We start from the raw sequence: 72,089 nt of genomic DNA on the forward strand, positions 1-72,089 counted from the left end.
GGAGACGGGCTCCCTTCACATGTAACCAAGGTAAACATCGGGTAACTTGCTTGGTTACCCGATATTTACCTTGGTTACGAGTGTCCGCAGCTCTCAGGCAGGGGAGAGAAAGGAGAGGGAGGGGGAGAGAGAGAGGCAGAGAGGGAGGGGGAGGGAGACAGAGAGGGAGGGGGAGAGAGACAGAGAGGGAGGGGGAGAGAGGGAGGGGGAGAGAGGGACTGATCATGCGAGGATGGTTTCTGGGCATGCTCAGTAGAGCAAGCAGGATCCTGTCTATCAGCATGCCAGCGTTCACATGCGTTTGCGTGCTGTTTAGTCAGGATCCAGCGATTTGCAGTATTTAAGCGCAGCTCAAAAACGCCTTAAGTAGCGTTTTTGAAAAAAGTAAAAAAACTGCAAGTCACTGGATCCTCACTATAACGCACGCAAACGCATGTGAACGCATGTTAACGCGAGTCCATTGCAAATGCATTGAAATGAAAATGCATTTGCACTGGATCCGTTTTTGCGTTAAAAAAACGCTCTGGACGCATGTTAAAAAAAACGTACTGTGAAAGCAGCCTAAGATGTCAGAGAGCAAACACAGCGGGAGAATGATGGAGGCGGAGCGTCAGCAGTGCACTCCCACTTTCATTATTGCTTTCAACTGTATCGGCAGTCTGACAGTTGAAAGTGCAATCCTGACCACGTAGCCACTATGGCCCCCCCCCGACTCACGGGCCCCATAGTGACCGCGTGGTCTGCCGCCATTGGCGGTATCCCACTGGATCCCATGCTGTAATGTTTTTACATTCTTTTCCATCCTCCCCAACCCAGGAGATGTGGTATGATCAGACTGTGTTCCCTGTACATAGAAAAAGTCCAGCTCACCCAATGGAGACGGCTAAATAATTGATCGGTGCACGGAAAAGAAAGCAGGATCCCTCTGCAGCAGGACGTAGTGTAGAAAATTATCCAGCATCCACATCAGTAGATTGGTTAAAAATCAATTTTCCTTTATTCCAAACTTCATAAAAGCATAAAATTCTCCATCATGATGAAGAACGCATCACAAGGCGTGTAAAATGGACACGTTTCGGACAAAAAACTAGTCCTTAATCTGAGACAACCAACAACTGGGAGAGGCTGGGAGGAGAGAGGCTGATACTGGGGGAGGCTGGGAGGAGAGAGGCTGATACTAGGGGAGGCTGGGAGGAGAGAGGCTTATGCTGGGAGAGGCTGGGAGGAGAGAGGCTGATGCTGGGGGAGGCTGGGAGGAAAGAGGCTGATGCTGGGGGATGCTAGGAGGGGGGAGGCTGATGCTGGGGGAGGCTGATGCTGGGGGAGGCTGATGCTGGGGGAGGCTGGGAGGAGAGAGGCTGATGCTGGGGGAGGCTGGGAGAAGGGAGGCTGATGCTAAGGGAGGCTGATGCTGGGGGAGGCTGGGAGGAGAGAGGCTGATGCTGGGGGAGGCTGATGCTGGGAGAGGCTGGGAGGAGAGAGGCTGATACTGGGGGAGACTTGGGGGAAGAGAAGCTGATACTGGGGGAGGCTGGGAGGAGAGAGTCTGATGCTGGGGGAGGCTAGGAGGGGGGAGGCTAGGAGGGGGAGGCTGATGCTGGGGGAGGCTAGGAGGGGGAAGGCTGATGCTGGGGGAGGCTGGGAGGAGAGAGGCTGATGATGGGGGAGGCTGGGAGGAGGGAGGCTGATGCTAAGGGAGGCTGATGCTGGGGGAGGCTGGGAGGAGAGAGGCTGATGCTGGGGGAGGCTGATGCTGGGAGAGGCTGGGAGGAGATAGGCTGATACTGGGGGAGGCTGGGAGGAGAGAGGCTGATACTAGGGGAGGCTGGGAGGAGAGAGGCTGATGCTGGGGGAGGCTGGGAGGAAAGAGGCTGATGCTGGGGGAGGCTGGGAGGAGAGAGGCTGATGCTGGGAGAGGCTGGGAGGAGAGAGGCTGATGCTGGGGGAGGCTGGGAGGAAAGAGGCTGATGCTGAGGGAGGCTGATGCTGGGGGAGGCTGGGAGGAGAGAGGCTGATGCTGGGGGAGGCTAGGAGGGGGGAGGCTGATGCTGGAAGAGGCTGGGAGGAGGGAGGCTGATGCTGGAAGAGGCTGGGAGGAGGGAGGCTGATGCTGAGGGAGGCTGATGCTGGGGGAGGCTGGGAGGGGGGAGGCTGATGCTGGGGGAGGCTGGGAGGAGGGAGGCTGATGCTGGGGGAGGCTGATGCTGGGGGAGGCTGGGAGGAGAGAGTCTGATGCTGGGGGAGGCTGATGCTGAGGGAGGCTGGGAGGAGAGAGGCTGATGCTGGGGGAGGCTGGGAGAACAGAGGCTGATGCTGGGAGAGGCTGATGCTGGGAGAGGCTGGGAGGGGGGAGGCTGATGCTGGGGAGGCTGGGAGGGGGAGGCTGGGAGGAGAGAGGCTGATGCTGGGGGAGGCTGGGGGCAGAGAGGCTGATGCTGGGGGCAGAGAGGCTGATGCTGGGGGCAGAGAGGCTGATGCTGGGGGAAGCTGGGGGAGAGAGGCTGATGCTGGGGGAGGCTGGGAAGAGAGAGGCTGATGCTGGGGGAGGCTGGGAGGAAAGAGGCTGATGCTGGGGGAGGCTGGGAGGAGAGAGGCTGATGCTGGGGGAGGCTGGGAGTAGGGAGGCTGATGCTGAGGGAGGCTGATGCTGGAGGAGGCTGGGAGGAGAGAGGCTGATGCTGGGAGAGGCTGGGAGGAGAGAGGCTGATGCTGGGGGAGGCTGGGAGGAAAGAGGCTGATGCTGAGGGAGTCTGATGCTTGGAGAGGCTGATACTGCGGGAGGCTCGGAGGAGAGAGGCTGATGCTGGGGGAGAGGCTGCTGCTGAAGGCGGGGGAGAGAGGCTGCTGCTGCTGGAATGGGAGAGAGGGGCCAATGTTAGAGACAGAGGACAAGGGTTGAGGGATAGATCAATGACAAAATCGATGGGGGGAGTGTAAGGACTCAGAATAAGAGGGGGCCAGCATTGGGAGCTCATTATGGAGAAGGGGCAGCATGTCTGGGCTCAGTATGGAGTGGAACAATGTAGGGGAGTCAATATCAAGAGTGGGGTAGTGTGTGTGTGGGGGGGTTTCAGCATAAGCGTTAGTGTGGTGGTCTTAGTATGATGAATGGGGAAGCATGGAGGTGTCATTATGGAAAAGAGGAAGGCAGCATTAGGAGCTCATGGAGAGGGGCAGCATGCATGGGACATTGTGAGGAGGGGGCAGAATTCATGGGACATTGTGAGGAGGGGGCAGCATGCATGGGACACTGTGAGGAGGGGGCAGCATGCATGGGACACTGTGAGGAGGGGGCAGCATGCATGGGACATTGTGAGGGGAGGGCAGCATGCATGGGACATTGTGAGGAGGGGGCAGCATGCATGGGACACTGTGAGGAGGGGGCAGCATGCATGGGACACTGTGAGGAGGGGGCAGCATGCATGGGACATTGTGAGGAGGGAGCAGCATACATGGGACATTGTGAGGAGGGAGCAGCATGCATGGGACATTGAGAAAAGGGGGCAGCATGCATGGGACATTGTGAGGAGGGAGCAGCATGCATGGGACATTGTGAGGAGGGGGCAGCATGCATGGGACATTGTGAGGAGGGGGCAGCATGCATGGGAAACTGTGAGGAGGGAAAGCATGCATGGGACATTGTGAGGAAGGGGCAGCATGCATGAGACATTGTGAGGAGGGGGCAGCATGCATGGGACACTGTGAGGAGGGGGCAGCATGCATGGGACATTGTGAGGAGGGGGCAGCATGCATGGGACATTGTGAGGAGGGAGTAGCATGCATGGGACACTGTGAGGAGGGGGAAGCATGCATGGGACATTGTGAGGAGGGGGCAGCATGCATGGGATATTGTGAGGAGGGGGCAGCATGCATGGGATATTGTGAGGAGGGGGCAGCATACATGGGACATTGTGAGGAGGGAGCAGCATGCATGGGACATTGAGAGAAGGGGGCAGCATGCATGGGACATTGTGAGGTGGGAGCAGCATGCATGGGACATTGTGAGGAGGGGGAAGCATGCATGGGACATTGTGAGGAGGGGGCAGCATGCATGGGAAACTGTGAGGAGGGGGCAGCATGCATGGGACATTGTGAGGAGGGGGCAGCATGCATGGGACATTGTGAGGAGGGGGCAGCATGCATGGGACACTGTGAGGAGGGGGCAGCATGCATGGGACATTGTGAGGAGGGGGCAGCATGCATGGGACATTGTGAGGAGGGAGTAGCATGCATGGGACACTGTGAGGAGGGGGAAGCATGCATGGGACATTGTGAGGAGGGGGCAGCATGCATGGGACATTGTGAGGAGGGGGCAGCATGCATGGGACATTGTGAGGAGGGGGCAGCATGCATGGGATATTGTGAGGAGGGGGCAGCATGCATGGGACACTGTGAGGAGGGGGAAGCATGCATGGGACATTGTGAGCAGGGGGCAGCATTCATGGGACATTGTGAGGAGGGAGCAGCATGCATGGGACATTGTGAGCAGGGGGCAGCATTCATGGGACATTGTGAGGAGGGGGCAGCATGCATGGGACATTGTGAGAAGGGGGCAGCATGCATGGGACACTGTGAGGAGGGGGCAGCATGCATGGGATATTGTGAGGAGGGGGCAGCATGCATGGGACACTGTGAGGAGGGGGAAGCATGCATGGGACATTGTGAGCAGGGGGCAGCATTCATGGGACATTGTGAGGAGGGAGCAGCATGCATGGGACATTGTGAGCAGGGGGCAGCATTCATGGGACATTGTGAGGAGGGAGCAGCATGCATGGGACATTGTGAGAAGGGGGCAGCATGCATGGGACACTGTGAGGAGGGGGCAGCATGCATGGGACACTGTGAGGAGGGGGCAGCATGCATGGGACATTGTGAGGAGGGAGCAGCATACATGGGACATTGTGAGGAGGGAGCAGCATGCATGGGACATTGAGAGAAGGGGGCAGCATGCATGGGACATTGTGAGGAGGGAGCAGCATGCATGGGACATTGTGAGGAGGGGGCAGCATGCATGGGACATTGTGAGGAGGGGGCAGCATACATGGGACATTGTGAGGAGGGGGCAGCATGCATGGGACACTGTGAGGAGGGGGCAGCATGCATGGGACATTGTGAGGAGGGGGCAGCATGCATGGGACATTGTGAGGAGGGAGTAGCATGCATGGGACACTGTGAGGAGGGGGAAGCATGCATGGGACATTGTGAGGAGGGGGCAGCATGCATGGGATATTGTGAGGAGGGGGCAGCATGCATGGGATATTGTGAGGAGGGGGCAGCATACATGGGACATTGTGAGGAGGGAGCAGCATGCATGGGACATTGAGAGAAGGGGGCAGCATGCATGGGACATTGTGAGGAGGGAGCAGCATGCATGGGACATTGAGAGGAGGGGGAAGCATGCATGGGACATTGTGAGGAGGGGGCAGCATGCATGGGAAACTGTGAGGAGGGGGCAGCATGCATGGGACATTGTGAGGAGGGGGCAGCATGCATGGGACACTGTGAGGAGGGGGCAGCATGCATGGGACATTGTGAGGAGGGGGCAGCATGCATGGGACATTGTGAGGAGGGAGTAGCATGCATGGGACACTGTGAGGAGGGGGAAGCATGCATGGGACATTGTGAGGAGGGGGCAGCATGCATGGGACATTGTGAGGAGGGGGCAGCATGCATGGGACATTGTGAGGAGGGGGCAGCATGCATGGGATATTGTGAGGAGGGGGCAGCATGCATGGGACACTGTGAGGAGGGGGAAGCATGCATGGGACATTGTGAGCAGGGGGCAGCATTCATGGGACATTGTGAGGAGGGAGCAGCATGCATGGGACATTGTGAGCAGGGGGCAGCATTCATGGGACATTGTGAGGAGGGAGTAGCATGCATGGGACATTGTGAGGAGGGAGTAGCATGCATGGGATATTGTGAGGAGGGGGCAGCATGCATGGGACACTGTGAGGAGGGGGAAGCATGCATGGGACATTGTGAGCAGGGGGCAGCATTCATGGGACATTGGGAGGAGGGGGCAGCATGCATGGGACACTGTGAGGAGGGGGGCAGCATGCATGGGACACTGTGAGGAGGGGGCAGCATGCATGGGACACTGTGAGGAGGGGGCAGCATGCATGGGACATTGTGAGGAGGGGGCAGCATGCATGGGACACTGTGAGGAGGGGGCAGAATGCATGGGACCCTGTGAGGAGGGGGCAGCATGCATGGGACACTGTGAGGAGGGGGCAGAATGCATGGGACCCTGTGAGGAGGGGGCAGCATGCATGGGACATTGTGAGGAGGGGGCAGCATGCATGGGACACTGTGAGTAGGGGGCAGCATGCATGGGACACTGTGAGGAGGGGGCAGCATGCATGGGACATTGTGAGGAGGGGGCAGCATACATGGGACACTGTGAGGAGGGGGCAGCATGCATGGGACACTGTGAGGAGGGGGCAGAATGCATGGGACCCTGTGAGGAGGGGGCAGCATGCATGGGACATTGTGAGGAGGGGGCAGCATGCATGGGACACTGTGAGTAGGGGGCAGCATGCATGGGACACTGTGAGTAGGGGGCAGCATGCATGGGACATTGTGAGGAGGGGGCAGCATGCATGGGACATTGTGAGGAGGGGGCAGCATGATGTGAGGACTGTGCAGATCATATTTCATAATTGAGGAAGGTGTGGTGGGTATAATTTATAAGGGAGGGCAGTGTGTAGTTTATTAGGGGCAGTGTGACAGTCACAGTATATAAGTGGGGATGGTGTGGTGGGAATATTTTATACTCATGCTATGTTTTGATGTGCCTGTGGTGATCCCCATGGGGGGGGGGGGGGTTAGTGCCCTTCGTTTCTCATTGATACTTTTTCAAGTGTTTTACAGAGTAGATCTGCCTTAAACAGATGTCGTGTGCGAAAACTCAGTTTTACGTTGTCACTAAGGGGCGCGACCACTTAAAGTGCCTAGGGCAGCATGAAGGCAAAATACAGCCCTGGCTATGTATATCAGCCTGGTATCCTGTAGCCGCCTGGCTGTTGGAGGAACACGCCTTGGCTATCCCTAGCTGGCCCGTGGAATCTGTATGATTATCAATAGAAAGAAATGTTTGTTTCCTCCATTTCTTCCATTGACGTGTCATAAGTCCTCCCGCTGACAGAGGGCGCTCGAGAGTCACAGACGACAACATAAGGGCTCAGTCTATGAAGACGTACATGACCGCGCACAGAAGCTCGTGCCCGTGAGCCTGTGTCATGGTGAGCGCTTAGGAGGCAGTGTCAGCTTGCTGTACCCATTACATTGCCGGGATTTGTAGTGCCAGTAATATGTCTGCTTTTTGCTTGGGTTCGGAGGGCATGCATATGCGAGGACTGAAGCTATTGTTTCCTGGTATCAGCTGCTTCGGATAGGGGAGGTTTTCCTGTAAAGATGTATCGGCTGTGCTGATGTGGCGCCGCCCAGTGGTCAGATATGTGTACTGCTTGTCACAGCTGCGCGTTACACGGGCAGTATCAGCCCAGTGTACAGAGGTCAGCACAGATGATGGATTAACTCCTTCCTGCCAAAGCCATGTTCTCTATATAGCCACATAAGGGCTTGTTTTGTGAATGGCCACATTACTTTTCCTATATAAAGGAAAACAACATCATGGCCGGGTAAAACAGATGCAATCCTTACTCCGGTTTTGTCTTATGGCATGCGCTGTATATGTATGGTAATTATTGTTCAAAATTCATAAAACCTGAATATTGGTATATAAATTTGATATCCAGAAAAGGGTTCCCTTTTATTAGTTTTTATTTGTATGAAAACACAAAATATACAAAAACAGGATAAAAATGGTGATGCTATCGCAGAATCCCAGAGGGGATATGCAAAATGGGCGTATTCAAAAGTAGAAATATTACCATCAGAAATCCGTAAAAAAAAATTCAATTTTATTCAATGCAAAAAGGCATAAAAACAAGAAGGCAGGTGGATAAAAAAAAGTTAACTGATACAAGACAGGTACCTGTCTTGTATCAGTTAATATTTTTTATCCACCTACTTTTTTGGGTTGTCCATGGAGCTCCTCTGCACCTTGCACTGTATCAGGTGAGCTGAAATGCTATTTTCTATATAAAATGCACGTATTGCACAGATGACAATTGAAAAAGTTGAAACCGTAAATAGAAAAAGGTACTATAGATACATAACCAAAATATGAATATAATCTGTAATGCTAGGACAAATGCTTCAAAAGGTTGTCTACTACCGTGTTTTTCCAAAAATAAGCTCCAGCAGGGACCTGCAGTGATCTTACACCCACACACATCAGATATCACACCCACACACATCACATCACACACACATTGGATCGCACACATACTCACCATATCCACCGACACCAATTTCTTCTGGCTGGCAGAATACTGGGAGGCTGTGCAGTGGAGCGCAAGGACCTGCTGCAATGCTTGCTTACAGGACCTGGGGACACGTGACTTCCTCCCATCATTCCCTGCGGCTGGAAGTATTCTGTAACGCTGGATGTAATGTGTGTGTGTGTCAGTGTCAGAGTCAGCCAGAAGCAGGGGAGGACGGCGTGCAGTCTCCTGGGAAGTGGGGGGGGTCTGCTTTTTTGGGGGGGTAAACTGACCCCCAACCATGTTTGTCCAAAAATGAGCCCTAGTGCTTTTTTGGGGGATAAAAAAAAAAGTATAAGGCTATGTGCACACTGGAAAATGGAATTTTCTCAAGAAAACTCCGCAGGCATTGAAAGATTACCGCACCTGTGGTAAAAAACCGAGGCAAACCGCACCTGAAAACCGCATGCGGTTTTACCGTGGTATTGTTCGCAGTATTGCCGCGGTTTTGCCGCGTGAAGTTTGGTATATGTGTTTTATTGCATTCAATGCAATAAAGCACATTGAATAAAAAACAAAAACATTTCCTTCTGAGATAGATAGTAGATAGATAAATAGACAGAAGGATAGAGGACAGATCACTACATTTCACATTACCGGCCGTGGTAAATGCCCTGTGGTTACCTCTCTGCTGTCTCGCTGCGAGGCTGCATTCATTCAGCGCTGTGTCAGTGTCAGTCGCGGCTGGATGTAAGCAGCGCGGGACCTGTGGATTACGTCGCTTTGTTTCAGGAGGGGTTAATAAACGGGTGAACGAGGCTTTTTTGTGTTTTATTTAAAATAAAGGATTTTTCAGTATGTGTGATTTTTCTCTTTACTTACGGGTTGATCATGTCAGCTGTCTCAGACGCTGCCATGATCAAGCCTGGACTTAGTGGCGGCGATCCGCCACCATTAACTTCTTATTACCTGGATCGCCACGGCATCTAGAAGAGCTGGGGACACTCAGTTACTGCCACATAATGCATCAGCTGCGGCTGATATTCTCGGCTGCGGGAGGTGGGAGGGAGGTGGGGGACATTAACCCTGCCCCTCACCCTCCCCAGCCTGAGAATACCGGGCCGCCGCTGTGTGTTTACCTCGGCTGGACGGTAAATATACAGCGGAGCCCACGTGTGGTTTTTTTTTTTTCTTTTTCTATGTGTATTCTATATGTCTGTGTGTGAGTGCGATGTGTGTGTGTGTTTGTTTACTCTCTGCTCCGCTTCCTCTTCCTGTCATAATGACATCACTTCCCTGCAAAACGCAGGCAGCGATGTATATTACCGCAGGTAAACTGCGAAATACCGGAGGGAATAACGCAGGAAAACGCAATGAACTGCACAGAATTTGCTGCCTGCGTTATTCCCTGCGGGATTTCACGGTTACATTGCAGTCAATGTAGTGAAATCCCGCAGCGACCTGCGGAAAAGAATTGGCATGCAATTGTTTTTGCTGTGGGATTCCCGCAGCAAAACATGCAGCTGTCAAATTCCGGATAGTGCGCACAGGATTTTTTTCCCCACAGGTTTTGCTGGTGATTCACTGCACAGATGTTATGAACATTTTCTACAGCGAAACATGCAGGAAATCCGCAGCAAAAACTGGCAAGTGCGCACAGGGCCTAAGACTCTTTTTTTTTTTTTTTAAAAACACGGTACTAGCATAATCCCTTCTGATTCCACGTTTCCCCAGGTAAAATTAAAAAGCCTATACTCTCCTCCCGTACCGGTGCCATTCCATTAGTGGTGCAGTTCGTGTTCCCGGGGCTCATGTGACATCACGGAAGCCCCGCATGCAATTAGCTCCGGCTTCTGTGTCCCCTCCTTTGAACCAAATGACTTAATCAACAGGCACTAAGGGCTGCGAACGGCCAGGGGGGGAAACGTGGAACCAGACGGGGCTGTCCTGGTAGTGGACAATTCCTTTAAGGAAAATTATTAATGTGACACCATACAAGTTCTCAATAAATAATATATACCATATATAGGTAAACATTGAATGTCTCAAGGGAATAAAGTGAGCAAGCATAGTGCTTGAATAGTAGGAAGAGTCACTAACCCAGTGGTACAGACTGTCCCAGTAATGTCATGCATTACATTGATTACATGATTATTAAAGGGAATCTGTCACCAGATTTTGCCACTTAATCTTAGACCAGCATAATGTAGGGGCAGGGATCCTGATTCCAGCAGTGTGTCACTTAGTGTAGATTTGGTAAAACCACTGTTTAATCAGCAGTAGATTATCATTACAGGACTACTTGTCCTGCTCCCAGGTAGTCCAGCATATTCATGAGCTCGGTATAACTGCTAGATCTGCAGCAGAGAAAACATTGATTTGATCAAAATGACAGCAAACAGCTCCATAAGTGACACATCGCTGGTAACTGGGTCTGTCTCTACATTATGCTGCTGTCAGATGGGGGAGCAAAAACCTGGGGACAGATTCCCTTTAACTGCATGCTGCACATTGTACATTACCTTTTTAAATGCCTGACGCATGGCTTATTCCAGGGCAGAAAAAAATATATTATGGCTCCTGGCATATGATGATAAAAAAATACTTTGTCCAAATTGCCCAAAATAGGCAGGTCCTTGAGAGGTTAGTAATAGAGAGAGGCAGGTATGTCTTATAAGAAAGATGCTAAATTGGCGCTGTTACTGAATGTAGCACCAGATCAGAGATAGAATAAAAGATCTTAAAGGATAGCAAATTTCGTGCATCTGCTTCCATTCATCAGATCAAAACCAATGTATCTCTAATAGAACTAGTACTATATAATAAAGGGGGAATTGTTCTGTTTGTTCTCTAAAGCCCCTTTCACACATCAGTTTTTTGCCATCAGTGACAATCTGTTTTCTCGTCGCAGATTGTGGCAAAACTGATGCAACGGATCCGAGTAGCTGGGGGCTAAATAATTTGACCATGCTACATTAAAAAAACAGAATCCTTCGCCGGATTCCGTCATTTGACGGATTACGACTGCGCCCATAAGCTTCCATTCCACCAAATGATGGACGGCAACGTCTCTGTCGCTGTCACGTGTGACCACGTGCGGGCTGTGTGGCCAGGAGTTCAGCTGAGTTCAGATCAGCGGACTTCAGTGCCGGCCGAACTCAATTGACCTCACAACCCGCACACGCTGCAATGGATGCAGGGAGACACAGAACAAGTAATCGGCCGACACTGGAGTCAGCTGATCTGATTACTTGTTCTGCTGGCTGTGTGGTCAGGAGTAGGGATGAGTGAGCAGTAAAATGCTTGGGTGCTCGTTGGGCGAAAAAAAACAAACCCAAACACAACGGTTAGGGGTTAAATAAAATAAATGCGCTGCTCCCGCTGCATTTTCTATTGCTAAGGGTAACCCAAGCAGCTACTGGATGCTAACCCCAACTGCTTGGTGCTACCTTCACTGGCAATGGAAAAATCCAGTGAAATCCCCCCCCCTTTTTTTTTTTTTTTTTTATTTTTATTTATTTTTTTTAAGATTTTTGCTTACAATGACGTGGGCTTCGCCATATTTTTGCATGCTAGCCAGGTACAGCAGGCTGCCCCCAAGCCCCAGCTGCCTATTTGTACCCGGCTGGGAACCAAAAATATAGGGAAGCCTGTTTTTAATTATTTCATGAAGTAATTAAAAAAAACAAACAAACAAACAAACGACATGACCTTCGCCCAATTTTTGTGTCCAGCCAGGTACAACTAGGCAGCTGGGGATTGGAATGCGCAGTGCAGGGTGGCCCAAGAACCCCCGCTGCGAGTTGTAGTCCGCAGCTGCCCCAGAAAATGGTGCTTTCATGGAAGCACCCTCTTCTGGCGCTGTATCCAATTCTTCCAGTGGCCTTGGTGCCGGGTGGCACGCTGGGTAATAAGGGATTAATACCAGCTTTGTTTTACCAGCTGGTATAAAGCCCGAGAATCTTAATGTCAGTCCAAGTTTGACCCGGCCATTAAGAATCTACAATAAAGGGTTAAAAAAAAAAAAAAAAAGACCTCACACAGAGAAAAAAAAACTTTATTAGAAATAAATACACAGACACTCTTAGGGACTCCATCTTTATTACTCCGTCATCCCTCCATGATCCTACTCTTCTGTCTTCTCCAACTGATGCAGCTCCAGTATATCAGAAAGCATGGGGGAGGAACTGCTTTCTGGGCATGCTCAGTACAGACAACAGGAGCCTGCCTATCAGAATGCGGTGACGTCCGGTAGAGCAGGATCCGGCGCTCATTGAACTTCACTGCAGGTACCGCCACAATAACACGGATCCAGTGAGATGCAGTTTTTTGTCAGACGTCAAAAACGCTACAAGTAGCGTTTTTGAAAAAAGATAAAATACCGCAAAACACTGGATCCAGTGTATACCGCAAGTAAACGCATCTTGCCGCAATTACAATGCATTTGTAAAGAATCCGGTTTTGCGTCAAAAAAATCCATTCTTGCCGCAATTAAAATAAAAAAAAAAAAAGTGAAGCCAGCCTTACTTTGAATGCCGTCTCCGTCGCCCGGGCAAAGATTTTTTGACGGATCCGTCGAACGAAGGTTGAAACGTGAGGCCATCTGTTGCAATCGGTCGCTAATACAAGTCGATGAGAAAAAAACGGATCAAGCGGCATCGGTCGCCGGATCCGTTTTTTTCAAAATTTGATGGATTGTGACTGATGGCAAAGAACTGATGTGTGAAAGGGGCCTAAGACACCAGCAGATGGAGTTGCAGCTTTATCTATACACTGCTGAGACGAGCTGTGCCATGAATCATCTTTTCCAGGCAATGTGATGCTAATACAATTGCTGACCTCCCTATGGATAGACTCCTCCAGTGACAACACAAGCTCCAGCAATAAACACGACACATGGATGTTTCAGGCCAACAAATAACTAAGCTATAAAACCCTTTCTTTCACAGGGCAAGAACCGGGTGAGGAGCCAGCAGAACATTGCAGAATGAGGAAATCTCTTCTGGGACGTTTTGCCCTTTGGAAATTAGCATTCGGCTTTTCAAAGCCTTTTTCTCTTTAGGTCCTTAGCTTTCTTATCCTTATATGTGACTTTCTCCTGCTGTGTATGTGCATCTTACAATTGCTGACATGGTATTTCCACTTATTTTGAGAGGACAGACATGCGCAAATATCACAAATTCTTCATGTACCATCTACAGTGCACTGTGTCTGCCCGGGATTTTTTAGATCTACTAAGGGCAATAGGCTCTCTGTAAATATCCATTTAGATATAGAGACTTTATGTTGTAATTAATACAGATTTCATAAAAAGTACATTGTGAAGTTGGGGCTACGCTTTTGTTGGCTTCAGACTGAAGACAGCACCCAGTGCATTATCTAAACGCAGGAGATGCCTTTCTGTGAATGAACCCTACAATAAAATGTACACAACTGTTAGGCTAGAACAGGGGTCTCAAACTCAGCTGGGTGTATGGGCCGCACAGAGGAAAAAAAATAATTTGGGGGGCCGCATTCTTTGTAGGATAAAGTGACACTTTTATTGGTACCATATATATATATTATTTATTTTTACACACCTTTCGATCACTGATTTAGAACATTTTTCTCCTGTTCACTATAACAAATGTGCACTTTCTTTGCTTAAATCTAAAAAAAATGATGGTAAAAAAAAAAGTCATGCCTTATTTTGAGTTTTTTACATTTTATCCCTATCTTGTAACTAATAGTGTTACAATTAGCACTATATAGAAATTTTGGTCAACATCTTTTAGTAATGTTCCCCATCTTGTTGTAATGTGCCCATCCTTGTCCCTTTGTAGTATTGTGTCCCATCCTAGTCTCCATCCTACAGTAATGTGTTCATCCTTGTGCCCCATCTTATAGTACTGTTCCCCATCCTTGTCCCCTTGTAGCAATGTCCCTATCCTGTAGTACCATCCCCATCATATAGTTGTCCTATCCTATAGTAATGTTTCCCATCCTTGTCCCCGTGTAGTAATGTCGCTATCCTGTAGTACTATGCCCATCCTAGTCCCCATCCTGTAGTAATGTCCCCATACTAGTCCCCATCCCATAGTAGTGTGCTCACCTTGTCCCCATCCTATAGTAATGTCCCCAGCCTTGTCCCCATTCAATAGTATTGTGCCCATACTTGTAATGTCCCCAACTTATAGTCATGTGCCCATCCAATAGTAATGTGCCTACCTTGTCCCCATCCTATAGTACTGTCCCCATCCTATAGTAATGTGGTGGTGCCGGCTGAAAGAGGGCAATAACGCTATAACTTACTGGTTGCTCTCCTCAGCTTCCACAGACATTGGCGTGAAGCTGAGGTGAGCGGTCTTTGGCCCCAGACCCACAGTGATTGGAGAGATCGGTCACAAGGCTGGTCTCTCCAATCAGAGCTGGAGGCGGGTGAATCAGAGGTCACCCAGCTCCAACCAATGATCAGTGCTATAGCTGCACTGATCATGGCTGGATTTTAATGTCTGAGCCATTTTCAATGGCTAAAACATTACAGTGGCTGTGATTGGCCGACGAACGCCGCTCAGCCAATCATAGCCTCCGTAGGTCCACGGAGGAGACACCACCCCTCCTGAGGTCCCCTCTTCCCTGAATCTAAGGTATTTGCAAAGCGATCCCAACCACAGGGGGCCGCGATTTAGCCATGACGTACTGGGTACGTCATGGGTCCTTAAGTACCAGGGAACCATGGCGTACCCAGTACGTCATGGGTTACTAAGAGATTAATGTGCCATCCTTCTTCACACACACACACACACACACACACACACACACACACACACACAAAAACCAAAACACTATTCTTCTCACCTGTCCCGCATTCCCTCAGCTGCCTCATCTCTTCTTCTTGCTGTCTGCAGGTCCGTGCCCTTGTTCACTATCGTGGCTGGTGCAGGGTCCGCAGCCCATGTCAGCGATTTATGTCAGATGATTGTTTTGCCGGCACTGCGCCAGCAAAACATTCATTTGACATAAAGCACAGACAGTGGCTGCGGCCCTTGTACTGGCCGCGATGGTGAACGGGGGCACGGGCCTGGGGGCCCCTCGAAGCAGCCTGAGGGGTCGCATGCGGCTCGCTGGCTGCGTGTTTGAGACCTCTGGGCTAGAAGATCTAACAAAACCTAGGCCACATTGTGATGCTGACGACTTTGTTGGAAACGCTATTAATGCACTATACTATATTGCTTTCCTCTAGTGTTTTACCTTATCTTCACCATACTATTTCTTTTTCTCTTGCAGGCAGACAATGATTTTCAGCAACTTCTACAGAGATTTTACCAGTTACAAGCGGAACGTGTGGAGGCATACCGGCTCTTTGATGAGTGAGTACTGGAATTTCTTTGCAAACAGGTTTTTTTTATACAGCTTAAATTGGAAGACTATGGGCATTTAGCCACATGTCCGACTTCTCTAATATAAGACTGCTTTTGTATAAATTAAAACACGGTTACATTTTTTAAAATTTTTTTTTGACATATTGCATGTTCCAGATGCCATCTGGCTTTGACCCTTAATGGCCAGTCCATTCTAAGCCATATTGGCAAAGCATTTTAGGGACCGTATTTTTTGGACCATAAGACGCACTTTTTTCCCCCCAAATGTTGGGGACAAGTTGGGGGTGCGTCTTATGGTCTGACTATAGGGCTGCGGCCGGGAACGAGGGTGCTGCGGTGGAGCGGGTCATCGGGGGCACGAGCAGGCAGCAGCAGCGCCTGCCGTAACTACGTGGGCCCGCTCATTATATATGCATGCCCATCTCTCAGCGCTGAAGCCGGCACTGACAGGTGGGCGGGAGGATGAGCTGGGACGCGCGCATAGTAAAGAGCCGGTCCACATGATCACCCCTGGCAATTACAGCCTGGAGTGATCATGTGCGGCTGTATTCACTGCCCCCCGCGCGTCATCATCAGCGCTGGGTGCAGTGAATTAGTACACTCACCCGTCCCCGTGTGTGGAGCCGTCCCCCTGCAGCACGCGATGTCTTCCTGTCTGTGCCGGTCAGCTGATCTGTGCTGATCAGCACAGACTGGAAGACATCGCGTGCTGCAGGGGAACGGCTCCACACACACAGGTCATTGCCGCTGAGAGGAAGATGATCGGTGCTGCAGGGAGTGAGGAAAAGGTGAGTATAAACGTTTATTTTTTTTCTCTGTGCTATAGGATACAGGCCATATACCAGGATGGTATATGAGCACGATGGGGGCATATAGCAGGATGGGAGTATATGAGCAGGATGGATGGGGGGGTATATGAACAGGATGGGGGGGTATATGAGCAGGATGGATGGGGGGGTATATGAACAGGATGGGGGGGGTATATGAACAGGATGGGGGGGGTATATGAACAGGATGGGGGGGGTATATGAACAGGATGGGGGGGGTATATGAACAGGATGGGGGGGGTATATGAACAGGATGGGGGGGTATATGAACAGGATGGGGGGGGTATATGAACAGGATGGGGGGGTATATGAACAGGATGGGGGGGTATATGAACAGGATGGGGGGGTATATGAACAGGATGGGGGGGTATATGAACAGGATGGGGGGTATATGAGCATGATGGGGGTATATGAGCAGGATGGATGGGGGGTATATCAATAGGATGGGGGTATATGAACAGGATGCTGGTATATGAGCAGGATCATATACAAGGCAGGAGGATCATTACCAGGATGGGGTACCTTAGTAGAGAATTTGAGGACATTACCCCCATAACAGTGTCAGCAGCAGATCCTCGCCCCATAACAGTGTGTCATGACCACATTTTTTTTGCTTAAAGTTTTATGTTCCTATTTTCCTCCTCTAAAACCAGGGTGCGTCTTATAGTCCGAAAAATACGGTAATTTTGCATTTGAGAGGTGGTTGCTGGTGTTGTGTGGTTTTTTTTTTTTTTTTTCTCTTCGCAGCACAAAAATCTGCTTCAAATACTGATGTGTTGGCAAGAAAAAGGCATCACAAAGGCAAAACAAACAGATGGTGCGGCACCACTGACCCCAACGAGAGCTATTATCTCAGCAACAGCCGAAAAGCTGGGGAGGAGAGCTAGGAACAAACGAATCCGGGGTGCCAACCCAAAAAGGAGCAGCGGACACAACCTCAAGTATGTAGAGAGAAGAGGGGCACTCTCCCGATAAAGGTAAAAATGGGTTCCTTTATTTCAAATAAAAAACATACGAGGTAGAGCGAGGATCTGGGAAGAAAGGATGACTGCTACCGTTTCACGCTTAGAGTAGTGCTTCTACGGGTCCACCGTACTCCAAGCGTGAAACTGCAGTTGTCGTCTTTGCATCCCGCTTCCTCCCTCTGCCTCGTATGTTTTTTATGTGAAATAAAGGAACCCATCTTTACCTTGAGTGTCCCTCCTCGCTACATGCTTGATGAAAAGGCAGCAAAAAATACATGCACATTTTCTTTTTGTGTGTGTTTTTGATGCATTTTTCCCACTGATTAATATGGGTGAAATCTGCAGCAAAAACACTGAAAGAATTGACAAGCTGCAGATTTCAATCTGATGAAATCCTGCAAGAAATAAAGAATCACCATGTGCATGAATGTTCAGGAATCTCATTAACTTTGCTGGCGATAGAAAATCTTTCATATTTTATGGGAAATTTGTCTGAAATAGATAGTGGACGTCATGGTGTTTGCCGAGCCCCTGATGTGCCTAAACACTGGAACACACACACACACACACACACACACACACACACACGTGATTTATCTAGAGGCATGGCGAGCACCTTGAACTCACAGGTCCTTCACAGTATTTTATAATGTTGAGCCAATGAAAATTATGTAATACATTTTCCCCACAAAGCCATTGCTTTTTCAACAAATTTTTCATTTTCACAAGGGTAACAGTCGAAAATGTACCATACAATTTAATGAGCAATTTTTCTGAGTACACAGATTCCCCATTTGTGGTCAAAAACATATATTTCAATGAAGACTAAAAATCTAGGAAGATATTGAGTGCTATATTGGGGTGCAGATTTTGCTGGAATGGTGTGGGGTGCAGTGGCAGAGGCCCTGAGGTGCCAGAAAATCAGAACCCCATATGTAACCCCACTTTACAAACTATACCCCTCAATTAATTAATCTAAGTGTGCAGTGATCATATTCCCACAGGTGTGTCACAGAATTTTATACCATTGGACGGTGAAGATACTGTAATTCAATTTTTACCACAAAATTTTGTTTTAGCCTCAGATTTTACATTTTCATATGAGAAAATGGGTAAAAATGGCATTCTAATTTTTCACATGTTGTTGTACAGTACTGCTTAGCCACTTGGCGGACTTGTGAGGGACGGAGCGCTATTTGATTTTTGGAGCACAGACTTTCCGTGGAAAGTTTTCAGAAGAGCATAATTTCCCTCCAAAACTGACCAAATTTTGGAAGATACACCCGTCTGTGAATTTATCTACAGGTGTATTCAAATTGTCTCTCCAGTAAAGGAGACAAACTCTAGCGCAGCGCCACCTATTGGAAGTAGCGATCCTAAAAGTCACAAGTGGATTTTTAACAATCCTTTGCAATATGACTCAGGATATATAAGCCAGATCAGAATCCCAATTTGCAGACACGGTGTTTCGGGGTGCTTGCCCCTCGTCAGTGCAAAGTATGGGGGTGTCTGATCTGGCTCATGAGAAAGCTATGTGGGGACCACGGGGGAACACTATTCTCCTTAAGGTTTTCTCTACAGGTGTAGTGATGATTTTTACTCCATGTGTTTTCCAGTAACAAGCAGCAATGAATTTTTCTGAGTGAAAATTGTAAGTCTGCCATTGTAGTGCCTAGTACATTGTGCTCAATACAATATAGTGCATGTACAATATACCCAGCTTGTGCTTCTAGAGACATGAACTGCATAAATGAAGCTGGCTCTCCTCACTTAAGTAATTCAGAATGTGTGTGCTAATTGTGGATTAGGCACACTGCGTGGCTCAGGATTTGGATTTGGGAGCGCAGATTTAGATGATTTGCTTTTGGGAGATGAGGAGTTATGGTGCTTTTCCATAGCATTTGTGCGACCAGTAACGTGAAAATGTAGCACCCAGGGGGCGGAGGGTCCAGGTCGGGTCTCACACCTGTTTTACTCGTCACCGGCTGGTGCCGAGGGTGTGGGATGTTGCAGTGGCCTTCCCGGTTTCGTGCCCTGAGGTGTACACCAATAGAAAGGGGATAGGATGAAAGTTTGTTGTGACGCCACCTGTAGTATGCTGCCAGGGAATTAGCCGCCACAGCTGTTGCTGTCCTCCGGCAGCCAAGATGGGGTTGCTCCACACAGATGGTGCGGGCCCCGGGAAGGATGATGAGGGGAGTAGTGGTAGCGGGCGCCGGTAATAACAGACGGACACAGTCTCTGCGGGTTCCAGGTGTCTTTACTCACTGTTCTTTAAGAAGCCCGGTCACTGCTGCAGTAGCACTGGTCACCGCTGTGATGGGCCCCGTCGAACTGGGAGCTCTTTGGAGATCAGTCCGGCGTGGTGGTCGGTGGGCCTCTTCCTGCTAGTGCCGTGTACGTTGGATCCCCGTGGCTTAAAGTTACTTGGGGACCCCAGTCTGTCATGTGTAGTACTTCTGTCCCTATTTGCAGGTGCCACGCTCTGCAATAGGGCCTTTCTCAGTTCAAGGCCCTGGCACTGTGCTTTCAGGCTCTGTGTTGGCCAGGGAGATATGCAGATTTTGGAAAACCAACTTGGAGAATGATCTTCCCTAGGGTCGTGCACCCTGTGTGGTGTCGGGTCCGAGGGAGTAATGAAGCTCTCCCCTTGGCAACCGTGTGAATTCCTGTGTCCCATCAGAGCCATCGGTGAGACGTCTGCTCCTTTCCTCTCCTGCTGGAGAACTCCTAACTGTTGTATTGGCTCCTGACTCCCCCTGGTGGCTGCTCCTCCCCCAGGTCCCTGTCACTAGTAGGTGGCTGCCCCCCATGTTTGGAGACTGCCTTAAGACCCTACCCTAGCCCGCGCCACATTGGGGAGGGCAATCTGGTCCTGTGTTTGAGTTGTAAGTGGTGAAACCGGTACCGACCTCCTCAGGATCCGGGTTGAGCACTGCACGTTAAGTGAGGTGCAGTACCCTGTGGCGACCAAAGCCTCAGGGGCGCCACAAGAACACCCTATATTTCCATTGACAGATGGTGGACCTGACTCGGGACTTTTTTTTTTTTTTTTCCTTATTTTTTTTGTGGATTAATATGAAGCTTTTATTGAGACCATTTTATATTACCTTTTTTTTATCCTATTTATGCTGTGCTGTGTACTTAGCACTTACATCGAGGTTTCTGAATCTTCAAATGATGTAATTCAGATGACACTACCTGAGGGATCCATTAGCTATAATGAGACAGCAGATTTACTGTGCACTTCATCTGGCCTCTGTTTAGCGGTGTCGTCTGTTTTTTCTGAAGTGTGTAAAACTGTGGTCAACCATGCTTTTATGCACACTTAAAAAGATGGACACCATTGGATTATAGGCCAGAGAGATTCTGCACTGCCTCCATCTACCTCATTATTCTGAATCTTCCGTCAGGAATGTTGTCCAAATCACACGTTTTTTTCAGAGATTTACACGGAAACACTGGTGTAGGTGTTCAGCGTAAAGTGCAGGATAAATGTGAGCTGAGCCTTATTGCGATCTTTGGGAGGAAGAATGAATAAATCAACAGCAGGTCAATAATTGCTATTATTTTTTTACGTCATTCACTCTGCAGTACAAGTGATTACAGCTTTATTCTTCATAGTGATGTAATTACATGGATCCCAGATTTTTCAATTTTTTTTTTTTTTCTCCATGTTTTGGCTACCATCACACACACGAAAAAAATTAAATAAAAATAAATTGCTTTTATTACCAAAGAATTGCCATATTTTGAGAGCTATAATTTTTTTCAGATTCCTGGTACTTTGGGGAGATGAAATTTTTTTTTGATTGTCTTCTATTCCAATTTTTGAAAGGCAGAATGAACATGAAACAGCAATGCAGGAAGGTTTTTTTTTTTTTTTCTCAGCTCAAAAAACGCAGCCAAACATAATTGCACTGTGCGGACAACAAAAATGAAATCTCATAGGCTTTGCTGGGGATGCAAAGTCATGCAGTTTTGAGCCCCAAATCACACCACAAAAACGCGGTAAAAACGCAGTGTGCGCACATAGCCTTACCGTAGTTACTATCCCGGGCAACGCCGGGTACTACAGCTAGTATAAAATAAAACCATTTAGAGAAAAAATAATTAATTTTCCTCTGACCAAGGTTGCCAACTTGACTTTTTATTTTTTCTGGGCAGCTTATCAAAAAATCATGGACAGTCAATTTTTTTTACTAACATATTGGAAAACCACAATAAATCATGATTATGAGTGACCCAGATCTACAGCCCATAATTCTGATATGTAGATGTTAGCTGTATTCACTGTAAACTCTATTTTGACTGTAATTGTCATCATTTTAATCTGTATAAGCTTCTTTAGCTTAAAAAGAAAAATCACTGACGCCTTTTTAACTTTTTTCACACAGGTCAAAAAGGTGTCTTATTTTTACGGACTGTCCTGGAATTTCTGGACAGTTGACAACCCAGCCTATGACTAAAGGCCGCTTTACACACTAAAGCACCCGCACCCATCGTACATGCGATATCATGTGATCGCTGTTGTAGCAAACATTATCGCTACGGCAGCATCACACGCACTTACCTGCTCTGCGACGTCGCTGTGACCGGCGAACCGCTTCCTTTCTAAGGGGGCGGTTCATTCAGCGTCACAGCAGCGTCACTGAACCGCCGCCCAATAGAAGCGGAAGGGCGGAGATGAGCAGAGCGTAACATCCCGCCCACCTCCTTCCTTCCGCATTGCGGGCGGCAGCCGGTAAGGTGAGGTTCCTCGTTCCTGCGGCGTCACACATAGCGATGTGTGCTGCCGCAGGAGCGACGAACTACTTCGTACACCGAGCAGCAACGATATTCGAGAATAGGGGGGCATGTCACCGATGAGCGATTTTGACCGTTTTTGCGACGATTCAAAATCGCTCATAGGTGTCACACGCAAAGACATCGCTAAAGTGACCGGACGTACGTCACAAATTCCGTGACCCCAACGAGATCGCTTGAGCGATGTCGCAGCATGTAAAGCGGCCTTTAGTGTCAGCTTGCTTTGTTGCTGGGCAAGATGATGATTTCCGCTCTACCATTTTTATTTGCATTCAAGTTTTTTTTTTTTTATCACATTTTATTCCTTTTTTTGTTTTGAGTGGCTTGATTAAAAAAAAAAAAGCATTGTGGTGTTTTGGTTTTTTTTTTTTCCCGTGTTCACTGATTGGGTTAAATAGTATCATAGTGCTCAGAATCGAGTCTTTCCAGATGCGGTTTATTATTGTTTTTACATAATTGAGATGTTTTTTTTTTTTTTGTTATGTATTAACTATATTATTTATTAGACTGCTCACTGGTGAAATGTATTGCAATGCACAAGCATTGAAATATATTACACCTGTCAGTATGACACTAGACAGAACGCTTTTTAGACCATGCTCCTAGCAGCATGGCCTAACAGGCCACCATACCAGCAAACCCGTAGCTCATTATTTTACTCCGGGTTGTCATGGCAAAGGTTTGCAGCCTGCTATGTAATCGCTGAGCTGCTGATCACATGGCAGAGGGAACGCATTCTCTCTCCCTGCCTCTTCAATGCTGAGATCTCTTTTGATCGTGGGATTTAGGAGGATAAACAGCCCCGGCGGTGAATGCACCTCGGCTGACTGTGCCAGCTGGAGCTTGGCTATCACGCTGAGCTTCTGGTGGCGATTGTGTGGGCACAGCGTATGTGCCCACGTGATTTCCATGATGTAATTATACATCGTTAGTCGGGAATCCCTATACTACCGTGACATATAGGTATGACAGATATTGTGAATAGGTTAATATAAAGGCTTTTTTTGTTTAAAAAGTTTATTCAGAAATTTTGTTTTCATCATCATCATAGTATCATAGTTTTTAAGGTTGAAGGGAGACTCTAAGTCCATCTAGTTCAACCCGTAGCCTAACGTTGATCCAGAGGAAGGCAAAAAAAACCCCAATGTGTCAATCAAGTTCCAATGGGGAAAAAAATCCTTCCTGACTCCACATCCGGCAATCAGACTAGTTCCCTGGATCAACACCCTGTCATAAAATCTAATATACATAACTGGTAATATTACATTTTTCAAGAAAGGCATCCAGGCTCTGCTTAAATGTTAGTAGTGAATCACTCATTATAACATCATGCGGCAGAGAGTTCCACAGTCTCACTGCTCGTACAGTAAAGAATCCTCGTCTATGATTAAACCTTCTTTCCTCAAGACGTAGCGGATGCTCCCGTGTTCCAGTCGCAGGCCTAGGTGTAAAGAGATCTTTGGAAAGGTCTCTGTACTGTCCCCTCATATATTTATACATTGTGATTAGATCCCCCCCCCTAAGCCTTCGTTTTTCCAAACTAAATAACCCAAAGTTTAATAACCTGTCTTGATATTGCAGCCCACCCATTTTTTTGAGATGAAGTACTTAATCAATTTACTAGTAACTATTTTATTGGGGTATCTAAGGAGACAGTCTGTTCTACTTGGACTACTTCTTCTAAAGGTACTCTCCTCCAAGCCTTTAGAGCAGTAGTTTAGATATCGTCTCACACTAACATGTGGCGGATGCTAATGCTTACCTTCAGCAGAAGACTTCTTAAAGGGAACCTGTCCCATATTTTTCCCCTATAAACTGCAGCCACCACCAGTAAGGCCTTATATACAGCATGTATTACATAAAAAAACAGCTTTTACTATACTCACCTGTGGGGCGGTCAGGTCCGATGGGTGTCGCTGGTTTCAGTTGGGCACTTCCTCTCTACTTGCAATCGCCATCCTCTTTCTTGCTTCGCGTGGATGACGCATGCTCCGTCATCCACATAGAGTCCGCCATTGCACTCCTGCGCATGCGTACATCTATCTGCTTCTGCCTGCTGTGGGTAGAGCAAAGTACTGTAATTTGCAGGTGCAGTGAACGGCAAAAAAAAATGCCTGCATGTGCGTACTCCAATACTTTGATCTGCCCTCAGCAGGCCAGCGAGAAGTTCAGAAGTGCAGTAGAAGACTTTGTGTAGAAGACGTAGGACGCATCATCCACACGCACCAGGGAAGGAGGACAGTGATTGCAAGAAGATAGAAGGCGCTGGACTGAGAACAAGCAATGCGCATTGGACCTAACCGCCCTGCAGGTGAGTATAATGAATGCTGTTCTTTTTGTAATATTGAACGGCCTTGGTGTGTGTGTGTGTATGTGTGTGTGTGTATATATATATATATATATATATATATATATATATATATATATATATATATATATATATATATATATATATATATATATATATATATATATATATATATATATATATATATATATATATATATATATATATAATCTCTATCTATCATCTATATCATACTGGAATTCTTTATAGAAATGCATACAGGTGGTGGCCACAGCTTTATAGGGGGCAATTCTGGTGACCAGTTCCCTTTTTAATGAGGTTAAATTGAATCTGTCACCGGGTTTTTGTCAGCTAATATGGGTGACTTACTGGGTTTTGATAATCTCCTGCCAAGAATAGTGATTTTTTTTTTTTTTTTTTTTATCACTAGCGTACCAGTAAACCTACTGCCACGTAGTCTTCCATGTTCACAAACTATGCATAACAATGCCCTCACCCCTGATTGGCAGCCCTCTGGCAGATTTCTAGGTACGTTATGCAGAGGCTGTCACATGGAGGTTTTTACAAACATTGCGCTGTGTGGATCTGTTTAGACTACAGATTCTGACACTCCACCTGATAACTTATGTTATATCTGTAATCCGTGCAGGCTTAGGGGTGCTTCACACACAGCGAGCTCGCTGCCGAGATCGCTGCTGAGTCACGCTTTTTGTGACGCAGCAGTGACCTCATTAGCGATCTCGCTGTGTGTGACACTGAGCAGCGATCTGGCCCCTGCTGTGAGATCGCTGCTCGTTACACACAGCCCTGGTTCGTTTTCTTCAAAGCCGCTCTCCTGCTGTGACACACAGATCGCTGTGTGTGACAGCAAGAGAGCGACAAATGAAGCGAGCAGGGAGCAGGAGCCGGCGTCTGACAGCTGAGGTAAGCTGTATCCAAGATAAACATCGGGTAACCAAGGTGGTTACCCGATATTTACCTTAGTTACCAGCCTCCGCCGCTCTCACGCTGCCTGTGCTGCCAGCTCCGGCTCTCTGCACATGTAGCTGCTGTACACATCGGGTTAATTAACCCGATGTGTACAGCAGCTAGGAGAGCAAGGAGCCAGCGCTAAGCAGTGTGCGCGGCTCCCTGCTCTCTGCACATGTAGCTGCATTACACATCGGGTTAATTAACCCGATGTGTACTGTAGCTAGGAGAGCAAGGAGCCAGCGCTCAGTGTGCGCGGCTCCCTGCTCCCTGCTCACACTGGTAACTAATGTAAACATCGGGTAACCATACCCGATGTTTACCTTAGTTACCAGTCTCCGCAGCTTCCAGACGGCGGCTCCGTGCAAGCGCAGCGTCGCTTGCACGTCGCTGCTGGCTGGGGGCTGTTCACTGGTCGCTGGTGAGATCTGCCTGTTTGACAGCTCACCAGCGACCATGTAGCGATGCAGCAGCGATCCTGACCAGGTCAGATCGCTGGTCGGATCGCTGCTGCATCGCTAAGTGTGAAGGTACCCTTACTTTGGCATCGACCAACAGATTGGTAGTTCATAGGCAGTGTCACGTGCACACTCGCCAGCACGTGACATGGGGTGCGCCTTCAAAGCTTAATTTATCTCCTCTCACTCAGTCCAGCACTCAACCTCTGTTATAGGCGACTACGTGAGCATAAATCACACCCCGATAAAGTCTACACACCCCGGCTACACAACACCCTGGCACCACTCATCAAATACACGGGATGATGAGTCCCCGAAATATACTTCTGTCTAACAAAACAGAATCACACCCTCTCTGTAAGGCTATGAATTCTTTAGAGCATACAGGGAACAAATGTATTAAAGTTTTAAGCTTTAATATAAAAAAAATACAGTGCTTACAATAAAAAGATATGACACAAATAAGCAAAACAGTTATGAAATAAAAAGGGAGAAAATCGCAGAAATACCTAACTTTCCAGTCTAAGAAGTCTTCTGCTTCTTCGGGAGGAGGAGAAAATGAATTATGGAACACACTCTAGCATAGGAAGACTCCCATGTCACGGGGTCCTTCTCTGATATCACATAATCAACAGAGCGTAGATCAAATGGTCCATACAATAATCCACCACACACAGGGTAAAATAGTCCAGAAACAAGAATGGAGTCCAGTAATCGATTAATATTCAGGTCTCTCTGGGGAGCCACAGCTACTGCCCCAGGGTATGACTCTTCCTGCTTCTCTTGAAGTTCCCAGCCAGTCTAAAGAATCTCCCAGGTAAACAGAGAATTTAGGTGGATACCAGGCCCCCTCCCCCAGTCCTAGGGACAAAAGCCCAGCAGGGGAGAGATTAACCGGCAAACAGGACAATGTACACAGAATGGACAGAGCACCACGCCCAAAATAAGAACCCACAAAAAACCACACACAACTCTCCCCCCCCCCCCCCCCCCCCCCCCCACCATCACAACTTCTCCCTCCTTCTTACATGAGTATGCCATGAGGGCTACACAGACCTCTGGCCACCTCACTTAAGTCCATGTTGCTCAGCTGTGGATAGTTCCTTGTACAGTGATAGGGTTGGAAGGACAAGCTTCCCTTTGTGTCATCCTTCACTGGAACTGGGTTTCCAGCACCCACAAATCAGCATTATAGATCTCTCCCATCATTTCCTAGGAGAATATCCGCAGGCAGGCCACTCATCACCCCAACTATACATTGCTTGACGCCAAAGTCCAGATCTACAGTGGCCTTTTGTGATGTTCCTCCTTTTGTCCTTCAGCCAATTCAATAACAATCCCTGGTCCATGATGTATCGCCTCTGGCCGAACCACCCGGGGATCAGCTATTGTGATAAATGCCCCAGAGTCACAAAATCCAATGACTGTCCATCTAGCACAACCTCCTGTAAGTGCTTACTTTGACGGTGAGAGGAACTCGGGGCTGTGGCTCGCACCCCATAAGGCTGCTTTCACACATCCGGTTTTTGCAGTGCGGCACAATCTGGCTCAAAAACCTATGGAACGGATGCGGTGAAAAAAACGGATCCGTTTCATACGTTTTTCCATGTGGGCCGTCTGTTTTTTGACGGATGCGGCTTGATACTAAGCATGCGCAGTTCAAAAAAACGCATCTGGTGTCCATAGACTTGCATTGTAAATCGTGCCGCAGACAAAAATGTTCACTTGACAGTTTCCGGCCGCCGTATCGGCTAAATATGCCGCATCCGGCAAAAAATGGACGCAACGCAAGGCCATGCGGCACAATCCGGCACTAATAAAAGTCTATGTGGAAAAATCACACCCGGCGGTAAAAAAAAAAAAGGATGCGGTTTTCCCGCAAAGCGCTGTATTGTGCCGCACAGCAAAAACCGGATGTGTGAAAGCAGCCTTAACCCCTAGTGGTAGACCACGAGTGTCTGAGTCATTAGGCAAGTCAACTTGAAGAGGTGAGAACTCTTTCCCCATTGTATTTCGCTGTAGAGAATGAACAGGTAGATTTTGTCTTGCAAATGCCCAGGCTGCCCACATCGATAACATCTCCTCTGTGTCGTACTCCTTCCAATATGCATTCTGGAGAAAGCAGTAGGAGAAACTGGTGACAAAGGCCGGAGGCCATACACTCCAACAGGGGAATCAACAGCGGTACCACTCCAGTGGAGGTGGTTGTACCTCTTCCTCAGGCAGGATGGAGTGCACAAAATGCACCGGATGAGGTGGAGGTGCGTGGCGCTCCCTCCGAGTCCTTGTGAGCCAACTGGATTGCAGGTGCCCAGTTGCCCGCACCCATAACATCTCCTCTCTGTGATTCCCTCAGGGCGTGGTTGGAACTGTTGGGGCCCAGAATTGTGAGACGTGGATGTCATCAGCCTGCAGCTGGGTAGAGGGGCAGATATAACTGGACAGGGCTGAGGCGCAGGAGGATAAGACTGTGGCTTATTGTTCATAAGCCTCCTCCATTGTGGTCGGATAGTAAGGGCCTCATCAGCCAGGGCTGCAGCTGAATCGAAGGTGTGCGGCGAGCGCTCTCTGACCCATTTCCGTATTTCTGAGGGACACTTGTAAAGAAATTGTTCTGTAAGAAATACCTGCATAATATCTTCCACAGTGAAGGCGTTTTCCGCTTCCAGCTATCTCTGACATGCCTGGGACATCCTTATGACCATTCATCCTAAACGATCCCCCTGTGGTGCATGGGAGGTCTCGGAACTGTGCTCTGTCAGTCTTTGGTGATGGCATGGTAATCCAGGATTGTCCGCTTTACAATGTTGTAATCCTGGTTCTGCTGTGAGTCAATGGTGTGATAAGCCTCTGCCACGCTTCCGTTCAGGAGTTCCACTAACAAACGCATCCAGCCAGAGTGGGGCACCTCCATCACGGCACACTGCTGCTCAAAGTTCTTGAATGACCTCTCCACATTTCCTGAAGCCTCATCAAATGGCTTGAAGTCCACCCGAGTGATCTCAACAGGCTCCCGGATCGCTAGGTTTACAATCCAACTCATATTACTCCCTCTGCCGGACTCCATTGATTCTTGTCTCCTCTGTGCTCGGCAAGCAGCCTCCTCCTTATACTCCTGAGATACTCCTGGACCCAGAACTGCTGTTTTTTCTTCAAACCACACCAACCACTCACTTTTTCCCAGTCCCCAGTGCTTGGCTGTCAGACATCTGGGAGGAGGGAGTCTGGCTCTCACCCACCAGTAGATCAATTAAGGCCTCTTTACTCAGTCCCTGGTAGTTCAGGCCCAGATCTCTGGCTCTCTCCTGTACACTAGATACGGTCCAGTTCCTGTACTCACTCTGTGGGTGGATCTCCATTGGGCTTTGCTCTGTTGATCCCACCGCTGCCACAAATTGTCACGGGATCCTTCTCTGATATCACATAATCAACAGAGCGAGAGATGGATGAACATTCCAAAGAACATTTTATTCCAAGCAAATCAAATGGTCCATACAGTAATCCCCCACACACAAGGTAAAATAGTCGAGAAACACAAATATTGTCCAGTAGGCGATACATTTCCAGGTTTCTTTGGGGAGCCACAGCTACTGCCCCAGAGGATTACTCTTCCTGCTTCTTTTGAAGTTCCCAGCCAGATGGAAGAATCTCCCAGGTAAACAGAGAGTTTAGGTGGATCCCAGGCCCCCTCCCCCAGACCTAGGGACAAAAGCCCGGCTGGGGAGGTATTAACCGGCAAATGGGACAATGTACACAGAATGGACAGAGCACCACGCCCAAAATACGAACCCATACAAAACCACACACAACCCCCATATTCCACCATCACATCCCATATGTGAGCAACTCCTTTTTAGTGGTTCAGCCTTTCATATAGTTGACCCTGGGCTTGTGTTTCTAAGGATAGCCTATATTTTAATATTCTAATCTCAGGACTGTGACTGGACAGTGGGGGAATTTAGGGGTGAGTAAATTGCATATTTAATGTTTTTCCAAACACCCACCTTCCTAGAGTAAATAGAGAATGTCAGGCCTGGCCACCAAGGGACCATTTATTCATGCTTTGAAGCTCTGTATATGTGCCACAAATGACACCCTCCGTCCGTGTTCTCAAAGAAACCCTTCTTGATTCTGACTTTCTGTAATTAAAATATCTAAAGGTTATGCCCTTTGTAGTTATGGGAGACTTAAACTTTACTGCTGCTCTCTGTCATACATCTCCCTACAGTTACATATTTCCTTCACAATCAGGCTAGCAAGAGTTAATGTCTGCTTGTGAGCCTCCTTTGATCAAATGTTGTGAAGAAGCCAATCACATCTGCTCCCCTCCTATATATGCTGGCTAGATCCTTACTTCTGTGCCATCTATAGTTTATTTAAGTTGGTATTCGGGAGGTGTTGTGCTCCAGACTAACTGGTGGTTGTAGTACTTGTTGCTGTGTGCAGTTGTGGCGTTAACCCTTGTTTTTTTTTGGTTTGTTTTTTTTTTTCTTTTTTTTTTTTTTTTTTTTTTGCTACCTTCCTGCTCTTGCTTTTCTCCTGAGTCTCATTGTTTGTTCCCGTGATGTTGCAGTTTTTCAGAGTTTTGGTTTTCCCCTGTCTTTATCTGTGTTTCCATCTCACTCCTGCCCCTTCCTTCCCTGGTGAGAGGGCGGAATCCGATTTAGTTCTGGTCAGGAGCATAACTAGGTGATTCAGTCATCTCCACATTTTGGGACCCCTAGCGTGAGGGACAAAATAGACGCCCCTGTCCCTCGTTTTCCTACAGTCACATAGGCAATCATGTGTGTGCGGGGTTATACAAGACTCAGTACTCGGAGATGATCTGCAGCAGATAAAACTATGAATTTATCAAAACTACAGCAAGAATTCCAGTAAGTGACGCATCACTGGAATCAGGCTGTCTCTACATTATGATGCTCTCATATGGGAGCAAAAACTTGACAGATTTCCTTAATAAAGGTCTCATAGAAATTGAGTGTCATTAAAATGTCTATTATTAATCAAGTATACAGTGCCTTGAAAAAGTATTCATGCCCCATAATCTCTTCCACATTTTTAACGCTACACCCACAAACTTAAATGTATTTTATTGGGATTTTATGTGAAATACCAACGCTAAGCAGCAAGTAATTTGTGAAGTGTAAAGGAAATGATACATGATTATCAAAATATTTTAAAAAATATTCTCTATTTAGCTCCATCCAACTTCCCTTCAACTCTGATCAGCTTCCCTGTCCCTTGTGAAAAAACCCCAAAATAAAAACATCCTTACAGCTTGATCCTGCCATCACCATTTTTAACAGTGGGGATGGTGTTTTCAGGGTGATGTGCAGTGTTGGTTTTCTGCCACTCAAAGCGTTTGCATTTAGCCCAAAAAGTTGTACTTCGGTCTCATCTCACCAGAGCACATTTTTCTACGTACTACCAGTAGATGTGTTCCCTTCATGGCTGTTTGCAATTGTGACTACATATGGCTTTCTTCTTGCTGCTCATCTATGAAGGCCAGATTTATTAAGTATACTACTAACAGTTTTCCTGAGCTGTGTCCCACTTGAGCTGTAGCTCTCTACAAGTTCTCCAAAATGACTATGAGCCTCTTGGCTGCTTCTCTAATTGGTTGCCTTGCTTGGGATGTCCGTGTAGGTGGACGGCCAAGTCTTGGCCAGTTTGCAGTTGTGCCATACTCCTTCCATTTTTAGATGATGTATTGAACAGTCTTCCGTGAGATGTTCTCAGTTTTAATCTTTTTTTTTTTTTTTTTTATTATTATCTAACCCTGGTTTACTCCTTTTCTACAACTTTACGTGTGACCTGTAGGAGGATGAGGTTAGTTGTGAAACATGCTTGTTTTATTCACAGTTGTTTAGCCCACATTGTCATCATTTATTATTACCTGCACAAGTTTCCGTCCAGGGTGTCAGGCTAGTGCTGACGGTAGGCCGGTGTCACCCTTGTGAGTGACTCGCGTGTATCTCGCGTGAGTCTTGTGTTGCATGACCCGTCACGGCCACACACTCTCCAGACAGGAGCGTCTCAGCTGCATAGAGATGCGTGCAACCGACCCGCTCCTGTGACGAGAGTGTGAGTCCGTGCCAGGTGATGCAGCGCGAGATATACGCGAGTCACTCGCAAGTGTGACACCGGCCTTAGTGGCACTATGTTATATCGACATCAGCACAGCGACTTCTAGACCTTTTTGGTATCATACATTGCCTGACTTAAATGAGTTAGAACAGTGTACTCATTTTGATTATAAGTTGGATACATTTGCATGTGGTCGTCTTTGAAATAAAATACAAGATGTTTCATTTTTCGCCATTCAGCTCATCTGGACTTCATCAGCAATCCAACATAATGCTTTACTTCTTGTTCCGCCTATTTAAACTGCTTTTTTCCACTTTGGTAAGGAATAACAGAGCTGAGGACCGCCTGATTCTAATTTTGTTTGCTTACTGCAACCTCACTCTTTCTAGAGTATCCATAGCACTAGATAATATTTAGTATTGGATAGCATTTATAATACCTCTCTGATTTATTGTCAGCTACAGGAAAAAATACATATGTAAACACTTGAAGATTTTCTGCTAGTGCTGTTAATTACACCATAACAGAAAATTTGTATAGGGGGATAAAGTTTGCAAATGAGTTCCTGGTACAAATTCAATCTGAGCAATACATGTGCATGTGGAAGAGAGATTAGTTAGTTTCATCAAAGATAATGAGGATGGAATTCAGCAAAAAGTGAGACTTTACAGGGATTCCAGGTTGAAAAATGGATCAAGCAAGCTGTGTGTGTGTGTGTGTGTGTGTGTGTGTGTGTGTGTGTGTGTGTGTGTGTGTGTGTGTGTAAAATAAAATAAAAAAATATATATACAGTGCCTACAAGTAGTCTTCAACCCCCTGCAGATTTAGCAGGTTTGACAAGATGCAAATAAGTTAGAGCCTGCAAACTTCAAACAAGAGCAGGATTTATTAACAGATGCATAAATCTTACAAACCAACAAGTTATGTTGCTCAGTTAAATTTTAATAAATTTTCAACATAAAAGTGTGGGTCAATTATTATTCAACCCCTAGGTTTAATATTTTGTGGAATAACCCTTGTTTGCAATGACAGCTAATAATCGTCTTTTATAAGACCTGATCAGGCCGGCACAGGTCTCTGGAGTTATCTTGGCACACTCCTCCATGCAGATCTTCTCCAAGTTATCTAGGTTCTTTGGGTGTCTCATGTTTACTTTAATCTTGAGCTCCTTCCACAAGTTTTCAATTGGGTTAAGGTCAGGAGACTGACTAGGCCACTGCAACATCTTGATTTTTTCCCTCTTGAACCAGGCCTTGGTTTTCTGGGCTGTGTGCTTTGGGTCGTTGTCTTGTTGGAAGATGAAATGACGACCCATTTTAAGATCCTTGATGGAGGAGCGGAGGTTCTTGGCCAAAATCTCCAGGTAGGCCGTGCTATCCATCTTCCCATGGATGCGGACCAGGTGGCCAGGCCCCTTGGCTGAGAAACAGCCCCACAGCATGATGCTGCCACCACCATGCTTGACTGTAGGGATGGTATTCTTGGGGTCGTATGCAGTGCGATCCAGTCTCCAAACGTCACGTGTGTGGTTGGCACCAAAGATCTCGATCTTGGTCTCATCAGACCAGAGAACCTTGAACCAGTCTGTCTCAGAGTCCTCCAAGTGATCATGAGCAAACTGTAGACGAGCCTTGACATGACGCTTTGAAAGTAAAGGTACCTTACGGGCTCGTCTGGAACGGAGACCATTGCGGTGGAGTACGTTACTTATGGTATTGACTGAAACCAATGTCCCCACTGCCATGAGATCTTCCCGGAGCGCTTTCCTTGTTGTCCTTGGGTTAGCCTTGACTCTTCGGACAAGCCTGGCCTCGGCACGGGTGGAAACTTTCAAAGGCTGTCCAGGCCGTGGAAGGCTAACAGTAGTTCCATAAACCTTCCACTTCCGGATGATGCTCCCAACAGTGGAGACAGGTAGGCCCAAGTCCTTGGAAAGGGTTTTGTACCCCTTGCCAGCCTTGTGACCCTCCACGATCTTGTCTGATGGCCTTGGAATGCTCCTTTGTCTTTCCCATGTTGACCAAGTATGAGTGCTGTTCACAAGTTTGGGGAGGGTCTTAATTAGTCAGAAAAGGCTGGAGAAAGAGATAATTAATCCAAACATGTGAAGCTCATTGTTCTTTGTGCCTGAAATACTTCTTAATACTTTAGGGGAACCAAACAGAATTCTTGTGGTTTGAGGGGTTGAATAATAAATGACCCTCTGAATAAACTTTTCACAATTTAAAAAAAAAATAAAATAAAGAAATAACATTCTTTTTTGCTGCATTGCATTTCACACTTCCAGGCTGATCTACAGTCCAAATGTCACAATGCCAAGTTAATTCCGAATGTGTAAACCTGCTAAATCTGCAGGGGGTTGAATACTACTTGTAGGCACTGTATATGTGTAAAATATATATATACTAATATATGGGAAAAATCTATACCAAAAACTCTGCATAAACTCATGTTTTTTTCCTCTCCATTTTTCCTCCGAAGAGATACAGAAATTGTGCTGAATTTTTTTTTTCTCCATACATTATAAGTGTGCACATACCCTTAATTGCCTCATTGGTAGCAGCCAAGTCATGTAACTACCTGTATATCTGTGCCAGTATATATATTTTGTGTATTAGACAGCATTCTTGGATAGCCCACAAAAAACCATCTATAAAAGAAGTGTGAGACCGTGGTCATCAAGATGAAATCCTCAATTCACCTAACATATATTGCCAGAATTCTGCAGTAAAACTGTTTTTGAAATGTTTCAAACATTTGTGGCGTTTTTACAGCAGTCACAGCCTGTTCCTTCAAATTTTTTGAAAACTGGTTAATGCTAAAAGAGGAGAGGACATGGCCAAGCACGACCAGCGAATTCATTGTAATTTATGCAACAAAAGTGTTAAAGGGAACCAATCATCAGGATTTTACAAACTATTCACTTTTTTGAAGGACCTGTGTGAGATCATACCCATGTGGTCTGGTATCCAGCTTTGTTGGCTAAGGCCCTGCCCCTTCTGGTCGCATGGGTATGACCTCACCACAGGTCATTCAAAAAAAGTGAATCGTTTGTATAATACTTACCATAGAGAACAGAGAGAGGGAGGAACAACAGGCAGGTGGGCGGGAATCCATATGAATACTCACCCAGATATTATCTGCTCAGATGCAACTGTCACTCAAGAAGCTGCTGAATTTATAAACTTCACTTTCTTGGATTTGAAAGCCTAAACATCCAAGCTGACCACTACAGGTATGTAGTGCCAGTATTATTATTATTATTATTATTATTATTATTATTATTATTAATAATTTATAGAGCACCATTAATTCCATGGTGCTGTACATGAGAAGGGGGTTACATACAGAATACATACACAAGTTACAGTAGACAGACTAGTACAGAGGGAAGAGGGCCCTACCCTTGCGGGCTTACATTCTATAGGATTGGCTTTAGCTTATATACAAAAATCCTAATGATAGGTTCCCTTTAAATTCGAATGGAGTAGATCTCTTCCCATGGTGCAAGACAGCTGAAAGATATGCCAATTTAGAGTATCTTACTCACATGCTGTTCATCAAAACTTGGATGCAAATTGTTAGTCTTGGGGAGTCTTTAATGATTTAATGACTTAAAGGTAACTTGTCACCAAGAAAATGTAGTCCAATCTGCAGCCACCATGTTGTAGAGAGAGGGGAGCTGAGAAGATTAATATATAGTTTTGTAAGAAAAGATTCAGTATAACCTGTGTTTTCACCATTTAAACCTCATCTGTCTATCTGTATGCACACTTATACAAAGAAAACTGTCCGTTACTGTTCTGACCGCCCACTTGGCCAAAAATCGCAGAAACAGCAAAGGTTTAAATGAGTAAATAAGTTATATCTTTGCTCAAAAAACTAGATATCAATCTGCTTCTCTCCACCAGCTCTGTAACATAATGCCTGCAGATTGGACTGCATTTTCATTATTTCAAGTTCCCAGCTTTTTTATGCATCTGAATGTAAACCCGAGCTTTGAAAACTTCATTGCTGATCTGTTCTTGTTTGGCTAGTTTTTTCTTCCTTTGTAAAATGCCTAATGTCAATAAGTGAAGATGTTGAAGTCTCCTGCAGACTAGGGGTAAGTTCACACAGTGCGTTTTTCGCGGCGTTTTTGCGTAGTTTTCGGGTGCGTTTTTGCTCAGAAAACTGCATGACTTTGCTTCCCCAGCAAAGTCTGAGTTTTCATTTTTGCTGTCTGCACGCAGCGTTTTTTTTTCAGCTGCGTTTTTGTGGTGCCACAAAAACGCAGCATGTCAATTATTCCCGCATTTTTCACTGCGCTTTTCATCCATTGAGTGCAATGGGATGTTGAAAGACGCAATGAGAAACGCAAATAGCTGCGTTTTGGTGCGTTTCTAAGACCAAAAACGCAGCTATAAACGCAGGAGGTGGGTAGTAAAGTGACATGTACAGGAAGAGGATTCCTTCTGTCAGTAAACACAGAAGCGTGAATCCTCCCGGTACCGTCACCGCCGCGTCCACCTCCAGTCCTGTGCATGTATGCTGCCGTGCGGCGTCATGTATGGGCAGGAGGTGGAAGCGGCTGCGAAAACAAAAGTGAACAGTAGAAAAAAAAAAAAAAAGTTATACTCACCTGTCTGCAGGGTCCCGGTGCCATACCCGCTCCCATCTCCTCTCACGGTATCGCCGCTCCGGCTGTGTGCAGACGGCTGGGACACCTCCGATAGATGCAGGACCTGGCCATGGATCACCTAATGCAGTCACCTGACGCATCAGGTGATCGTAAGTATCGCGGTGACGCGGGCGCCCGGCCGGTTTAAGCTATCAGCGGATGCGTCAGGAGACTTCATCCCTGATTACCGGCAGCTGCTGCAACGATCGGACAGGATCAGACTCCCGCCCCATCGCTCCAGGAGCTGCCGGTAATCAACACATAAGTGAGGTTTTGGTTTTTTTTTTTTCTTTTTTTTTTTTTGCACCGATGCATCTGCTGATTGTATAAACGGCTTTTATACATTCAGCTGATGTGTGATGTGCTTCAGCCCCTAGAACCTGACACATCATCTGATCACTTTACCTTCCAGCAAACCGAGCAAACCGATCAGATGATATTGGATCCGGATTGGACGGCGCGGGACCCTTGACCCAGGATTACTGCGGAGGGGGGTTCTTTATTTCAATAAAGATGGAGTCACTAATTGTGTTGTGTTTTTATTTCTAAAAAAATATTTTTCTGTATGTTGTGGTTTTTTTATCTTTACTAGAAATTCATGGTGGCCATGTCTAATATTGGCGTGACACCATGAATTTCGGGCTTAGGGCCAGCTGATAATATACAGCTAGTCCTAACCCCATTATTACCCAGCGAGCCACCCGGCATCAGGGCAGCTGGAAGAGTTGGATACAGCGCCAGAAGATGGCGCTTCTATGAAAGCGCCATTTTCTGGGGTGGCTGCGGGACTGCAATTCACAGCGGGGGTGCACTGCAATCCCCAGCTGCCTAGTTGCACCCGGCTGGACTCAAAAATTAGGCGAAGCTCACGTCATATTTTTTTTTTTTTTTTTTAATTATTTCATGAAATTCATGAAATAATTAAAAAAAAAAAAAAAGGGCTTCCCTATATTTTTGGTTCCCAGCCGGGTACAAATAGGCAGCTGGGGTTGGGGGCAGCCTGTACCTGCCTTCTGTACCCGGCTAGCATACAAAAATATGGCGAAGCCCACGTCATTTTTTTGGGGGGCAAAAAACTCCTGCATACAGTCCTGGATGGAGGATGCTGAGCCTTGTAGTTCTGCAGCTGCTGTCTGCTCTCCTGCATACACTATTGGATGGAGCATGCTGAGCCTTGTAGTTCTGCAGCTGTCTGCTCTATTGCATACACTAGTGGAGAATGAAGAACATATTGAAGAAGGAAATGACATCAGACCTTTTTTTTTTTTCTTTTTAATTTTTCAACAATCTTTAATGGCATTGTTCACTGATAAAAAAAATGCATAAAGACGCAGTGAGCAAAAACGCAGCAAAAAACCGCACCAAATCGCGACTAAACGCGTGCGTTTTTTGCCGCGTTTTTTTGACGCGGGTGCGTTATTGTGCGGTTTTTGCCGCAAAAAACGCAGCGTCAAAAAAACGCTGTGTGTGAACCTAGCCTAGGACATCTGGAGGAATGATTGCCTGGAGAAGATAAGTTGATAAGATAAGGTAATGAGCACTACTATGTATCCTGTATCATGCCAGCCGTAAAGCTTCCTGAGACCATTCATGTGTGGTGAAGATTTTCATCCAAGAGAGTGGGCTCGCTGACCATTTTGTTAGTGTACACTGCCATGAATAAAGAATGGCATCTAAACATCCTCCAAGAGATACTCACAACCATCTAAGAGAAATTTGATGATGAAAAATGTTTTTTCCAACTAAGTGGGTGGCCAAACAAATAAACAGAAATTGTAATAAATCGCAAACGCTGATTAAACTAGAATGAGTTTTCATCACTCAGGATTTGGCCCAGAAGCTGATATCCAGCATAAAAGGGCAAATTGCAGCAGTCTTGAGAAATAATAATATTAAAGTTTTTTTTTTTTTTATTTTTATAGCTCCAACATATTCCGCAGCACTTTACAATCAGGTGGGGGCTTGTACAGACAAAAACAAAACAAAATAGTACATAGTTCTGCAGCTACAGTAGGAATAAGGGATCTGCTCGAAAGCTTACAATCTGAGGAAATAAGGGGACACAAAAGGTAAAGCGTGTTTGTAGAATCTGGTCCGGCCATTGTTATGATAATTTATTGATTTCATATAAAGGTGAACAAGTCGGTCATTAGACAGTAACCTTTTAGGTGCACTTACGTGCTATTGGTTGTATGGAGGATGTGAGAACAGAAATAAGAGGGAGTTAGGAATAGCAATTAGAAGGTGGGACAGGGAAGAGTTAGGTTAGTAAGTTTATGATGATAAGCTTGTCTGCAGAGATGTGTTTTTTTTAATGCACGCTTAAAAACTTGGGGGCTGGATATTAATCGCCTTCTTTGGGGTAGTGAATTCTAGAAAACTAGCACGGCACGAGAAAAGTCTTGGAGACGGAGGTGTGAGTTTCGTATTATAGAGAATAATTTGTGGAACGGAGGGGCGGGTAGGATGATAGACAGAGATGAGGGATGAGATATATGGTGGTGCAGAGCTGTGGAGAGCTTTGTGGGTGAGGGATATGAGTTTGTATTGTATTCTGTAGCTGATAGGTAGCCAGTGTAGTGACTGGCACAAGGTGGAGGCATCAGTGAAGCGGCTGGACAGGAATATGACCCTGGCTGCTACATTCACGGTGGATTGGAGAGGAGAAAGTTTGGTCAGAGGGAGACTGATCAGTAAAGAGTTGCAATAGTCCAGATGAGAATGAATAAGTGCGACAGTAAGGATTTTTGCACATTCGAAGGTGAGAAATGGTCGGATTCTGGAGATGTTTTTAAGATGCAGGTGACGTGCGAGTGAGTGATTGCATATGGGGAATGAAGGAAAGTTCTGAGTCAAATATGACCCCAAGACAGCGAGCGTGCCACTTGGGTGTAATGATTAAATCATCGAAGGTAATTGTGATGTCAGGTATAGATTGGTTAGTAGAGGGAGGAAACACATGAAACTCAGTTTTGGAGAGATTCAGTTTCAGTTAGAGGGAAAACATTATGTTGGCGACAGCAGACAGATAATCCCAGTTATTTCGTAATAAAGCAGGGGTGATGTTCGGAGATGTGTATAATTGGGTGTCATCAGTATAGAGGTGATATTGGAAACCAAATCTTCTGATGGTTTGTTCAATAGGGGCGGTGTAGAGAAAAGAGGAGGGGGCTCAAGACTGAGCCTTGAGGAACCTTGAAGGTGAGGGGGAGAAAAACGGAGTAAGAGCCGACAAAGGAAACCATGAAGGAGCGATCAGAGAGATAGGAGGAAAACCAGGCGAGAGCGGTGTCCTTGAGGCCAATAGAGTGGAAATAAGGGTTAACACTGTAAATATTGAATTTGTGCATAAATTTGATGGATTTGCTAATAAAAGTGTAAAACGTCTGATAGTTATCCTTCAATAACCTTAGAAACATCTGACTGAAGCATCTAAAAACTTGGTCTCAAATTTTGGTTTTCACAAAGTTTGCTGCTTCAGTCTCAAAATGTTTTGGCCACGACTGTAGACTGTGGATAGGAACATTCCGTTGTCTTTTAGCAATTAGGGCTATGGGAACCTAATGATTAGTATATACACTGGAAAAATCTGTTGCCATTTTAGCCCAGATATATTTAAATGGCCTTGAAAGCAATACCCTTGTATTGGAAAAGTGGCCAATACAGTTGACAAAGGGTTATGATGACGCACACAGCCCAAGTGTTTGCCAGAAGGCGGCTCTGTGTACATGTCGAACCTAATAAAGCTTGTGTGAATGTGAAATATTAATATTTCATATGTTATATTATAGAAGTCTTTTCACATGTAAAAGATGGACAAACTGCCAGACACATACTGTAGCTGTTGTATATGTGCAGCATTAATGTCTCAGCTGTGTCTTCTACAATGTGCAAACCAGATTTTCCATCTTTCAGCTGTAAAATTGCAATATTAATTTTTTCACACATCTATGGAGAATGTATCTGCAACTTTGTTCAGTGTTTTACGCACTCCTTTATGCATACGCACTCGATTGTGAAGGTTAATCTTTCAGGGTCAATCTGCAAGTCAATTTCTCAAAGCCAGAAAATGTGGAGAGTTCCAATTTTAACACTTCTGCCCCAAATCATTGGCTTATTTATTTTATATCTCTGGAATATTTATTTGAAAAAAATAATAGTAAAATAAAAGTATATAATAATAATAAAAAGTTAAACGTTCCCACATGACAGGATATTGGAGGATTTCTTGCCTTTAGGACATCTGCTGGCTCTGTGTCTTACAACCTTTATCCGTATGAAATAGTGAGGTATTTCTGCAATGTGTTAATCATATTTGTGTAACTGAGGATTAAACAACAAAAACACTCATAAATCCAGCCCTGGAATTGCAAGGTTTATTGTCTGCAAGATTTTGTTGTTAATAAATTCTGGGATTTACTCCGATGTATTAAGAAATCTAAGGCTGAATGACTGGCAACGTCTGCACAAAGGAAAAGGCCATTGACAATTTCATTGCTGTAGTGTTATTTCTAATTCATATTTCTCAGATTATTTTTATCGGCCTTGCAATTCTAGTCTATATGAAGATGAATGTTATCTGCTTTCTCCTAAAGGGATTTATTTAATGAAGTGATTTCATAATGTTAGAGCATATTATATCTTTATAAGTGAAATACGATCTCAGTATTTTTGAGAAAAGGGGGTTGCATTTGCTAAATGCCCTTGTTAATTTTTCTTGCACAGTTCTCCTCACCACCCACTGTGCTTGATGTAGCGAGGATACAGAACTGATGTATTTCCTTTATTATCAGGACTTCTGTGACTTCCAGAAGTCAGCTGACACTGATCATAAACTACACAATCACTATATTTAATTTTCACATGGGTAACCATTGAAAATTGACCATACAATTTGTGGTGCAATTTCTCCTGGGTACACCGAAACCCCATATGTGGTGGCAAACTACTGTTTGTATGTACCGCCCCGGGCTCGGCTGCAACCGAGCCGCTCTGATCCGGGCTCGCTGGTGGTCTCCGGACCCGGGGGCCCTGTAGTCACTCCGATCTGAAAGGGGCTTGCGTTTTGGGGGATGTAGGTTTACGGCCGGAGCTGTGGTTAGCTTCGTGACGCCACCCACGGGATGTGGTGAAGGTGGACACCACCGCTGCAGTTATGGGGCACCCGGGTGAGATGTTATGCAGCAAGTTGTTAATCCCTTTGTGGGCAGGGATGGTTGCCCCGGGACCCGTTGGGGGTGTTTGGCGGTGCAGGGAGATGGGCGGCCGGAGGGCACTGGTGTACTCACGATTAGAGAAACATGAAAGTCTCTGGTAAACCAAGGTGATGGTGGTTGGTGCCCCCAGCCGGCTGCAGTCTGGTCCCCCACCCGGTTGGTGGTCTCTGCCTTTCTCCTGCACCTTTTTAAGTGTTGATGGACTACCTGAACTTACAATACAGGAGTCCGCTCCCCAGCTTGTGTATGTCAGAGGAGCCCTTTGCCCGCAGGCGCTGGCCTGTGGGATATCTCTGCCTGAGCGGTGGCTTTCTATCCCCCTCGTTGGGCTGTTGTCTTCAGTCGGGACTTTGGGTGGGAAAGGACCTAAAGTCCAGACCGCAATCAGTTAATTAACTCAGTCCAGTAGTTTCTAGACCTCGTTTCAGGGTTTTAGTACCCCCTCTTGTGCTCCGGTTTCCGAGTTGGTTCCCCGGGTCGGTACTGGCGGGCCACCCGGTAAGTGCTGGGAGTCTGGGGCCTGTGGTGGCATGCAGGCGGCGCCATCTTGGAATGGAGGAGACCGTCTGCGCATGTGCGGCATCTTCTCTGTTAATGAGAATCACTGCAACCGGCGTATTGACGTCACTTCTCGGAAGTTACACGGGCTGAGAATTCCGAAGGGCTTTTTAAACAGGGAGCTGATAACTAGCTTGCTCACTATCGTTTAGCCTTGCCCTCCAGCAAAATGGATGAAGAGCAGCAGTCACCGCCGCTAGTGCGGTCACCACGGCCACAGGTTGTCACACCAAAAAAGAAAAATGCACCTCGCCAAAGTCTAGACAGCCATGCTATTACTTCGAGTGGTCGGCACTCTGGGAAAAGGGACAACCGGTCCAGTCAGCGAAACCTGAAATCTAGTAGATCCAGGAAGCCTTTCAGGGGAGAGTCATCAGCTGATGTTGTTCCTCCTTGTAGCCCAGTACCGCCTGTTTACGTCTTGGGGTGAGTGATCTCCATGAAAGTTCACTGGTAAAGAGCCACCTTTTTTCTGTCTTTTCTTTCAGGTTCAAGATAGACCGAAGAAGGGCAGTTCAAAAACCAGGCATAGGGAATGTGCTGTCTGTAACTAAGAACTGGCCAGTACATGTGCTAAAAAGCTTTGTCAGGACTGCATACGACAGACCCTCTCAGAGGAGACCCTGAAGTTTGTTACTGACCTAAGATCCTTGATTAGGGTAGAGATCAAGGAATCCCTGAGCAATAAGGGTGCACCTGCTTCTCCTGTTTTATGAGGAGTCTGATAAGTCTGAAGAGGAGTGAGTGTGACTCTTCTGACTTGGGTTCTCCTTCCACCTCTGATCGCGACTCTGGTGGCTGTCATTGCTTCCCAGTTGAAAACACGGAGAATTGGTAAGGTCAGTGCTATCCATTATGGGCATCCAGGAAGAAAGGGTCGAAAAAAACAGCTCAGGACCGCATGTTTAGTGGACTAGACTGGAAAAAGCGCTGTGCTTTTCCAGTCATTAATAGGATGAAGTCTCTCATTTTTACAAAATGGAAGAAGTCGGATAAAAGAATTTCCACCCTGTTGACTTTTAAACGTAAGTACCCTTTTGAGGATGCAACCTGTTCCTTCCGGGACAAGGCTCCCAAACTTTGTCGGTATTGTTAGGGCGTCCAAGAAATTCTTTCTCCCATTTTGAGGATATGGGATCCTTTTAAAGGATCCTCTGGATAGAAAAGCAGATGAATTCCTTAAGAGTACTTGGGAATCTTTTGCCGGAGCTCTCAGACCAGCCATTGCATCAACCCGCACAGCCCAGTCCCTGGCGGTTTGGATTGATCAACTGGAGGATAAGCTGAAAGAAGGATCCCCTAGGCAGTCTATTTTTTCATCCCTTCCCTTGTTGCGTGGAGCTGCAGCATTTTTGGCAGAAGCGGCTATTCTGGTAGTTAAGTCCTCAGCATTATCTAACGCTGCCAGACGAGCGATCTGGCTTCAATGTTGCCCAAGGGATATTCAGACTCAATCAAAACTTTGTACCATCCCGTGTCAGGGAGAGTATCTGTTTGGGTCGGTTCTGGATGACATTTTGGAAAAAGCAGGAGATAAGAAAAAAGGGGTTTTCTGGCACGCCCTTTTGGTCCTCTAAGAGGTCCTTTCGAATAAATAAATTTTAACCAAAGGGCTTCAAATGGGGATCGGGGAAACTGATCTGACAGAAGAAAACAGGTGAAAGGATTTATGTTTTAAGGGTTCCTCTAAGGATGGCAAAAGATCCTCTAAGTGACTCCTCCGCCAAGGTCGGGGGGAGGCTTTCTTGTTTCCTTCCGTCTTGGGAAATTATTTCCTCCATCAGATGGATCCTAGACCTTTATAACATCTGGTCTCAGCCTTATGTTTCTGACATTGCCTCCCTGAAACTTTGTGATAACGCATCCAACATCGCCCCCAAGGGAACAGCTGGCCTTGGAGAAAAACATTCAGAATCTAGTCCAAAAAAAGGTACTGTTAAAAGCCCCAGCCCAGGAGAAGGAAGCGGGCTTTTATTCAACATCGCTAGCAAAAGCACCCGCCCCCATCGTTTGTTCGTCACGGGCAAATAGCTGCCCGTGGTGAACAATATCGCTAGGACGCGTAAAACGCACTTACCTTTTTAGCGACGTCGCTGTGGGTGGCAAACAACCCTTTTTGGGGGGGGGTTCGTGCGCCGTCACAGCGACGTCACACAGCAGCCCGCCAATAGAAGCGGAGGGGCGGAGACCAGCCGCATTAACTACACACCCACCTCGTTACCGGAGGACGCAGGAACGCTGTTCGTCGTTCCCGGAGTGTCACACGTAGCAATGTGTGCTGCCTCAGGAATGATGAACAACCTGCGTCCAGCACCAGCAACGATATTTGGGAAAGGAACAACGTGTCAACGATCAACGATTAGGTGAGTATTTTTGATAGTTAGCGGTCGCTCGTAGGAGTCACACGCAACAACGTCGCTAACGAGGCCGGATGTGCGTCACGAATTCCGTAACCCCAGCGATATCTCATTAGCGATGTCGCTGCGTGTAAAGCGGCCTTTCGCCATATAAAGCTTCAAGATCGAGTCAATGAAGTCCACAATGAAACCTCTATTTCCAGACTGCCACATGGTGGTAGTGGATTTGAAGGATGCCTATTATGTCCCAATACATGCCAAGTTCCAAAGATTCCTCAGAGTAGCCCTATATGTGGATGGAAAAATCAATCACTTTCAGTATGCAGCCCTCCCGTTTGGTCTCATAGTGGCACCAAGAATTTTTACAAAAAAAATAGCTGCGGTTTCAGCTTATTGAAGACAACAAGAAATTCTTTTCATCCCATATCTGGATGACTTCTTGATTGTCGGTGCATCTGCTCTCCACTGCCAACAGCTTCTGCAGGGAGTTTGTACCTCTCTAGCGACTCGGGGATGGCTCATCAACTGGGAAAAATCAAGGTTGGTCCCAACAAAGATCCAGCTTTTCCTGGGTCTCATTCTGGATTCGGGAACTCAGGAGAGTCGCCTTCCAGAATCCAAAGTGAGTGATCTCCATGTCCAGGCAGTATGGGCAGGAAAGAAATCCATGGCTGTCGCTCAGAAAAGCAATGTCCCTCCTGGGATCCCTTACTTCCACCATCCCGGCGGTACTTTGAGCTCGGGCACATACCCAAGTCCTTCAGTCAGACATCTTAACGAATCAGTCAAGCCAAGGGGGACGTCTCTCTCATTGTACTCAAGCCCCAGATGATCAGCTCCCTGCAATGGCTGGTCCCAGAGAACTTACAAAGAGGCGTGCCTTGGGTGTACCAAGTCTCCAGAGTCCTTACCACTGCCGCCAGTCAGCAAGGTTGGGGAGCTCATTGTTAAGGTCAGGTAATTCAGCGAACGTGGTGTGGAAGAGAGAGTCACGCTTACTGGCAGTAGAGAAAGCACTTTGCCAGTTCCTGCCCTCCCTGGCTGGTCATCACGTAAGAGTCTTCTCGGCCAATTGAGCGACGATAGTGTACCTCGATCGCCAAGGGAGAATGCGGCCCAGATCCTTCATTGAGATAACAAGCAGACTCTTAGAGCTGGCTGAGAATGCTCTACAGTCACTGGCAGCAGTACATATCAGTGGGAAGGAGACTAGCACAGCAGATTTTCTCAGCAACAGCAGGCTGCGCCAGGGAAAGTGGCTCCTAAATCGTGTTTTTTTTTTTTTTTTTATATACAGATAACGGAGATGTGGGGCATGCCAGTAATGGTTCTTTTTGCGACCAGCCAGAATAGGAAAGTCCCCCGGTTCTCTTCCCTGATTCCAAGGGAACTGTCTCATGCGGTAGACGCACTACTGATCAGGTGGGACTTCAGCCTTGCGTATGCTTTTCCTCCTATCGCCCTTATCCCAGTAGTTCTGAAGAAATTTTGGGAGGACAGAGCGATGGTAATCTTAATAGCCCCCTTTTAACCAAAGAGGCCTTGATTTTTTTGGATGAGGAGGAGGTCTATCTCCAGGCCATGGGTTCTCCCAGAACTCTTGGACCTTCTCACTCAGGGACCAACTCTTAACCCCCCCTTACGGGTAGGTTACATCTGACAGCTTGGCTGTTGAAAGGTTACTTTTAGAGGATTCTCCAATTGTCGGGTAGCCACTCTTATGCAATGCATAAAACCAATTCTAACCAAGATCTATGGCAGGACTTGGAGAAAGTTTGTCATCCTTAGGGGCAAGTCCGGAAGGTCTCCCTCCCATTTCAACCATCCTGTCGGTTCCTTCAGAAGGGGTTAGAATAGGGCCTCTCAGTTAGCACCCTTGAGGTCCAGATGTCAGCTCTAGCTGCCTTATTTAATTATCCTCTTGAATTATCTCTTTATTCTCTACAGCCACTTTGTTTACCTGCAGCTCTACCAAACATGGCATTTTTCTATGCCAAACCCCAAAGTCAGAGCTGGTACCGCTTGGCCTCACTGTCCAGACTTGCCTTCTGCCCACCCTCTGCACACTCATTGGTTGTCAGTATTCTGCCCCAGCATGGACCTCTCATCACCACTACTGCATTGGAAATAGCAGCCCCCCGCCACATAGGGCTCTACAGGCCCCCCACATAGGGCTCTACAGGCCCCCCACCACACATCTCTCTGTATGCCCCCACCTCCCCATCGTTTAGTAAATACATACTTACCTCTCCCTGATCCTTGCCGCTGGTCCTAGTTTGCCCAGTGTCTGCTCTGGACATATCGGCACAGTAGTGACGTCACCGCATTACTGAACTGTCGGAGCAGACAGCGGACCGTGATGAGAAGCAGTGCTGCGCTGCCTCTCATCAGTGCTTTCAAATGTATTTGGGAGCACAGATTTTGCTGGATTTCTTTTTGTAGGGGAGCCATTTTGACTTTCCATAGCTTTGTGCTACCATTAACTTGCAAACCCCCTATATTTACATTGACAGTTGATAGACCCTATTAGGGATTTTTTTTATTTATTTATTTATTTATTTATTTTTTTGTGTGGATTGAGCTGAAGCTTTTATTAAGAACATTTTACATAAAATTTTGCATCACATTTATTTTGTGCTCTACAATGAGCACTTACATCGGGGTTTTCATCTAACTCTCTGAATTACATTATTCAGATGAAACCCCTGAGTAGTGAATTCACTGTAATCTGGCAGCAGAATTACTCTGGACTTGGCCTCTGTTTTAGCGTTTTATCCATCTTTTCAAAGGTGCACAAAACTGTGTCTGACCAAGCTTTTATGAATGCTTATAAAGACACAGATTGCTGGATCATAGGACAAATGGTGTCCAGTGTCTTTATCTCTGCCTCATCATAGGGAATCTTCCATCGGGGGTTCCCTCTGAATCACATATTTTACAGATTACAGTAAGTGCTCAGCTCAAAGCGCATAATTAAATATGAGCCTTGCCTTACTGCAATCTTTTGGGAGGCAAAACGGATCCAAAGCAAAAGCAGGACAAGAATTGTTTATATATATATATATATATATATATATATGTATATATATATATATATATGTATATATATATATGTATATGTATAAGGTATTAGACAGCTTTGTTTGGGTTGGTGCGGTTATAGTGATACTGGATTTATTTTTTTTTTTTTTTTTTTGGGGGGGGGGTGCTACTATAACTCAAAAAAAGCAAGTTAAGAAAAAAAAAATGTTGCCACACCATATTTTGAGAGCTAAAATTTGTATATTTCAGCTGACAGTCATGTAAGGGTTGGTTTTTGCAGAATAAGGTTTTTCTTTGGCACCATTTTTGGGCACATAACATTTTTTTTGATCACTTTCCATTTTGACTTTTTGGGCGCATATTAAACAAAAACCAGCAATTCAGCAGAAATTTTAGTTTTTTGGGGTTTTCTTTACATTGTTCACCATGTGGTAAAAGTAATGACAGCTTTATTCTTCATGTTTATAAAATTACAGCAATACCACATTCATATAATTTATTTTTTGTTTTGCTTTGTTTACACAATAAAAACAGTTTTAGAGAACAAAGTAATTGTTTTTGCATCACTATATTGTGAGAGCTATAGCTTTTTTTTCTTATTCAACTCTGTTGGCTTGTTTTTTTGTGGGGCAAGATGATATTTTCAGCTATATTATTTTTTTTATTATTTTGTTTTATTTATTATTTTTACATTTGACCTTTTCATTGCAATTTTTTCCGGCAGCATGATGAAAAAGCATATTTTTTGACACTTTTATGGTGTTTACTGAAGTGGTTAAATAGTGACCATTATGTAGATCAGGTTGTTTTCGATGGGGTGATACTAAATTTTTATAAAATTTTGTTTTTACATATGCAGGATGTAGTTATTGGTATACATTTTTTTTATTTTTTTTTTGTTTTATGTTTTAAATTTTTTTTTTTTGTAACTTTATTACTTAGTCCCTCTGTGGGACTTTATCTTTTATTAGCTGATCAATGGTGTAATGCATTGCAGTGCATTACAACTGTCTGTTTTACACCGATGGAACATGGCCTAAAAGGCGTTCTTAGCATGGTCTGACTGGCCACCATAGCTTGCACACCCGGATGTCATTATTTGACGCCCTCAGGTTGCTGTGTTGGGGGTCCCTCTCCTAGCCTACTAAATACTGCGATAACTATTTATTGTAGTATTTAGTAGATTAAACAGCCAAAGGCAGTACAGGCACCACCCCTGGCTCTGACAGCTGGAGTTCATCTGTTGACAACAGTGGCTGATGCATAGTGCTCTCAATGATGTCTCCAACGTTGTTGGTGGCCATCAGTTCTGCTCAGCGTGAAAAGCACTGAGGCCCACTGGTCCATCGTCCAGCAGAGATGCTCTCTGGCCCATGCAAGACGATTACGCCTGTGCCTGGTAGTGTGGTCAGGTATCCTTGTAGGGCGTCTAGCACACAGACCGTAGTCATGTAAGTGGTTTGGAAAGGTCTGATGTGACAGTTGGGTGCCTATAACCTCTCTTAAATGTGCATGCAGTTTTGTGGCATTTATCATTCTATTCCAAAGTGTATTGTTCACAATGTATCTGTCATCAGTGTTGGATGTGGCCAAAGGACATCCACTTCTGTGACTCTTCCTGTCTCTCTGTATCTCTGTTGTAACCAGCTGATAACACTCTAAGTACCACACTGCAACCAGTGTGATAACACTCTAAGCTAAGTGGCCACTTCCGTCTGAGAGCATCCTGCTTGAAGCCTCATAATGGCAAGGTACTGTTGATCAATTGTTAGGTGGTGTTTTGGTCTGATGTCAGTGTGAACAGCATGAGGAGGAGGACTGTTTAAATTCCTATTCTATTTCAATCCTGAAATTTATTGTGCAATTCGTGGATAAAACACCTCTTTTTTGAATTTTGCTATCAAGCTCTTTGTTAGAGAACCGCAAGTTGTGCAACAAGTACTAAAGCATTGAACAGTTGGACATGTGCATTAAATAGTTTAGAGAAGGTCACCAGAAAAGGTTAGAGTGCATTTTATGATCATCATGAAATTTCACCTGAAAGCCAAATATCCTTAAGTTTTTGTGAGTAGTGAATACCATCTTGCTCCATGAAGCTCTAATCTAATACTGACTGTGTTCTTGTAGTAGTCGTTTCCATGTTTGACCACACATCTAGCGCTATTGGGGAACCGTGAAATGTCAGATTCTTTGTCATGCCTGCGGTGTTGACTCTTATGCAATTCCCTGTTGTTTTTTTTTTTTTTTTTTACATGAAATACTGTATTATGGTCCTTCATAAAATTCAGAAGAGAATTGCATTACATTGTCGTCATTTCCCTGTTCCTTCGAAACATCTCATAACTGTCAATATATCAGTCAAGTGTACAGTCAAAAAAACTGAGTTCAAAAAGAGAGTTCAGCAAATTTTGTAATATATATTTTAACTTCTAATAACCTTCATCTGTTTTCATTTCAGGGGACATCAGGCTTATCTGAAATCTGGCCCGCACTATGACTTTATCCGATACCGGCAGTTGGTTCATGAGATTACACAGGCTTTCAACGGCATCAGCAAAGAGCTTATCCAGATGAAGGATCGCTTCAGGGAACTGCACGATCGACCAGATCTTTCTGAACACTTAGAAAAGATCCAGGAGCTGGAGAAGACGAAATTAGAACTGGTACTTGATCTTGCTATGTGATCTTAGTTATTTCTTGTAAGCTGTTCCATAATGCTTTCTGTTTTGCCAGACTGCAAGATTACAGCTAGCTAAGCAGAATGCACAGGACCACCCAAATGATGAGGCCCATCAAGAGGAGGTTCATCTTTCGAAACACAAGTAGGTGCATTTTTAATTTGTACTTTTTATAAGTAAATGTTTAGAAACTACCAAAAAACTACATTCAGATAAGTCTTTGAAAAATCTGTTTTAAATACTAAAAAAACAACCCCTTACATTGTTTCCATATTTCTCTAAAGCAGTGGAGGAGAGGGGTGTGTTGGTCATGTCTTAGGAGACATATGATTGTATAATTGGATGGTTACAATAATATGATTGTTTTGGAGAGGATTTGCCCCCAAAAAAACATAAAAAAAAACCCAAACTGTGTGCTCATACCGTAAAGTAGTTTCATAGTCTTTAAAGTTGAAGGTAGATTTAAGTCCATCGAGTTCATGGCCTAACCTAACCTGTTGGATGGCCTTCAGCTGACTAGGAAAGTGTCTGACATATCACTGTGTTCTTTCATAGTCAAAGATTGGAGTTCATCGTGCTCATGACTGCATTGTCTGCTATTTTCTCAATTCTCTTTCCAAAAAAGGCGATAGGCCATTTCCTAACTAGACGTTAACTTGTAAACAATTTCATGTCATATTGTAAATGTACATGAAATGGAAGGACACTGTTCTGATGCTCTGATTTTATAGCATATCACTCTTTATCATTGCTGTACTCGGGAGACATTTTTTTTGGCATATATTGGTTTCTGTATGGGACGATTGCCATTGCACATTAGTTTGTTATGCCTACGATAGCTTAATTATGGCTATTGGCATAAATGAGATGAAAGTCACATAAAAGAATAATATTTTTTTCCACTGGTAGTGTGACAGATATATATCATCAGGACGACACCTTGAAAGCACTTCAGTTCTAAACAAGGAGCGCAGCCTCTTTTCTGGGTGTTTCATAAACACTACCTAAACTTCTATACTGTGAGTAATGTAAGACAGATGTATTTTATTTATAGTTCTAATTCGTTTCCCTAGGATAATTAAAACCATGGTAGCAATCGGTGAAGTACTGCAGGATTTCAAGTATGATTGTGAAGAAATAAAATGACCTCTGCCCCCTTGGAAGCTACAGAATGGAAAGCGGAGCATTAATATTTGGATTTGCAATATAGCAATACCTGATCTGTTTCATCTGCTGCCCTCTTGGGTGACATTCTGGCTCTTTATCAGTAGGTGTTTTACCAGACATGGCAGGGATACGTCTTCTTGCACTGTAGTCTCCAGTGAACTTGAGAGCTAATGTACATTTCTTTCCAATGGATTTTATTGCGTATGTGAAATGTGCCTTATGATGTGTTTTCATTTTGTACATTCTTCTTTTTCTTTTTTCGTTATTGCTTCACATCATTTAAGGTTATAATGAAAATTATTTGCTCTCCATAAATAAAGATTGTTACTATTTTTGGTCGTTTGTGTATCATTAAAACACTTTGTTCCATTCCATTGAGAATATTAGGTAATTAAATCTAATGCATATAAAGGAAAGGACGGTGATGGATGCAAAATGTTTTTTTCCCAAAATTAAAGTAAAATTTGGATTAACTTTTTTCATCATTTATTTTGTACCAGCTACTTCCAATTGTAATACCTCTGGTGAATTGAAAATGTTCACTGATAATGCTCAAAGTCTTCAATTGCTTTATATGATATAATTCATATTGTATTTTGCATTAAAGGGGCATTCTCAAGTTATTAAAGTGCTTTATTTAGTTAGATAGCATGAAAATATACAAGTTTTGTAATTGACTTAATTTTTTATTTGCTGTCATTTTCCTGCTGTGAGAACTTTTTATCTATTATAGTGTACAGCTGTTTTCCATTGAGTTTGTCCACGAGTACCTTGACAGACTTTGGCCGAGAGTGCTTAGTAGTTACATTCTAGGAGAGGGGTTAACTCCTAATATACCAGTTAGCTCTCTCCAACCTATTGATTACTGTATAGAAGTTATCTGCTGATATCCCTCCCCTTCTCTCACAGTTCCCAACGATCTCTTATTATAAAATGTTCAAAATCACCATCTCCCCCCACCATCATCAGCTTTTACAGCCAAACTCCTAATCATGGCTCTCACTGTCTGGAGCACTGTGCTGGTTCAAATGCTTAGTTATATCTTTGCATAAATACATGGACAGTGTAGACTCCAGAACAAACCACTGATACATTTGTAATAAGTTTTAGACTTTTTTTTTTTTTTTTCCCCACAATGAATTTTTGACTTTGCATATTTTCACTGTGTCAAAAACACAGCTTCTTACTTTTCCACCTAAGTGATGAGATTTTTAGACATCTCCAGCCCGCCTATTTCAACTCAGCAGCATGTCAGTTTTTCTTCCGGGTGTGCTGACTTTTATGTGCATGTTTTTCCATAGAGTTGCATTCGATGCAAAAAATCCGCTGGTAAAAAACATTGGTTCTTGGTACGTTTTTGCTGCAAAAATGCATGTAACCCACACATATGTTCTGATGATTGGCTTTGATAAAACTTTTTAATCATATATTTATTTAAAAAAAAACAAAAACGTCTTTTTTTTCAAACCTGACACACCGGCAAGGAACAAAAAAGAAGCCTAAAAATTGCAAAAAAAGCCTGATGTTGGGGGGTCACATAAGCGTACTAAAGATCGGTCTGATTTTCATCCAGAAAAGTTGGACAATTAATATCCGTTCGGTATTTCATGTCATGTGAGTGTTATGAAAGTGTGCAATTTTTTTTTTTCACCTAGCATTCATATGACCTATAGGATATGCCATCCATGCGCAATAGGGTTTTTTTTTTCTCAGCAACTATTATTCTACAATTAATTACATGCCCATTTACAGTGTTCTATGTTACAGAATAGTAATGTGTCCGTAAAAATCGGACGGCATACGGATGGAACATATTGCATCCGTTTTTTTTTTTTTTTTTTCTTTTTCTTACACCTATAGACTTGCATTGGCAAATTTCGTCTAATTTACGCATGCATTCGCACCATGCTGCAATTTTTTTCTCACCCCGAATTCGGATGAGAAAAAAAAATTGCAGATTTGAGCTGCCTCATTGAATAACTTTGGTCCTAGTGCAATTTTTTTTTTTTTTTTCACATTGCATTCCGATTTATACGCTCATGTAAGTGAGGCCTTAGGCTATGTGCCCATGGGAGCTCGCACCTGTGGATATAACCGCCGAAAATCTGCGGATTTATCTGGATTTTCTAGATAACTCCGCAGGATTCAGCAAGTACAGACACTCCCCATGTTATCCTAGGGGACATGGGGAGTGTCTGTGTCCATGGTGCGGTATGTGCGGCTGCGGAACATGCTGCGGATGTCCCGCAGCTGCACATAACTGCATGTCAATTATTCCTGCGGATATACAGTACCTGCGGAAATCTCAGCCCTCTACTATGGAGATAGATGCCGGGACTTCCGCAGGTAAGTCGCATGAATGTCCGCAGGTTTTGCACAGATATTTTGCTGGAATCCAGCAGCTATGTATAGCTACGGATTCCGGGGAGCTGCTGCGGGAAACCTGCGTACAAACCTGCGGATATATCTGCAGGTACAGAGTCCCGTGGGCACATTGCCTTACAGTTCTAGTACTACAAGTGTGCGTCTCACTAGAACTGTGATTAAGGTTATCTGGTGACCACAAAGATGCAGTGTGCGCACAAAGATACACGTTTTTGGTTCCAAAAAAATGGCCCCTCAGCATGTGTTTTTTGCCGCATTTAACTTTTTTTTTTTTTTTTTTTTCAGCGACTTTGCCCAGTGCATTTTTTAAGTCAAATCTATTGACTGGAAGGGCTAAAAAAAACGCTGGCAAAAACGCAGAGAGTATTGACATGCTGCATCTTGCAGCATGTCAAAAAAAAAGCTGCAACATGCGCACAGCAAAAATGAAATCTCAGAGTATGCTGGGGAAATAAATGCATGCAGTTTTGGGAACAAAACTGCACCCAAAAAACACGCAAAATTGTGGCAAAAAACGCAACATGAGCACAATACCTAATAAAGGAGTGCCCGCCCTGCCAGAAACCAGGAAGTGAAAGGGACTGGAAAGCTGTGTGCTGCTCAAGAGACATCTTTAAATTAAACCTGCCAATATATTAATGAAGCCCTAAATATGAAATACTAGAGTAAGCAGTTGAAAAATAGTCGGGCATAGGAAAAAGTTTCCCCTGGGCAACTACCTTCCTTTAGACTACTGTTGTGAATGTTAGTTATGTCTTGGCTGCTGGGAGGCTCCCTCTGGTGGCCAGGAAGGGTTTGGACAGAGACCAGGTGTGTTGTGCAGTGGGTGTTTCCTTTCCTAACTCTCTGCTTATTTAAGTCCTGGTCTGATTGCAGGCTGTTGCCGGATGTCAGTTGTTCTTTGTATCGCTAGCCTGCTTAATCCTGCTCTACACCACATCCACTCCAGATAAGTTCTTGCTCTTTATTTATTGTCTGGTTCTTTGCTTATCTGGGTTTGTCATTTTGTTGTGGTTGGTTTCAGTTTATTTCCTTCCAGGGATTTTCCCCCTCAGTGGATTGTTGAGGAACTCCCTGCAGTTCTGTGTGGAGTATAGCTCCTTTGGGTCCATGTGTTTGTGGCTTGTTGAATTTGTTATAATTCTTGTTTTGTGTTCATTGGTATGACAAGGACACCTGGTATAGGACGGAGTTCAGATCGAGCGATCTGAGGGCCTTTTTGTACTATCAGGAAGTTGGTATTTTGCAGGGTTTTTCTCTGGCTACCATCAGTCCCTTTCCGGTCCTTTCCTATTTTAGTTAGCGGGGGCCTCACCTTTTGCTAATCCTGTCATCTACCTGTGTATTGTGTTTTTCCTATATCACCGCAGTCTTTGAATGTGGGGGGCTTGCTATTCTTGTCTATTTTCTGAGGCAGAGAGTTATTCTTCTTTCCTACCTTTAGGATAGTTCGTTCTCCGGCTGGGTTCGCGGTGCACAGGATGTTAGTTCACCCCTCGGCTACTTCTAGTTGTGTTGGTTAGTAAGGGGATGGCGGCCAGATCAGTTGCCAATGCTCTTGTCACCTTTTTGCCAATGATTTGTGGTGGTCTTCCATGGTTCCGGATCATAACAGACTACCTTGATTGATAGGTTTCTCCATAAATTCATAATGGGTCTATTAAACTAGCTTGGATGCAGTAACTGGGCTGCCCAGTGGGTAGTTCTCACTCTGCATGGCTCTTTAAATCTAAGACCTTATCAAAGTAAGATATTGGTTTTGTGAAGAGAGAGTATGAATATTCTGACTGTGAAGCTAAACCTGGTGCAGTTAGAGGCTAAAGCACCAGGTGTCGCCCAAGTACAACCAGATAGGAACTAGTAGAAGAAAACTTTAGGTGGCGCAGAACTTAGGGAAGAGTAATCAAACAGGCCAAGGTCGATACACAGAGAGGTAACATAGAGGACAAGAGGGAAAACCGAGAGAGTCAAAGCACAAGCCGAGGTCAGTACACAAAGGGAGTCAGTCAGTAGGTAGGGATGAGATCAGCCAACAGGGATGGGAATGAGTGGAGAAGGTGGGTAATACAGAGGGAAGTAAACGGAGGGAGTAAGACAGAACACCGGGAAAAGAAGAACGGAATGAGGGGATGAGACGGAGGGGGTCACAGGGGAGGTCAGGGGAATACAGACATGCGTACAGGGAAGAAGTCAGGAGAGCTGGAGGAGGGGAGCGGTAGCATGACAGGATCATGGCAGACACGAGCAGACACGAGCAGATCAGAGCCGAGTACTTGCCGAAACCGGATAGATCACTGGCAGCACAGCAGCAGGGTCGGCTCCATAATCGGGGCTCATTCACATGACTGTTCTGTCTGTCCTGTTCAGTTCCTGTTTTTTTGCGGACCTACTGACAGGACCATCTTTTCAATGTGTTCTGTGTAGGGTTGGATGGCACACTGAAGCACTTCCGTGTGCATCTGATCCTACAAAAGAACACATCAGATGCCGTATGTCCTTTCCGTTATTATGGAACATGTATTGAGTCACGGTCCGTTATTACGGAACAGAATAGGACAAGTCAATGGGTTTACAAAATCCCCGGAAGCCGCACTGAAGCACTGCTGTGTGACTTCCGTCGGGTGCCCCTACAGTCTGTCCCGCTCCCCAGCCAGCCCTGCGGCTGCTCGCACTGCAGTGCGAGCAGCCGCGGGGATGATGAGCGTTGCCGTCAGGAAGTTAGTAAAGTTCATTACCTGCGGTGATAGAGTCCTGAACTCCTGACATCAGCGCTTGTCACTCATATCACCGCCGCGTTCTCACATCACCTCTCGCGGGCGGCCTGAGACTGTGACTAGCGGTGACATCACGGGCCACTCGCGATATTTCATTTGTGAACTCGGTGGTCATTGAACTCAGTGACCAGCGCTGACATCAGGAGTGCAGCGGCTTCAGTCACCGCAGGTAATGTACCTAGCTAACCTCCTGAAGTTAGCGCTCTTCATCCCCTGCGGTGACTTGAGTTGACCTCATGATGTTAGCTCAGGACACTGCACTGCTCTCCCAGCCAGTGGGGAACATTCTGTTCTTCATTGACTGGGACAGTGAGTATGGATCGTCGTGGGACTCCCTTATTGGATTACCCGGATTTGATTTTCTTTCCAATAAATTGGTGAAAGAGGGAATGTTTTGGGGAGTGTTTTTTTCAAATAAAAATTTGTTTATCGTCAATTTTTTTCTTTTTAACTATTGACTGGGTTGTGATGTAGGGTATCTGATAGATGCCGTGACATCACTAACCCCAGGGCTTGATGCCAGGTGACATTACACACCTGGTATCAACCCCATATATTACCCCGTTTGCCATCGGCACCAGGGCATCAGGATGAGTTGAGGAAAAGCACCAGGATTGGCGCATCTAATGGGTGCGCCAGTTCTGGGACGGCTATGGCCTGCTATTTTTAGGCTGGGGAGGGTCCAATAACAGCGGACCTCCCTGGTCTGAGAATATCAGACCACAGCTGTCTACTTTACCTTTGCTGGTGATCCACTTTGGGGGGACCACACGTTTTTTGTTTTAAATTATTTCTTTAATTTAAAATAAGTGTCTGGTGCCCTCTGTTTTGGATTATCTGCCAGCTGTGGTCTTCAGGCTGCAGCCATATGCTTTACCTGAGCTGGCTACAAAAAAATATGGGGGACCCTACATCGGGTTTTTTTTTTTTTTTTTAAATTTATGTTTTTGGCTAAATACAAGGCTAAACACCCTTTAGCCACATGAAAGGCACTAAAGGGTACAAAATTACAAAATGCTGGGGAGTGGGACATTATGTCTCTCATCTATTCTCTATCTATCCTCTAGCTATCCCTCTATTTATCCCCCATTCATTCATTCATTCATTCATTCATTCCTCTGTCTCTATTTATCCCTCTATCTATCTATATCTATCCATCTATTTATCTATCTAGCAGCTTCCGTTTTTTGCAGTCCGCAAAAAAAAAAAACGGAAGACACACGGCCCATATCCGAAATGGATGCCACACGGATACATCCGTGATAAAACAGGACCGTTTTTGCGGACCGTAAAAACGGGACGGTCGTGTAAATGTGTAAAATAGTGAGTTTATGGAGATTTGATTCATAAACTGGATTACATGCATTCATATAATGTATGTATATTTTGCCCATGCCTTTAAGGAGAGTCTGAATGTTGGAAAATGCTAACCAAGGGTTTGACAAGGTGAAACCAAAGCCATCTGCCATTGTTCATCAAAGCTGTCAAAGAAGGGCTATATTCTGTTTGGAATTTGGGCTAGAACTGAAATAAGCTTTGAGAAAACTTCTTTCTGTTACACTAAGGTCAAAGTTCAGTGAGCTTCAAAAGGGTTATATATATGTTGAAGTAGGTCTAGTTACAAGTCTCTACTGCGCAAGTCACTTATTTCGCGGGGAAAACGAACCACGTGACATGACATAATGCTGGACTAAAATAAGGATAGTTACTTCTTGTAATACCATGTAAAGAGATAAGGACAATCAGGAGGTGGGGTTTGGGTTATAAAAGCAGACCAGACTTCAAAGGGTGAGCAGAAGGAGGGAGGAGACAGACGGACTCACCAAACCCGACCAGACCATCCAGAGAGAGAGAGACGGCTTACACACACCACAGCGATGTAAGACAAATGAACTGTTATTTTTTCTCTCTGCTTATGTCTATCCATCTATTAACTCAAGCCAAGACAGTAACTTTTCTCTAATGACTGTAACTTCAAACTCTTATCTGAATAAATCCATAATATGTTTTTGCACCTATTTTCGCTCCAATCATTATATACTGGCTTTGCATTTGTCGCCTTAAACCGGTTTTTTAACAAAATGTAGCCTAAAGTGGAGGAGAGTAAAAAATCGAGGTCTGGAGGATTCCTCCCCCAGTGTCAGTGAGAGGGCGAAAACCTGGAGGGGACCAAAATGGTAAGCCAGCTCTGCAGGAGGCTGGCGCACAGAGCAAAGGCGAGAAACTGGCTCTGCAGGATGGTGAGCCTGCAGAGCATGGTAATGACACTGACAGGTTCTAAGACTCTATTCAAAAATAAAAAAAATCAATAAACATCAGTTTTCACAATTATATTGCTTAGGTATAAATATCTCTACGCTAATAAAATGCTGTTCAAATAAATATCTAGTTATCCAGTAATATGTTGACTTAAGAATGCACTAATTTTATATATTTTTTTTTCCCAAAATGTGAGCTGTAGCACTGTATTTTTTTTTTTTTTTGCTTCATAATGAGTTATGGGAAGCTTATAATTGCCCTCTCTCCGATCCCCTGCAGTGTGGCATCCTCCGCTCATGCAGGCAGCTGATCAGTGTGTGAGCTCTGCACGCTGATCAGCTGTCTGCATAAGGCAAGGATGCCACGCTGAGGGGAACCGAGGGAGAGTGAGTACACTAAAAAAAAAAACAAAAACAAAAAACTAGTTTGTGGCCTGAGGGAGGACTTGTATGAGGATGGGAATCATATACAGTGGTACCTCGCTTAACGAGTAACCCACTTAACGAGAATTTCGCTTAACAAGCAAAGCTTTCTGTAAATTTGTAAGCCGCTTTACGAGAAAGCTTTGCTGTATGAGCGAAATCCTCACTGCACACACTTCCGGTTCTGTACATCCACCGCGCTCTGACCCGCACTTGCAGTCCACACAAACACGCACGCACATACAGTATTATGCTCACCTTACCTTCCATTCCACCGCCGGTCTCATGGTTCTTGTAGTTCCCGGGTACATCGCGACGTCCTCGCGGCAAACTACAAGACTCAGGAGGCCTGCGATGGAACGGAAGGTAAGGTGAGCATATAATATAACATAATATAGTGTACCTTTAGTTTCATCGCCGGCCTCCTGGGTCCTGTAGTTTTCCGCTCCACTCCAGGCTGTGTATTGGCATCCATAGCAACGAGGCAGGAACTTCCTGACACCGCTACTGAAAGGCAGCGTGCTGGCCAATCAGAGGCAAGCATCTCTGCCTTTGACGTCAGCGCTCTGGCCAGGAAGTTCCTCCCTCGTCGTTATAGTAACGTGATACACAGCCCGGCCCCGTACCAGAGAACAGCAAGTCCCAGGAGACCGGCGATGGAACAGAAGGTAAGGTGAGCATATAACATGTGCGTGCTTGTGTGTGTTTTGTGTGAGTTTGTGTGTGTTTGTACATGTTGGTGTGTGTGTGTGGAATGACAGAATAGGGGACCAGGATGGGACATTTAACACGTTGTGGAACGAATCATCTGCATTGCAATGATTTCCTATGTGAAATCTTGCTTTGCCAAACGAGTAACTTGGTTAACAAGCACAGTCCCAGAACAGATTGTTCTCGTTAAGCAAGGTTCCACTGTATTTTTAGGGGATGTTATGTTGACCGCTTTATTTCTGTCACCACAAATTGTATCCATTTTTTATGTCACAATGGAACTACTGTTTCAGGAATGCAATACTTACCACTTTGTCTGCATTATCTCTATTATGAACTATATGGTACATTTAATGGTTAATGAGAGTTATATAAACAATAGGGGCTTAAAGTGCAGACTCTCAGCTTAAATTTGATAGTATTCACATCCTAATTAGAGTTATTACTGCTTTTCAATATGTAGCCCTTTTCAAGGGACCAAAAGTAATTGTACAATTATCTCAAAAAGCTCTTTAATGGTTTGAATAGGTTATTCCTTCATTATTCCATTATTAGTTAAGCATGTAAAAGATCTGGAGCTGGTTCCAGGTGTGGCACTTGCATTTGGATGCTGTTGCTGTGAATCCACAACATGTGGTCAAATGAGCTCTCAATGGAAGAGAAACAGACCACCATTAGGCTGAAAAGATAAATACATCAGAGACAACAAAAGTTTTAGGAGTGGTCAAATGAATAGTTTGGTACATTCTGCAAAAAAAACAACAAAAAATGATGACTTTAGGAACTGAAAAAGTCCGGGATGTTCATGGAAGACAACAGTGGTAGATAATCACAGCACACCTTTTAAGATATATAAATAGAACTGAATAGGTATATAAATGAACTGAATACAATATAAACAACAAAAACAATAGTATAAGGCCTAAATGATCTTTTATTAACAATTATTTTGGAAAAACAGACAATATATAATCAATATATGCATACCACCAGATACAGGGGTAGGACAGAGAATGATAAATTTATAACTAAGTACAGTACTGTTGGCTTAAATTAATTCAAATTCATATCGATAACTGATTAAATAGCATAAAATTACAATCATCAAGGTGCAAAGTGCATTATTTATTTATGAATTAATATGCTACTCATCCAAAGTGCACAGATCCTCAGTCTTGGGCATTTTCATTGCCAGAAGACGCCTCTTGTCTCCAGTCAGTTGAGGGCTTCTTCGAAGCTTTGGGCCTTCTCTACAATGCCTTGTGAAAGTATTCAGCCTCGTTGAATTTTTCAACCTTTTTCCACATTTCAGGCTTCAAACATAAAGCTAAAAAGCTAAAATTTTATGGTGAAGAATCAACAACAAGTGGGACACAATTGTGAAGGTGAATGATATTTATTGCTTAAGTAAAATTTTTGTAAAAAATAAAAAACTGAAAATTGGGGCGTGCAATATTATTTGGCCCCTTTACTTTCAGTGCAGCAAACTTACTCCAGAAGTTCATTAAGGATCTCTGAATGATCTAATGTTGTCCTAAATGACTGATGATAAATTTTATCCACCTGTGTGTAATCAAGTCTCTGTATAAATGCACCTGCTCTGTGATAGTCTCAGTGTTCTGTTTAAAGCACAGAGGAGCGTATCATGAAGACCAAGGAACACAACAGGCAGGTCTGTGATACTTATGTGTACAAGTTTAAAGCCGGATTTGGTTGCAAAAAGATTTCCAAAACTTTAAACATCCTAAGGAGCACTGTGCTAGCGATCATATTGAAATGGAAGGAGTATCATACCCCTGCAAATCTAGCAAGACCCGGCTGTCCCTAAAAACTTTAATCTCAAACAAGGAGAAGTCTGATCAGAGATGCAGCCAAGAGGCCCATGATCACTCTGGATGCAGAGATCTACAGCTGAGGTGGGAGAGTTTGTTCATAGGACAACAATCAGTTGTACACTGCACAAATCTGGCCTTTATGGAAGAGTGGCAAGAAGAAAGCCATTTCTCAAATATATCCATAAAACGTTTTGTTTAAAGTTTGCCACAAGCCACCTGGGAGACACAACAAACATTTGGAAAAAGGTGCTCTGATCAGATGAAACCAAAATCTAACTATTTGGGCACAATGCCAAACGATATGTTTGGCGTAAAAGCAACACAGCTCATCACCCTGAACACACCATCCCCACTGTGAAACATTGTGATGGCAGCATCATAGTTTGGGCCTGCTTTGCTTCAGCAGGGACAGGGAAGATGGTTAAAATTGATGGGAAGATGGATGGAGCCAAATACAGGACCATTCTTGAAGAAAACCTGTTGGAGTCTGCAAAAGACCTGAGACTGGGACGGAGATTTGTCTTTCAACAAGACAATGATCCAAAACATAAAGCAAAATCTACAATGGAATGCTTCACAAATAAACGTATCCAGGTGTTAGAATGGCCAAGTCAAAGTCCAGACCTGAATCCAATCGAGAATCTGTGGAAAGAGCTGAAAACTGCTGTTCACAAACGCTCTCCATCCAACCTCACTCAGCTCGAGCTATTTGCAAAGGAAGAATGGACAAGAATTTCAGTCTCTCTATGTGAAAAACTGATAGACATACCCCAAGCGACTTGCAGCTGTAATTGCAGCAAAAGGTCGCACTACAAAGTATTAAGTTAAAGGGGGCCGAATAATATTGCACTCCCCAATTTTCAGTTTTTTATTTTTTACAAAAATTTAAAATAAGCAATAAGTATCAATCAGCTTTGCAATTGTGTCCCACTTGTTGTTGATTCTTCACCATAATATTACAATTTTTATTTCTATGTTTGAAGCCTGAAATGTGGGAAAAGGTTGAAAAATTCAAGGGGGCTGAATACTTTTGCAAGGCACTGTATGATGACCCTGATCGAGTCTCGTTGGCTGAGTCTAGACTACGTCGGCTGCGGCAGGGAGATCGGTCAGCTGAAGCCTATTCTGAATATTGTAGATGGGCTACGGATACTAAATGGAATGATCCGTCACTTACAAGTCAGTTTTGTCATGGTCTGTCTAATAACCTTAAAGATGCTCTCACGGTGTATGATATTCCTACTTCTCTAGAGGCTGCCATGCCTTTAGCTAAAAAAAAGTTTGTTTAAAAGAACAGAGAGTCCTCATTAGTTAATACCTTTTAATGGCTAATTGAAAAGATGGTAATAATAGCAAGCTTTCGAGACTACTCAGGTCTCTTCATCAGGCATGGTATAACACAAAATCTGAAGAGTCACATATATATACACAACAGGACATAGGACATGTCTTTAGCTATACGTGTTGACAGACGCCTCCATGAGAGAAAGGGTAGAACTTTTTTTCCAGATGACATGTCTAGAGGTGAAATGTCTTCCTCTGGAAGACAATCCGGGGGTGAGGGGTGGGGATTGTGGCAGATGAACCCATGCAGATTGGTGGAGCCACCACTTCCCGTGCCTCTCCTGTCCGCAAAAGCACTGGAGCGTGTTTTTTTTGCGGTAAACTCGGTCATTTTGTTGGAGCTTGCCCCCTTATTCCTAAATGTCCTGGGGTGCCTGAGTCTCATGTTACAGTTGGTGGAGTGGAAGCAGTGAATCAGGTTATGTCTTTTTCTTTTACCTGTGGTTCCCGTTTTCTCCTGCCTGCCGAGATAGCGCTGGAGAGCAAAACTTTTAAAATTGATGTTTTTGTGGATAGTGGTGCCGGGGTTAGTTTAGTGGATCCCCTCTTCCCTAAAGAGCATGGTTTGCCTTTCAGTACCTTACATATCCCTTTTCCGTTTTCGCCATTGACTCTGCACCACTTGCTCAAAGACATTTGTCTCAGATGGTACATGGTATTAAATTTACAATGGGATCAGTGCATCATGAGTGGATTTCATGCTACGTGTTGGAAGATCTTCCCACTCCCATTGTGCTGGGTTTATCTTGGTTGATTAAACATAACCCCGTAGTAGATTGGCAGCCACGACTTATTTCAGATTGGAGTGACTTTTGTTATGATAAATTGTTTGGGGACTTCCTTATCCGCTGTCTCTCTTCTATCCTTTCTTTCTGATTATGACGATGATTTCTCTGAGAGGATGCCAGGATCTTCCCCCTCATTGGGTGTGACTGTCCTATTAACCTTGTTTCCGGAGCTAAGCTACCCAAATCTAGACTGTATAGTTTTATCAAGGGCTGAGAGACAGGCTTTGAAGGAATTTATTGCCAAAAGTCTAGAGAAGGGACATATTAGATCTTCATCTTCACCGGTGGCGGCAGTTTTTTTCTTTGTTATAAAGAAAGATGGAGGCCTTCGTCCTTGTTTGGACTTACGGGAACTGAATCTTATCACAGTCCGTGACTCGTACCCTCTTCCTCTGATTCCTGATTTATTTAGCCAGGTGGTGGGAGCTAAGTGGTTCTCCAAGTTGGACTTAAGGGGGGCATACAACTTGTTTAGGATCAAGGAAGGGGACGAATGGAAAAACGCTTTCAAGACCCCCGACAGCCATTTTGGAAATCTGGTTATGCCATTTGGTCTCACCAATGCCCCTGCGGTGTTTCAGCACTTTATAATGACATTTTTTTATCATCTGGTGGATAGATTTGTGGTGGTCTACCTTGATGACATTTTGATTTATTCACCTGATTTAGCAATTCATGAGGCTCATGTCCGACAGGTTCTTCAAAATTTATGGGCGAATAACTTGTACGCCAAACTTGAAAAATGTGTGTTTACTGTGCAGGAGGTGCAGTTTATGAGGTACCTCTTGTCTCCCACTGGTTTTCGGATGGATCCTGTGAAGGGCGAGGCTATGTTGGCCTGGGATCATCCGGAAAACCTGAAAGCCCTACAGTGATTTTTTTGGGCTTACGAATTTTTATCGTAAATTCATCAAGAATTACTCTGAGATCATTAAACCTCTTCCCGATCTAACGAAAAAAGGTGCTGATTGTTCCATATGGTCTGATTCTGCTCAGCAGGCCTTCTCTTCTTTGAAGAGGTGTTTTGCTACTGCTCCCATACTTTGCCAATCTGACGTTTCGCAGCCTTTCGTCATGGAGGTCGATGCGTCAGAAATAGGGGTTGGGGCAGTTTTGTCGCAGGGGCCGTCGCCTGGTGAATAGCGTCCGTGTGCATTTTTCTCTAAGAAGCTCTCCACTGCGGAGAGAAATTAGATGTAGGTAATAGAGAGCTCCTTGCTATTAAATTGGCGTTTGAGGAGTGACGTCATTGGTTGGAAGGGGCGGCTCATCTTATTACTGTCATTACCGCTCATAAGAATTTGTCATATTTAGCATCCACCAAGCGTCTTAACCCCAGACAGGCCAGATGGTCCCTGTTTTTCACTAGGTTTAATTTCACTCTCACCTACCATCCTGGGGTTAGGAACGTCAAGGTGGACGCTCTATCACGTTGTTTTCCCGGGGGTGGTGATCAGGGGAATCCCGTTCCCGTTCTGTAACAGGGGATGGTTGTTTCGGCTCTTTGTCCTGACTTAGAGACTGCTGTTTTGGAACCTCAGCAGAATGCCCCTGCCTCCTGTCTTACAGGGAGACTTTTTGTGCCCTCCAACCTGCGTTACCGACTGATACAAGTTCATCATCACTCTGTGCTTACTGGACACTCTGGTAGTAAGACAACCTCGGACCTTGTGTCCCGTCGTTTTTAGTGGCTGGGGTTGCACAAAGAGGTAGCTGACTTTGTGACTACTTGTGTTGTTTGCGCTCAAGCAAAAGTCCTGCATACTTGTCCGTCAGGGTCTCTTTTGCCGTTGACCATTCTGGATAGGCCATGGATGCACTTTTCCATGGATTTTATCACGTGTCGGCTGGTAAAACTGTGGTATTGGTCGTGGTTGACAGGTTTAGCAAGATGGGGCATTTTATTGCCTTACCTGCTCTTCCCAACGCCAAGACTCTGGCGCAGATTTTTGTGAATGAGCTCGTGAGACTTCATGGTTTACTTTCTGATGTTGTCTCCGATCGTGGCACTCAGTTTGTCTCCAGGTTCTGGAAGGCTTTTTCCACTCGTTGGGGGGGGTTTGTCTTATTCCTCCGCATTCCATCCTCAGTCTAACGCTCAGACGGAGCGCACCAATCAGAACTTGGAGACCTATTTGAGGTGTTTTGTTACTGAGAACCAGGAGGATTGGGCATCCTTTTTGCCTTTGGCTGAGTTTTCCATTAACTACCGGCGTAATGAGTCCACTGGTTAGTCTCCATTTTTGGTGCAAATGGTTTCCATCCTCAATTTGGTACCTTTTGTAGTGAGGGTCTTCAGGGGTCCCGGAAGAGGAGCATTTTGCCTCCTCTCTCTCATTGGTTTGGCGAGGGGTTCTGAGCAATCTGAGACGAATGGGTGACAAGTATAAACGCATGGCTAACAGAAAGCGTTTACCTGGTCCAGACCTGGTTGTGGATGATCTGGCGTGGTTGTCGACACGTAACATTAAGTTGAAAGTACCTTTGTGGAAATTGGGTACCAGGTTCATTGGCCCGTTCAAGATTTCTACCATCATCAACCCCATGGCTTAATGTCTTGAGCTGCCTTCCGCCCTTAAAATCCATAATGTGTTTCCCCGGTCCCTTCTTAAGAAGTACAGTTAGGTCCAGAAATATTTGGACAGTGACAAAAGTTTTGTTATTTTAGCTGTTTACAAAAACATGTTTAGAAATACAATTATATATATAATATGGGCTGAAAGTGCACACTCCCAGCTGCAATATGAGAGTTTTCACATCCAAATCGGAGAAAGGGTTTAGGAATCATAGCTCTGTAATGCATAGCCTCCTCTTTTTCAAGGGACCAAAAGTAATTGGACAAGGGACTCTAAGGGCTGCAATTAACTCTGAAGGCGTCTCCCTCGTTAACCTGTAATCAATGAAGTAGTTAAAAGGTCTGGGGTTGATTACAGGTGTGTGGTTTTGCATTTGGAAGCTGTTGCTGTGACCAGACAACATGCGGTCTAAGGAACTCTCAATTGAGGTGAAGCAGAGCATCCTGAGGCTGAAAAAAAATTAAAAATCCATCAGAGAGATAGCAGACATGCTTGGAGTAGCAAAATCAACAGTCGGGTACATTCGTAGAAAAAAGGAATTGACTGGTGAGCTTGGGAACTCAAAAAGGCCTGGGCGTCCACGGATGACAACAGTGGTGGATGATCGCCGCATACTTTCTTTGGTGAAGAAGAACCCATTCACAACATCAACTGAAGTCCAGAACACTCTCAGTGAAGTAGGTGTATCTGTCTCTAAGTCAACTGTAAAGAGAAGACTCCATGAAAGTAAATACAAAGGGTTCACATCTAGATGCAAACCATTCATCAATTCCAAAAATAGACAGGCCAGAGTTAAATTTGCTGAAAAACACCTCATGAAGCCAGCTCAGTTCTGGAAAAGTATTCTATGGACAGATGAGACAAAGATCAACCTGTACCAGAATGATGGGAAGAAAAAAGTTTGGAGAAGAAAGGGAACGGCACATGATCCAAGGCACACCACATCCTCTGTAAAACATGGTGGAGGCAACGTGATGGCATGGGCATGCATGGCTTTCAATGGCACTGGGTCACTTGTGTTTATTGATGACATAACAGCAGACAAGAGTAGCCGGATGAATTCTGAAGTGTACCGGGATATACTTTCAGCCCAGATTCAGCCAAATGCCGCAAAGTTGATCGGACAGCGCTTCATAGTACAGATGGACAATGAGCCCAAGCATACAGCCAAAGCTACCCAGGAGTTCATGAGTGCAAAAAAGTGGAACATTCTGCAATGGCCAAGTCAATCACCAGATCTTAAACCAATTGAGCATGCATTTCACTTGCTCAAATCCAGACTTAAGACGGAAAGACCCACAAACAAGCAAGACCTGAAGGCTGCGGCTGTAAAGGCCTGGCAAAGCATTAAGAAGGAGGAAACCCAGCGTTTGGTGATGTCCATGGGTTCCAGACTTAAGGCAGTGATTGCCTCCAAAGGATTCGCAAGAAAATATTGAAAATACAAATATTTTGTTTGGGTTTGATTTATTTGTCCAATTACTTTTGACCTCCTAAAATGTGGAGTGTTTGTAAAGAAATGTGTACAATTCCTACAATTTCTATCAGATATTTTTGTTCAAACCTTCAAATTAAACGTTACAATCTGCACTTAAATTCTGTTGTAGAGGTTTCATTTCAAATCCAATGTGGTGGCATGCAGAGCCCAACTCACGAAAATTGTGTCACTGTCCAAATATTTCTGGACCTAACTGTATGTTGCTCCAGCCGTACCATCTCTATTGCCTCCTGCGCCCATTTTGGTTGAAGGGACTCTTGAGTTTGAAATTTCCGGAATCTTGGATTCCCGTCTTCTGCGCAATTCCTTGCACTATTTAGTACACTGGAGAGGTTACGGTCCGGAGGACAGGAGTTGGGTTCTGGCATCTGAAGTGAACGCTGCCAGGTTGAGTCGTTCTTTTCATAGGGCACATCCTTCCAAGCAAGGCCCTGAGTGTCCGGAGGTGACTCCTAGGAGGGGGGGTACTGTCACAGATGTGTCTGGACCTTCAGGTGCTGCTGCTGAGACCAGGTGCAGAAGGACTTAGCTATTGCCCAGACGTTAATGGACGCTGTCCCTTTAAGGGCTTGATTTAGGGTTTTTTTCTGTTTCCTTGCCAGGTTGTAAGAGCCTTTCCTCCAGGTGGTAAGTAAGGGCCTTATAACGTGGGGCCTGTCACTCCTCCAGTGCATGTTATACTCTTCACTTGGAGCTGCTTGCTGCTTGCAAGTGCCTTGCTCAGGAGTGCATGTTGCTTCTGACTACTGTTGCTGTACATTCTGAAGATTCTCTCTTACGATAAGTTATTGTTTTTCCTTTTTCCCCTTTTTGCTGTTTATTTTTGTGTTTATTTTTCCCTCCTTGGATTGGTGGGTGGTGGGATTTAGTCCTAGGGTCTGGCTCAGAGACAGGGGCACGTTGGCGGGCCACACCACCTAACCCCTATAGGTACCTGTGGTTTGAGGGCAAGCGCGGGGCCCCCCAGTGTCAGGGTCAGCGCAGGAGCCCCTGGTTACCCTCCTCTTTGTGTTTCAGCCTTCCTTATTCCCAGGAGTTCACTTGCTCGGTGTCTCTCCCCACACCCAGCGTGACAGAAATGCATGGCTTCCAATGACCTTGGGTCACTAGTGTTAGGGTACCTTCACACTTTAGCGATGCAGCAGCGATCCGACCAGCGATCTGACCTGGTCAGGATCGCTGCTGCATCGCTACATGGTCGCTGGTGAGCTGTCAAACAGGCAGATCTCACCAGCGACCAGTGACCAGCCCCCAGCCAGCAGCGACGTGCAAGCGACGCTGCGCTTGCACGGAGCCGGCGTCTGGAAGCTGCGGACACTGGTAACTAAGGTAAACATCGGGTATGGTTACCCGATGTTTACATTAGTTACCAGCGCACACTGCTTAGCTTTGCTCTCCTAGCTACAGTACACATCGGGTTAATTAACCCGATGTGTAATGCAGCTACATGTGCAGAGAGCAGGGAGCCGCGCACACTGCTTAGCGTTGGCTCTTTGCTCTCCTAGCTACAGTACACATCGGGTTAATTAACCCGATGTGTAATGCAGCTACATGTGCAGAGAGCCGGAGCACAGGCAGCGTGAGAGCTGCGGAGGCTGGTAACTAAGGTAAATATCGGGTAACCACCTTGGTTACCCGATGTTTATCTTGGTTACAGCTTACCGCAGCTGCCAGATGCCGGCTCCTGCTCCCTGCTCGCTTCATTTCGTCGCTCTCTCGCTGTCACACACAGCGATCTGTGTGTCACAGCGGGAGAGCGCCTTTGAAGAAAACGAACCAGGGCTGTGTGTAACAAGCAGCGATCTCGCAGCAGGGGCCAGACCGCTGCTCAGTGTCACATACAGCGAGATCGCTAATGAGGTCACTGCTGCGTCACAAAAAACGTGACTCAGCAGCGATCTCGGCAGCGAGCTCGCTGTGTGTGAAGCACCCCTTAATTGATGATGTGACTAATGACAAAAGCAGCTGGATGAATTCTGAAGTGAACAGGGTGATACTTTCTCGTCAGATTCATCCAAATGCAGCAAGATTGAATGGACAGCACTTCACAGTACAGATAGATAATGACCAAAAACATACTGAGAAAGTAGCCTAGTAGTTTTTTTTTTTAAGGCAAAGAAGAGGAATACAATGCAATGGCCAAGCCAATCATCAGATCTTAACCTCATCAGTCATGCATTTCACATGACAAAACGTAAGGCAAAAAGAACCACAAATAAGCAACAACTGAAGTCAGCTGCAGTAAAGGCCGGAAAAGCATGACAAAAGGGGGAAACCCAGCATATGGTGATGTCTATGTCTTCCACACTATAGGCAGTCATTGCCTGCAAAGGATTCTCTACATAGTATTAAAGATTAACATTTTATGGTAAAATTAATTTTGAATTACTTCTGAGCCCCTGAAACGAGGAGTTTTTTTTTAGAAAAATGGTTGCAATACTTAAATGTTTTACAGGATATTTTTGTTCAATGACTATCATTAAACCTGAAAGTCTGTACTTCAATTGCATCTTCATTGTTTCATTTTATGGCATGCAGAGCCCAAATCACGAAGATTTGGTCACAGTCCAAATATTTCTGGCCGTAAGGATGCCAGCAGACAATTACTCCACTTGTGAACTGCATGATACATCATTGTCAAGCTGTAATTGATGGTCAAGGCCATATGACAAGTTACTGAAACATTAACATTTTTGGGGGGTATACTCACCACTGTTGTTTGCTTTTGATTCAACATATTGTATGAGATGAGGAAATCACCATTGTATACTGATACTTAATTGTCCTACTTTTATGAGAAAATATCACTATAGCGTCACCTTTTTACATTTTACATAAATTTTACCCAAATGCCAAATATTCCTAACTTTTTTTATGAGTAGTGTATGTCAACTGTTTGGTGTTCCAGCATATAGTATGCACCAGCAGTTAACAATATTGAAAATAATATGTGAATAGAGATATTTAATAGCTAATTAAGTAATTAAAGCATCACAATTAAATAGCATTCAGAATTGCAAGAATATTATTTTAGATTTTTGTTACAAGTAGTAAGTAAACAGCCTAAAATCATACAAAAAAAACTAAGTGACAGGAAAAAGTTATGTATGATTTGATTAATTAATACAATACTAATTGGTTAATAATTATTATTAATGTCAATGCTTCAAAAAACACTGTTTATGCGATTTCCTTTTATATTCAGGACAGACCAAAAGTATAGACACATCTCATTCAAAGAGTTTTCTTTATTTTCATGATTCTGAAAATTGTAGATTCACGTTGAAGGCATCAAAACTATGAATTAACACATGTGGAATGAAATACTTAACAAAAAAGTGTGAAACAACTGAAAATATGTCTTATATTCTAGGTTCTTCAAAGTAGCCACCTTTTGCTTTGATTACTGCTTTGCACACTCTTAACATTCTCTTGATGAGCTTCAAGAGGTAGTCACCGGAAATGGTTTTCACTTAACAGGTGTGCCCTGTCAGGTTTAATAAGTGAGATTTCTTGCCTTATAAATGGGGTTGGGACCATCAGTTGTGTTGTGCAGAAGTCTGGTGGATACACAGCTGATAGTCCTACTGAATAGACTGTTAGAATTTGTATTATGGCAAGAAAAAAGCAGCTAAGTAAAGAAAAACGAGTGGCCATCATTACTTTAAGAAATGAAGGTCAGTCAGTCCGAAAAATTGGGAAAACTTT

General features: G+C 45.0%; 1 protein-coding gene across 1 annotated transcript; it reads left to right on the forward strand.

The window, feature by feature from the left end:
- Nucleotides 1-7,168: 7,168 nt before the first annotated feature.
- On the forward strand, nt 7,169-52,121 carry REX1BD (required for excision 1-B domain containing). Its single transcript, XM_075337859.1, has 5 exons — nt 7,169-7,244; nt 15,597-15,679; nt 50,403-50,607; nt 50,678-50,766; nt 51,696-52,121. The coding sequence occupies exons 1-5, from the start codon at nt 7,242-7,244 to the stop codon at nt 51,766-51,768; spliced, it is 453 nt and encodes a 150-aa protein (XP_075193974.1). The 5' UTR covers nt 7,169-7,241; the 3' UTR covers nt 51,769-52,121.
- The last annotated feature ends 19,968 nt before the right edge of the window (nt 52,122-72,089 follow it).

The sequence above is a fragment of the Anomaloglossus baeobatrachus genome, chromosome 1, assembly GCF_048569485.1.
Source record: "Anomaloglossus baeobatrachus isolate aAnoBae1 chromosome 1, aAnoBae1.hap1, whole genome shotgun sequence".
NCBI lineage: Eukaryota > Metazoa > Chordata > Amphibia > Anura > Aromobatidae > Anomaloglossus > Anomaloglossus baeobatrachus.

Excerpts from the sequence above, each read along its gene's own strand:
- REX1BD (XM_075337859.1), top strand. Across the intron at positions 50,608-50,677 it reads AGAAGACGAAATTAGAACTG|ACTGCAAGATTACAGCTAGC; the intron begins GTACTTGATCTT and ends CTGTTTTGCCAG. Across the intron at positions 50,767-51,695 it reads GTTCATCTTTCGAAACACAA|GATAATTAAAACCATGGTAG; the intron begins GTAGGTGCATTT and ends TCGTTTCCCTAG.